Below are 72089 nucleotides of genomic sequence, written 5' to 3'. Positions count from 1 at the left end.
GAACATTGTCTGATCCTAAACCCTACAAAAACTAAAATGCTGTTATTTTCACCAACACGTAGGTCTACCGCTTTCACCTTTACCATAAAATCAAATGGTGGCACAATAATCTCCCCTGACCCATCTACAAAACTATTAGGTGTCATCATAGACAATAATCTAAAATTTGACCTACATGTTAACCAAACTATCAAAACCATCAATAAAAAACTAGGGTCACTTTACAGAATAAAAGCCTTCCTAACCCCTCCAGCTAAAATTGCCATAGCTCACTCTCACCTTCTTTCAACCCTTCAGTATGCATCCCCTCTACTCTCGAATTTAAACAAGACTGCCCTTAACAAACTCTCAATTTGCTACAACCACATTGCCAAGTTTGCCACTGGGCTGCCTTTTAGGACACATCATTGCATCAATCTAAATCAGCTTGGGTGGCTTGAACTACCCAGCCTAATCCAGTATAACCAACTGATTATGGCCTATAAAATCCTCTATAATCCGGACAATACTCCTGCACTTAAAAATATTATCACCCCCTATAACAATCCTAGACCACTTCGATCCTCTAACAAACTACTAATTCAGACTAGCAAAATTAATAACACAGCCGGTGATTCTCTCTTTCCAAACTCTAAGTAGATCCTGGAACTCTCTTCCAGCTGATATTACCTTACTTTCCACCTTAGGTCAATTTAAAACTAGACTCAAACAACATTTGTCACTTAACTGCCTATGTCAATGTATCAAGCCTGGCTAACTCTCTCTAGAATGTGTAAAAATCTGTTAACCAGTTTACTGTGTAATTTAATTTAATCCTGACTTGCGCTCAGGATTAACTGTAACCTGTGGAACTTGTTTAACTTGCTTACTTATGTAATCTCTGTAAATAGTCTGTTTGTAATATGTAATGCTGGTATTATGTAATGCTGTATCTGCTTACCCTTGGAGCTTTTCTCCCCGGGCCTCCGCTGAAAATGGACATGCATCCAGTCGGACTATCCCGGTCAACAAATGTAAAATAAAAAAATAAATAAATAAAAAATAAAATAAAAATAAATAAAATGTACCTGAATGGGGCAGTCCCTGGCAGTATTAAACATTCTGACTTTGGCCGTTGGTGAAATGAAACCATGGGAAAATGACTCCATTAGCCCCTTGCTGTCCCCCTTGTATACCCCTTCTTTCCCCCATCTTGGTCTTGTGACACCATTCAGATTAAATTTTGCTTGGCTTCCCAAACTTTGTTGTACTCTTCAGATTTTTCCTGTATTGTTTCAATATACCTTCCTACATAATTTTAAAAATAAACTTCACTATGTATCTTGAACTCCTTGAAAACTTGTCTGTACTGAAATGAAAGAACACTAAACTTCTTTATAATAATGTTACCCTTCTGCAGTATCAATCCATTTACTTCTGCACAATTTTTTCTGCAGTATCAATCCATTTACTTCTGCATGATTTTGCAGCTGGAACAACTGTATAGACTTATAATTGTTGATATGAATACTTTACTGCATATAACTGTCTTGTAATGATGTTTGTTGTTTCATCAGAAATGTAACTGTTGTTTTTTTCTCAGAACTGACTGAAATTCACTTGTTAATATCAATGGAATGTGATGGAGCTTTTCTCCCTGGGCCTCTGCTGAAAATAGGCTCTGCCCAGTCGGACTTTCCAGGTCAACAAAGACAAACAAACAGTCTCAGTGACCCCCCCCACACACACCAAGTCACTGGGTTCTAAATGCTCCGAGGTGCATTTTAAAGCTTCTTCCCTAATCTTTTGAGCCAAAGGTGTTCTGAACACATATATATATATATATATATATATATATATATATATATATATATATAGAGAGAGAGAGAGAGAGAGATATAGTACTATATATAGGCATTTCGTTGATTGCTATCCCAATTGAAGTTACAATATTTTTTTGTATTTTTTTATATTTCTATTAATTAGTAATGTATTTGTTTTATTATGATTAAATCTTAAGTTTGAGATTTTTTTCAAACTGACTCATAGAACTTTGTGTCTTTCGGCTTTTCCCAGTTAGGGGTCACCACAGCGGAACTCCAGTCCGCTAATGATTGGCAATTGATTTTTACATACCGGCTTGCAAGGCCTGACACACAACCTTCAATGAAGGTACGCCCATTCAAGCATGTCTCCACGCAGAAGACGCTCTAGCTGAGAATCGAACTGGACAGCATCTTACTGTGAAGCGACAACGCTACCGCAGCACCACCATAGAACTAATTACGTGTTATCATGAATTTTCTATATTTTCCATTGTTAGCAAAATATCATCAGCAAAGAGCTGCATTTTTAATTCAAAATCTTCTTTTATTTTGATACCATTCTTCTTATTATTTGGTCTAATACTATTAGCAAAGGGTTCTATAGTTAATGCAAAAAGTAAAGGTGATAATAGACAGCTTTGTTTTGTGCCTTTTTGTAATTTAAAATTAAATAGAAAGAAAATAATCTATTTTAACATAAGCACAAGAGTTATTGTATAACTTAGAAATTAATGCAATTAGCTCAGATGAGAAATTATACGCTTTTAAGTGTTTTAAACAGGTATGGCCAATTAACTGAGTCAAAAGCCTTATTTAAATCAAGAGTAAAGATAGAAAGTTATTTTTATTTTTATTTGCATAGTCTATTAATGTATGTATTCTTATTCTATTAACCTGTACTTGTCTATTTAAAATAAACCCAGTTTGATCATTGTTAATTAGTTTAGGTATAAGTAAATTAATTAAATGGACATGAACATCTTATAGTCCACATTAAAAGTGAAATGGGTTTGTATGATGAACATTTTCTAGGATCCTTATCTTGTTTTAAAATAGGTGATATAAGCAGGGGCGGCTCGTGCTATAGAACTGCAGGACTGCAGCCCTCCCACCTAGAAACAAAAAGAAAACAAAACGTGAAACAAAAAATTAAGAAAAACAAAATATTTTATTTTCATGAGTCCCGGAACTCTGCGCATGCGCAGACGCACTGGGAACTCAGAAGGCTGCCCCGCAGATGCCCAGGAATCTGTGCAAACTCAGACTGCCTGAGCCAGCAGTCTGGATACAGGGAAGGCATTTCTGCCCCGCAATGCAGGAATCTGTGCGGTGATGACAGCACAGAACAGAGGAGCTCCGGACTGTTTCATCTGCAGACAGTACCAATCGAGAGAGAGGTGAGGTAAGTTTTGAGCTCTCGTGGGCTTGGGACTTGAATTCTATTGCTGCATGGATGTCGAGCGGGCTTGGATTCTATTGCTGCATGGATGGCGAGTGGGCTGGGCACATTTAAACAAGCTTGTGGTGTGAGTGTGGCATTATATGTTTACCTTTGTAAAAGAGGAAGCACTCCACCGTAGAGGCAACTACTACATATGAATGGGGTAAAACAGAGCAAAATGCTGAGTTCCACATTCGAATGATTTATCAGTGATAAAAATGGCATGACCAAACATCACACGCCCGATGACAGTAGTAGACATTCTGCTCCAGATTGGGCTTTTTTTCACATTTAATTGTGTCCCGGTTTCCTTTTCAGGTCTTCTGCATTAGGGACCTCTGTCAGTCTTTGTTCTTTATTTGCATTCCTAACAAATTATCAGTGTCCTTTCAATCCTGTGGAGTAACCAGCAACAGTGTGAGCAAGTGTCTGTTGTGGGGTAATCATCATCCTGTTCAAACAATATAAAAGTCATTATCGTATGATTAAATTTATAATATATAGGTGGAAAATATCCCTCTAACTCATTCCCACATAAACTGCACAAGTCTTTTTTTATTGTAATGACAGTATTTCTTGTCAGTCAAATATTCGCTATTTCATTGCAGAACTTAAACCACTAACGCTTTCAGTCAGGTACTGGGATTTTATATTCAAACATGTATACCAAAATAACACCGACGTGTTAAAGAAATAAAGTTATTTTTGGATGGTAAATCTGTTTTGGTGATTTAATAGACTAGTGACATGTTCCAGAGGGCACTGTTCTATAAAACGCAGAAACCATTGACAGTCTTATTTTGAAATATGAATTTCGACAGACAGGATGGAATTAAATGCTGGATCTTTGTGTCATGAACCAAAGTCTGTTAGTCAAGACTGAAAAATACCATTAAATAAAACATGTTTATATTTAATATAAATATATAGCTTATTGGCTTTTTTGTTGAGTTCAAGTGTAGATTATGACTGCTGGGTTCTGATCTGTGTAGCACAGTCTCTCCTTTTTCATCGTCTTTATGAATCTGTTGAAATGGACTGAGCAAATTTTTGGTACCACTGCTATCTTCACCTCCTGGAAATTTCAGTCCCTGTTTATTGCAGAACTCTTTTAGATGGGATGAACAGAGCAGAAACCAGTTTCAGATGGTATTTTTTTTACTAGTTAGTTACTTTAAACAGAAACATATAGGACTATGTAAAAAAAACTGCCATTGAGACGTATATCAAACGTTTTTGAGCAAAGTCCTGGAAAGAAAAAAAACTCCTGCACGAACTATAATGAGATGAAGGGATAAGGACAGTGGCGCATAGCTATCAACCTTCCACCTATAAAATGTGGAATACTATCTCTCATAATGTGGGATAAAGGGGCAAAACATGGAGTCCATCATAACAACTTAGTAACATCCTCAAACATGAAGCTCATGGCCTGGTTAAAATATGCACCTTTATTTTTACAAAAAAAGTTCTTTAGATGAATGTATGTTATTCAGTATTATTTGCAATGGCTATTGGTTAAAAATTCTTAATGAATGCGTGACGGACGTTTCAGTGCAGAACAGTGTGGAATGTGGACTTTTTCAACACTCAAAATTAAGAACATTCTTCATAATGAAGAACAATGGAGAGTCAATTTATTCTTCAAGGGCAACTGGCACTTTATTTGCAGATGAAACAATGACATATAAAGTTGTTTGCTAGCAGCAACCTCTTTAGTTCCATATTTCTTTAATGTGGATTTTACTACTTCAGAGATTGTGCATATTTACTGATACTGGTGGACTGTAGAAGGTTGAGTAGACTTTTATGGTGGAAATGTTCTGAACTGGGCAGTTTTGTCATTGGTGCATGCATTTTGTTTCATTGTTTACTGGAAAAATGTTCAAAACAATAAATTTAAAATGCCCTCTAACAACTGTACTGTATTGTACAAGGAATATAATTTAATACAGTCAGGAAGGTGTATCAAAGAGCATGTGTATGTTTCGTGTTCAAGGGGCCTATGATTTGAAAACAGTCCAAAATTAATCTTTATCTGCCACCGGCAAAATGTATTTTCTTTGAATGTGGGTTTCAATGCTGTTTCAATGCATGTGAGTTTCAAGGGCAGAGAAGTTTTAATGCTAAGTCTATTTTCATTGTGAGACTGCATTGCTTTGTTTAACAGATATCTATTAGGGTTTGTGCTGTAAAATGCAAAATAAAACTTTCAAATGAAATCCAAATCATCGCAGAAGTAAAGCAGTATGCACATTACAGTGTTTATGGTAAATGGGGCAAAATAACCAAGGAATGGGACATTGGAATGGCTGCAGGGGGAGGCTCCATTCAACCATGATTTTGTGAGGGGGAAGGGCAGCAAACTCAGACAGCCCCGGTTGAACTATACCTCTCAGTTGTCCATATTTTTGCAGAATGAATAGATATTTGCGTCTTATTTTTGGTTTGTTCCTCATAAAATTTGTGGTTTTCTAGCAAATCATTTAGGCATGAAGTCACTAAATGACAGACATTGAGTTTCAGACGTCATAACCTTCAGAAAAATGCATGCTAAAGCAAGACCTGTTATTCTATCAGCTGTCTTAAGTTTATACAAGAGCAATTTTTAGTAGTGTTTGCATGTTCCCCCAATATATTTGGCCTTGTCCAGATTTCCTGCATTAAGAGGTTGAGAGGTACATCTAAATCGCTTTGTAGAATTAGGAATATCCAAACCTCTCAACTGTCCCCAATTTTGGCTTAAAATGTTTCTCTCCCCTAATAATCCCTCCTCAAAATGGCAATTTTGGAAGAAAACTTGGAGAGTTTACAATTATATATAACTGTAATGATCAGAGTTATAGATTACTTTTATTTCAGTAATGCGTGTAGATGCTCTTATTTTGTTAGCTGCTCAAGTTAACAGTGTTAATATTAAAAAGGCGTCCCTTCTTTAACAGGTTCCCAGCTGTATTGTGCGGCAATTTTATATTTTTGCATCACATTTTTGGTCTGTTTTTCATAAAATTGTAGTTTTCTGGCAAATTAGTGGCAAATCATTAAAGACTGAAGTTAGAAAATAATGGCAGACATTTCAGTTTCAGATTTCATACCTTCAAAAATTCATACTAATGCAAGACTTACTGCTGTTCTATTATCTAAGTTTATAAGAGAAATATTTAAAAATCGTCCTTATTTATGGGCCTGTGTCCCACTTCTAGTTCTATGTATGGCTTTGTCTAGATTTCTTGCTCTGAAGTTGAGAGGTATGAGTGTCAGAGCCATCACCGTCAGCCAGAGACATTTCAAATTGTGACATACTTGTTGCACCCCACTCCCCATTGTAGTGGCTCTGGATGTGTCCAAGGAAGGCAAGGAGCAGTTATGCAGTGTAAGTGTGCAGAGTATTCCCCCATCCAAGGTAGACCACAAGTACGACCGTGGCTTTTCATCTGTCCTTGATTTTGCAGAATGTTCTGGTTTTCTGTCATATTTTTATACTGTTGATTTATGCTTCTTATTATTCAGGAAATGCATGCTGTCGCAGTGCCTGTTGCTCTGTATTAAAGTAGCAATGCTTTAATGACCATCAGGTAATCTTGTCAGAGATTGTAAAATGCAAGTAAGCTTTAATAAGCATACTGTTAAAAAAATTACCAGCACTGAAAGCTTTTTCGTTGTTGCCATGCAGAGAATATTTACATAACTAGATAATGTATAAGCCTTGGGTATTGAAATGCATATGACAGTATTTGTAATAAAGGACAGGATTACAGTATTTTCAGAAGCTCATTACATTTGTTGGAGACTTGCAGTCTTCTTTGCAGGCATAACCCGTAAACTAAACAGAATGCCAATCTATCATGTGTGGTCCATAACTTGTGCAGGGATCCTTTAAGCAATTTATCTTGAGCTTGTTTCTTGTCTGCTGTTCATTTTTTACTTTGATCATGTCTTCCCCATGAAACAAGTAGATAGTTGCATCAGGCAGCAGGTCTTTTTTGGATAAGAAACATTTTTACAAGTGGGGGTATCACAGAGATTGCTACTTTCAGCATGTTACTTGGTAATTTTATAAAGCTGAATATAAATTATAATTAGAACTGCAGTGCAAGGAGAAGTGGTTTGGGTTGAGTGCTTCTTGTTTTTTTTTTTATACTTGATTTTGACTGGCATTCCAGTAATGTATTTAAAAAGTAATTTATTTTTTCATGCCTCACAACCTATGTTTCCACCTAGATATTAAGTAAGTTGTCATGTAGCCAATGCATTGAAATATTTTTTTCTTCTATACTTCATTTTGTCTTGATTGGACTCTCGTAATGACTGTTTGGCACCCAGGGCAGCATATTTAAAGTTCCAGTTGTTGTGGTTTTGAGCATAGCTCCACCCCTTTCTAGATTGCCACACCCATTTCCCATTGGCCCCACCCATTCAGCTGTCTCCTGCAGCCCTCCTTTAATTTGAAGTCACCAGCCGCCATTGGATATAAGGGAATATTTCCATGATGGGGGACTTCAGCAGTTGTTTTTATGTCTCTGTAGATCTTATCTAATATTTTAAGTGCATCATACGATAGTATTTTATATAGTTCTGGTATAAGACCATCTAAGCCTGGCACCTTATTATTTTTTAACTTTTTATTTGATCTTTTATTTCTGATAAAGTGAATGGTCTATCATATTTTTTATTTGTTCGCTTCTTAATTTATTATTTATATTTTCCCTTATAAAAGTTTCAACTATATCATTATTATTTAGGTTATTTGTTTTATTATTTATATTTTCATAACATATTTTAAAGTCCTCAAGAATACCTTTAATATCTGTTCTGCTTTATTTTTTATTATTTATGTGTGTTATAATTTCTTTGATATGATTTCATTTATTCATTTTCTTTGATCTAATAACAAGTTTATGCAAGCTTAAAGGGTTTATTGAATATGCCTGAAATTTAAGTTTTTCCAGGTTTATTGAAATTCTATGAATCAAAATTTTGACATTTTTTTTGTATTTAAGTTTTTAAGTTTAGACTGACTGATAATGTCATTTAAATTTAACTTTAGTGTGTTTATTTTGGCCTGAAGTGCATTCAATTCTTTGTCCTATTGTTTTACTAATATACCAGCTTGTAACTCTTCCATTTAAGTAACCCTTTAGTGAACCCCATAGGACAATGTCAGTTACTTCACCAGTCATGTTTATTTATAGGAAATGTTTGCTCTCTTTAACATACCAATCCTTGAATCCTTTTATTTTAATAATGTATGCTGGTAATCTCCTGTGATGAATTAGATTGTCAATTTTTAAAATAATATTAAATATTACAGCATTATGGGACAATAATGGACAGTAAATTATTGAAACTTCTCTGATATGTGTACAGAATTCTTAAGCAAAAGTTGAGAGGTATGCAGAGGATTACAGTCAGTCACTAATATCAGATATCAAAGTTTCATATTTATATTATTCAGGAAATAGATGTTAATGCTAAACAAAAAACCTGTTCTATTAAAATTTTAAAAGAATAAGTAATATTTAAATATTGCTCCTGGGTTTGAGCTTTCATTCCTCCATTATTTTTGGCTTTGTCCAAAACTCTTGATGAAAAAATTGATCGGTATGTCTCTGAAACACTTTCATAGGCTTTTCAATGATTACTATGAGTTCGGGCATCTCTATAGTTCTGGTGCCCATGAAGGTAAAAAGAAGGCTGAAGGAATCAAACCATATACTAGAAGAAACAACTCTAATGACTCATAGCTTTACTCGGCTGCATTATGTGCTAGACAAACAGTGTATTCCACACCTATCTGCCTGCAAAAAAACAAGTTAAATTAAAAATGTATTTGTAGTTAAAATATTAACATTAAACTCATAGACTGCATGCCATCTAATTTATTTGTAGCTAAATAATAAACAGACTTTCAACATTAAAGAAACCAAGGATCACATCCAAGTATGATATGATAATGCTTTTGTTTACTACAATCAATTTCCTTCCTTTACACCATAACTACTCAGGTTTATAGGTAGTTACTAGGCTTACATGGCAGGGAACTACTGAGAAGCCAAACTGAAATTTTAAGTTGCCCCAAAGTACTACTGATTAAGTGACTTGCTCATGAACATGGCAGAAATATGAGGCAAAATCAGAGATGTTCTGCAAAACTGGCAACATATTAAGATTATATTACTTTAAACCACTTAAATAGTTAACAAAACAGGTTTTTCATCAATGTGTATTTTGTGAACCACAAAAACTGTGAAACTCTAATGGCTGACACTGACTGACTGTAATCCTGTGATTTACCAAAGGGAAAATAAATAAATAAATAAATAACTTGTTTGCCAATTGGTGTGGAGGATTAAGGTTCTTGCCTCCTGCACTTAAGGTACAGGGTTTGACTCTCAGGAAATCATTTAACTAACCAGCACACACCTAACTGTGGTATTTCACACACACACACACACACACACACACACACACACACACACACACACACACACACACACACACACACACACACACACACACACACACACACACACACACACACACACACACACACACACACCCCTCCATCTATTTAACACACTGGAGTATAAATGCTGCAGACCGATCTGCTTGCAATTCTATTCAAAACATGATCAAGTTAAATCTCATGTGTCACACACACTTAGTGCACTGTAAAAGTTTCCTATGCTCAAGTTAAATCTTATGTGTCACACACATTTAATGCACTGTAAAAGAGTTTCCTATGCTCAAGTTAAATCTCATGTATCACACATTTAGTGCACTGTAAAAGAGTTTCATATGCTCAAGTTAAATCTCATGTGTCACACACATTTAGTGCACTGTAAAAGAGTTTCCTATGTTCAAGTTAAATCTCATGTGTCACACACATTTAGTGCACTGTAAAAGAGTTTCATATGCTCAAGTTAAATCTCATGTGTCACACACATTTAGTGCACTGTAAGTTTCCTATGCTCAAGTTAAATCTCATGTGTCACACATTTAGTGCACTGTAAAAGAGTTTCATATGCTCAAGTTAAATCTCATGTGTCACACACATTTAGTGCACTGTAAAAGAGTTTTATATGCTCAAGTTAAATCTCATGCGTCACACACATTTAGTGCACTGTAAAAGAGTTTACTATTCTCAAGTTAAATCTTATGTGTCACACACATTTAGTGCACTGTAAAAGAGTTTCATATGCTCAAGTTAAATCTCATGTGTCACACACATTTAGTGCACTGTAAGTTTCCTATGCTCAAGTTAAATCTCATGTGTCACACATTTAGTGCACGGTAAAAGAGTTTCCTATGCTCAAGTTAAATCTCATGTGTCACACACATTTAGTGTACTGTAAAAGAGTTTCATATGCTCAAGTTAAATCTCATGTTTCACACACATTTAGTGCACTGTAAAAGAGTTTCCTATGCTCAAGTTAAATCTCATGTGTCACACACATTTAGTGCACTATAAAAGAGTTTCATATGCTCAAGTTAAATCTCATGTGTCACACACATTTAGTGCACTGTAAAAGAGTTTCATATGCTCAAGTAAAATCTCATGTGTCACACACATCTAGTACACTGTAAAAGAGTTTCATATCCTCAAGTTAAATCTCATGTGTCACACACATTTAGTGCACTGTAAAAGAGTTTCCTATGCTCAAGTTAAATCTCATGTGTCACACACATTTAGTGCACTGTAAAAGAGTTTCATATGCTCAAGTTAAATCTCATGTGTCACACACATTTAGTGCACTGTAAAAGTGTTTCATATGCTCAAGTTAAATCTTGTGTCACACACATTTAGTGCACTGTAAAAGAGTTTCATATGCTCAAGTTAAATCTCATGTGTCACACACATTTAGTGCACTGTAAAAGAGTTTCATATGCTCAAGTTAAATCTCATGTGTCACACACATTTAGTGCACTGTAAAAGAGTTTCATATGCTCAAGTTAAATCTCATGTGTCACACACATTTAGTGCACTGTAAAAGAGTTTCATATGCTCAAGTTAAATCTCATGTGTCACACACATTTAGTGCACTGTAAAAGAGTTTCATATGCTCAAGTTAAATCTCATGTGTCACACACATTTAGTGCACTGTAAAAGAGTTTCATATGCTCAAGTTAAATCTCATGTGTCACGCACATTTAGTGCACTGCAAGTTTCCTATACTCAAGTTAAATCTCATGTGTCACACACATTTAGTGCACTGTAAAAGAGTTTCATATGCTCAAGTTAAATCTCATGTGTCACACACATTTAGTGCACTGTAAAAGAGTTTCATATGCTCAAGTTAAATCTCATGTGTCACACACATTTAGTGCACTGTAAAAGAGTTTCATATGCTCAAGTTAAATCTCATGTGTCACACACATTTAGTGCACTGTAAAAGAGTTTCATATGCTCAAGTTAAATCTCATGTGTCACACACGTTTAGTGCACTGTAAAAGAGTTTCCTATGCTCAAGTTAAATCTCATGTGTCACACACGTTTAGTGCACTGTAAAAGAGTTTCCTATGCTCAAGTTAAATCTCATGTGTCACATACATTTAGTGCACTGTAAAAGAGTTTCATATGCTCAAGTTAAATCTCATGTGTCACACACATTTAGTGCACTGTAAAAGAGTTTCATATGCTCAAGTTAAATATCATGTGTCACACACATTTTGTGCACTGTAAAAGAATTTCATATGCTCAAGTTAAATCTTGAGCATCACACAGACTTACTGCTCTGTAAAAGAGTTTCCGAAGATTAAGTTAAATCTGGGCCATCGCACTGACTTAGTGCGCTGTAAAAGGGTTTGGTTCCTGCTTGCACTCTACAAAAGAAAGATGTACACTTACCTAGTGTGCACTGTTAAGCTTCCATTTCTGTTGGTGCTGCAAATAATGAATAAAATTTATGGATCTGCTCTAATATCCAACATGAGAGAGTTAAATCTCACATACCAATGCCTGGAAGTTTTTTTATGAGCAGGAAACCACATTTGATTGGATGCTGATTAGAAACTTTGTAGTTAACTTTTTTATTTTTTATAATGAAATGGACGCCAATTGGAAACTTTGTAGATGCTTTTTTTCATTTTATTTCAATGAATGCCATTTGGAAACTTTGTAGAAACCTCTTTTTTATTTATTTATTTTTTTATTAAATGTAGCCAGCACCAGACCCTAGGCAATTAATTATTACACTTGTCAAGAGTTATAAGAAAAGACAGTCATGAAAGGCAACTGTACAATATATAAAAGAAAGACATATATGCTGTATAATACAATTTTAAAACAGCAATGCAATATGATGCAATTTTGTGATAATATCTCATAGTACTGAAATGATGGAGCTGGAATTATACTAAATTTCAAAGAAAAATATATGAAGAGAATGAACTATAAAATATAAGGTAAAAATGTAAAAGAAGTATTCATTGCTGTAACCATACTATTGACAAACAGCTGAGATACAGGTTGGTTGGTGGACAGAAGGAAAATATGGGGTGACGTGATAAAGGTAAGAAAACAGGACATATAAGTAAAAAAATATTGTGAGGGAAAAGGAAGAAAAAAATTTAGGTTAGTGACAGTGAGTGTTATAGGAGAGAAGAAGAAGAGAATGATGGGTAGTAGACCGTATAAGGATGTCACGTGAAAAAAAGTATGTGGTGCAAGGACAAGAGTGGGAAGAGGATGTAGAAAACTGAAATCACGTGAAGTATGATCTTTGAAATGGAACATAGCAGTTTGTGAGATCTAATATGTTAAACTAGGAGGTGAGCAGGAGCATGACCATGTACATAGCAGATGCTGATTTAGGTGAGTTTTAAATGAGTTTAGGTTGCTAACTTGTTTCAGAGATAGATGACTGGAGCTCCATGCTTTTGAAATGCAATCTGAAAAAAACAATGAGTTACCTGCTGAGTTATAGGATATGGAAATAGGAAGCAAATACTTGTTCTGAGCTCTGTATTTGGGAAGTAAGGTTAGATAATAGATTGTAGAGCAGGTCATTTATCTGACTGATGCATGAGTTTGTGGGTTACTAGCAGTTGTATCAAGGCTAGATGTTATGGAATTCCTAACCGGGTAAGGTGTTTTAGTGATAGACAGCAGTGAGTTTTTGAGTGATGGTTAGCTACAAATCTAGCGATTGAATTTCTGTTGCGATTTACTCTATCTATGAGCCTTCGAAGAGCAGAGGTTGTACTGTGATTAGGTCAGAAACCATGTTGTGAAGTAGAGAGGGGGTTATGAGAGGTAATATATGTAGTAAGTTGAGAGCGAATACATCTTTCCAAGATTTAGGATAAGGGTGAGAGAATTGTGCTTGGTACATGAGATGGCTTTATGGAGGGGTATTACACAGGATTTTTTTCCTTAACATGGGGGCATATTTGTCTTGGATAGAGCAGTTTATTAGAATTGAGACAGGATATGCAAGGCTATCTGCAGTGAGTCTGAGGTATTCAAACAGAAGTTGGTCAGGAACAGCGGTTCTTATCTTAAGGGTGGGTAGATATTTTTAAATTGGCAGTGAACTGAGTGCAAAGGTATGTTGTGCCTTCAGTGGTTGGAGTTGGAGGGATAGATTTGTATAATTTTGTTTTGTAGGAGGGAGGTTACTGTATTTATAAAATGTGACTTACACTGTGAAGCAATGCTTTGGTAGTTATTGGTTGTAGATGGGCTGGGTTGGATTGGATTGATTTTCCATGACTGAGCAATGTATTTATTGATTTCCAGAAGTTTTCTGGATTGTATGATAATGAATTTTGGTGTTAGCATAATAATTTTTTTGTCTTGTTTTATGCATTGCTTGCTATGGTTCTTTAACTGCCTATATTGGTGGTGGGATATTCAGACTTGGTTTGTAAACCTGACCTCCAGACTTTAGCAACAAGTTGCATGTGTTTCTTTGTTTTTTTATTTAACCAAGGGACTGGTTTGTTTTTAACTCTTTTGATTCTCAATAGTGCTTGTTCTGCCAGGATATTTAGAAACATTGTATTAAATATATTTATTGCTTCACTGAGGGGAAGAGTTTTAAGTTAGAGCCCATCTGTTCTGGAGGAGGCTGGGAGTAAAAGCTTCTTTACTGACATTACTGAGATTTCTGACTGTGTTACAGTGATGAACTTTATTGGGATGTTTGGGGTGTCTGATGGGGTCTATCTGAATACACTGACATGCCAAAACACTGACAACGAGATAACCAACACCACAAAACCGACAGTTCAAAAGCACGAAACTTCACATGCCCAACAAATCACAATCCCGACAATCAACAAAACAAAACAAGTACCTTTTCCGAAAAACACACACACAACACAAGCACACCAAAAACCTTACAAACCTACACTAAACCTTACATACACAACTATCTATGCACTAACCTTAACCAAACCCTAACCCTAAGGTCTGTCACTATCGCAAACTCACCTAACTCACGCCCTAACCCTAGCTCACTTAACCCCCCCGTAATCCTAAAGTCTGTCACTATCGCACACTTACCTTACCCGCACCCTAACCCTAACTCACTTAACCCACCCCTAACCCAAAAGTCTGTCACTATTGCACACTTATCTTAACATGTTGGTGTTCTCAGCGTCGGGCTTTTCAACTGTCAGTCATCTCCATTGTCAATCTTCCGGTGTCGGTGTTCTCGTTGTCAGCATTTTCAGCTTTCGGCATTATCAGGTAGACCCGTCTGATGACGTATCATAGCTGGTAGTCACTGGGATTATTGGGTAGGTTGCCACTTGTGGTGAAATTATTTGGGATGGAGGTAAGAATCTAGTCTAGGATGAATTCTTTGGAGTTCAATTCTAGTTGGAGTCTTGATCAATTGAGAGAAGCCATATAGGTGAAGTGAATTTGAGGATTTTCTATGGCTATCTTTTGCCAGTCTATTTTAATGTCTCCTAGCAAAATGGTTGCCAGTTTTATGATGGCTGAGGTCCAGAAGAAGATCTCTTCCAGGGTGGGAATGTTGTTATCAGGTGGCAAGTACAGACTTATAATGGCTAGATATTTGTGAGTATTCAGTCTAAAGTGTGAGATGAGAAGTTCTGTATTGTTGAAAGTGGGCAAAGTATCGCAGTAAGTGGAGAGATCTAAAACATTTCTGTAGAAAACATCAACTCAACATGCTTTCTTGTTGGTACTATTAAGTCTAGTCTGAGTATATTATAACCTGGTGAGGGTATTTCTGTATCTTTGGTACTTGGCTATAACCAGGTTTCTGTGGCTATGAAGAGATTGGGGGAGTACTGGGCTATTTAGGAATGAACTTCTGTGATTTTGTTATTGAGACTTCTTAGGTTACTGTGTAATATTTTAAGTCATAGATGGTTGGAGAGGTAGCCTGTTGCTGTTTTGGGATGTGCGGGGCCTGGTTTGGAGGGTCTCAGATTTGATGAGTGGGCCCAGGATTGGGATGTATATTCCACCCCACTATTATTGTCCAGTTAGCAATGTGGATATTGAAGAGCAGCCTGTATTTGGGCTGGAGTTTATACATGATTTTGGATAATGGTAGAGCAAAGGATGTTTGCTTGCATTTCAGGATGGCTACAACTTCTCACTATTGGTAATTACAGAACAGAGTTTCATTACTGGAGTAGTACTAATACAGCCTCCAGATGCTAAGTGTACTGGCTCATTACCGAATTAATACAGCCTTCACATACTAGCTGCTCGGTTTAATAGAACTGCACAGCACGGATAACATCTGCTTATTGTATTAATTCAAACACACACACACACCTACTTGCCTAAGGATGTTATTGCAAATGTGCTGCCATCCTTATATTCCACTCCAATGTAGCATTACTAAGCTAACATTTGGCACTGTCAGCTACTTATTTTTTTACTGTAGACAGTTTCTGTATTATTAGCAACAGACCCATTTAATCTATCAATGCCTTAAGAATTTGCACCTTTAAAATGAATGCAAACTTAGGATATAAGCCTCTAAACCAATCATTTATAATTAACTCAAGCCAGATTTGTTTGAGTGATGACTGTGCTGCTAATGGTTTACTTAGCTCAGAATGTAGTGGTAGGACCTAAGGCCCAAGGAGGGAGGGAACTGCAAAGGATGTGAACTAGGTATATATGGAGAACAATGGTGTGTGTGTGTGTGTGTGTGTGTGTGTGTGTGTGTGTGTGTGTGTGTGTGTGTGTGTGTGTGTGTGTGTGTGTGTGTGTGTGTGTGTGTGTGTGTGTCTGTGTGTCTGTGTGTGTGTGTGTGTGTGTGTGTGTGTGTGTGTGTGTGTGTGTGTGTGTGTAAGTATACATTAATTGAGAAACTCATTCTTCAATCTCTTATATGATAACCACACAATGATGACAATGCTGGCATCAACACCCTACCATGCATGTACTGAGAAACAACCTCAGCAAATGCAACATTTAAGTAAAAAGCAACAAAGACTTGCTCAAGGTCACACACCTTGCAAATGGATGCTGAGGAAATCAAACCCTGTACCACATGAAGGGTGGCTGTTTGAAATGTCAGGACCTGTTTTACTGAGTCCTGTAATATGGAGACTGAATGGTTGAAATAATGGACTTACACATACAAAGTATGAGATTGCCATTTCCCAGAATATTCCCTTTTTTCCAAATTATGATGATTTAAGAGATGGTATACGCAAGCTCTGGGGTATGGAAGGCTTGCTCCCTGCAAAAAAGAAGTTTAAAAGAGAAAAGCAATATCTGAGATTCAATCTTCTCCTGGATTTTCTGTCTTTTTTTTTCAGTATGCCAGCACTCAGTGTTACAAGTCCTAACATTTCAGTAGGGAGCCCAGACGAAATAGCTCATTAACAACTGATAGCCTTAACCCTCTATGGTGTCAGACAAACTTTTTGGTAATTGGGCAAAACTTCTAGATAGAAGTTACCCTTTCACTATGAATACTCTGTCACAGAGTAGGCAAGCAGAAACATAAGGAATAAAACCCAGGACTACAAAGTATAAAGCAAAACGCGCACACACATGCGCATGCACGCGACTATATATATATATATATATATATATATATATATATATATATATATATATATATATATATATATATATATATATATATATATATATATATGGGGAGAGGGAGAGGGAGAGTGTTAAATATTTTAAGCAGATATGCTACTGTAGTGTTAAGCATGCTATTTTCAAAACATGCACACGGAGTTCATGCTGTGACCTTTTTTACTACCTGAATTTTTTTAGTTGTTAGAAGAACAGCAATAACCTGTTACCATTCAGCTGTAAACCTGAAACTCACTCAGGTATGAAGAGCCTCACCCACAACACTTGTTTTTTCTTGAACTTTAAATATGGGTGAGGCACATAGCACTAAATACATCATTTGATGCAACAGTATTTATACACGAAAGAAGAGCTGTAAAAAACATTATCTCTAGAGAAAGGAGATTGAGAAAACAAAGTTGGCACTGAATAAGCAATTTTGTGGTAAGTATCTTTTCTATATTCTTACTGCTTACTCATGGTTTCATATGGCATTTCAACATTTCTTTATTTTTAACTAATGCTCATGTTTTACAGAATTACTATTTTGTTTTTGTTTTTGGTTTGACAAACTTTTATGGCACTATTGCAAAGCACTTAAGTGGGAAACTACAAATAATTTTGCAGAGACTGTGTAAGATTAACAGCTAGGAGTGTAAGAAAATTATGAAATATAGATATATTTTACATCAGCGTATTTTTTCACCTCAGGCAAGATTCCACTCAGAAGTATGCTAGATTCTCTCCTTTTTCACATGCCACTGTGCTGTTTTATTCATTGCCATAACAATACTCATATCTGTTTACTGTAGCTGGACTGGGGTGCAGTCACAAAACTAAGTACCATGAGGTTTAATTTTTGTACCCTGGCCGTTGACCTTGTTGTATGTGCAGTGTATGCAAGCATGCTGTAAGCATGTGCTCCCATACATGCCGACCTAAGACGTGGCCAGATGCTGGACAAGGGCGTATGTCTACGTGTAAGATGTGACAAAGCAGGGTAAGCTTTATAGGTCTGACACTATCACCCTGATGGACATAGCAGGACGTGAGCTGTTATATCTCTTATTTACCATCTTACATTAGGGACTCTAAACAAACTCTGATCACAGGCACACACAGGCAGTATAGCTGGGGAGCAATACCATGCGACAACTAATATTCAGATATAGTCGTAACAAAGTGGAAATGATTTAATTTGTACAGCAAATAAGTTACTATAATATATAGAATTACTTGATAAAAAGAACATACAAACCACTTATAAAATGTCATTTAGACAAACTATAGCAGTAATATAAAGAAGCATGCATGAAGGTAATTTTTCACTCATATGTAATAATATCTATTATCCCATTTACTTTGCCTCCTAGCAAATTTTACAAAAAAGAAGTGTAGTTTCACATTGCTATATAAAATATATCAGGCTCCAAAGTATTTTGAAATGTATAATCTCCTTTCTTTACTGCAGAAATAATTTATCATAAGCATAAAAACAGCTTAATGATACCTATATACTGCACAAATAATTTATCATAAACATAAAAACAGCTCTATGATACTTATCTTTGTGTATAAAATGCACATCAATACATTTTAAATGGGCAGTTGCCCTTTATATTATGTATCAGTACAGATGGTCTGAATATCCTAGCACTGTGCACTGTGACAGAACAGCTTTTTTTTTTCTGAAACACCTAATGAACCTATGTAACCTTTTAACCATCCATGTCAATATATGACTCACATGCTATGTAACCACTGTACCTCATACTGCCTTTGTATTACAATTTACCTGTATCCATAAACGTTAATATTATCTGTTGTATCTTAATGTATCTGTATCTTTGAATCTTAATTTTATCTGCTGTATTTTAATGTTTACTATGCAATGTGGAGCTTTTCTCCCTGGTCCTCCACTAAAAACGGGCTCCTGAGCCCAGTGGACCTCCCCGGTCAGCAAACTGAAATAAATAAATAATGAATGCTTTGAATGTCATTGTAATGACTGGGCAGTATATAATATATGAATGCTGCCTCCTGTGTGGGAAAAGGACTACTTCATTTGTCTGATACAAGCACTGTAAATCATGTGACTTGGTAATATGGTGATGGGATACTCCTTGGCCTTTGTGAGCCAAAGAATGTATCACTGAACAGTCTTCCCTGCACTGTGAAATGCAGAACAGCAAAATAGTGTATGCAACCCTCCCAACATTCACTATATGGGAAAAACCATTAAATGAAAACTCTGAAGACCTTGAACACATTTTTATATCACTTTACATTATATATTTATAAAAGACCTTGATATATATATATATATATATATATATATATATATATATATATATATATATATATATATTCTAAATTTTCAGTATATCTGAAATAAATACATTTTTCTGAACTGCAATGTACTTTCTGCTAATTAATCAGCATATTATTTTCTGCTTCTTTGTACAGAGGGCAGTAGACCTGCTGACAGTATTTAAGCATCTGTGCTCTGAAATGTGTTGGATAACAGCAGACAAATTCTTTTTAGCCTTGTAACTAGCACATTTCATAGTAAAATGACTAATGAGACATTTTGCTTCCTGCAGTCCTGACTGTTTTCAGATTCATTTTTTTATTTCTTATTTTTGTTTTCCCCACTGGCATGCTGCAGAACCATTTTGATGTACCAAGCCTTTTGATTTAAGATAGGGGTGGTGCACAACCAAAACAGCACATCTGCGGTGTGTCTTTACAAAGAATGTTGCAGGGTGTGGCTGTGTTTTATGCTGTGTAAGGATATTGCAGTGCATGGATGTGATTTAGGTTGTGTAAGGATGTTGCAGTGCGTGGGTGTTTTAGGCTGTGTAAGGATGTTTCAGTGCATGTGTGTTTTAGGCTGTATAAGGATGTTTCAGTGCATGTGTCTTTTAGGCTGTGTAAGGATGTTTCAGTGCATGGGTGTTTTAGGCTGTCTAAGGATGTTTCAGTGCATGGGTGTTTTAGGCTGTGTAAGGATGTTGCAGGGCATGGGTGTCTTTTAGGCTGTGTGAGGATGTTGAAGGGCATGGGTGTGTTTTAGGCTGGGTAAGGATGTTGCAGGGCATGGGTGTTTTTTAGGCTGTAGAGGATGTTGTAGAGCATGGCTGTGTTTTAAGCTGAATAAGGATGTTGCAGCACAAGGGGTGTGTTTAAGGCTATGTAAGGATGTTGCAATGCATGAGAGAGTGAGTTTTAGGCTGGGTAAGGATTTTGCAGCACATGGGTGTGTTTTAGGCTGTGTAAGGATGTTGCAGTGCATGAGAGAGTGAGTTTTAGACTGTGTAAGGATGTTGCAGGTCATGGGTGTTTTTGGTTGTGTAAGGATGTTGCAGCACATGAATGAGTGTATTTTAGGCTGTGTAAGTCTGTTGCAGTGCATGGGTGCATTTTAGGTTGTGTAAGGATGTTGCATTGCATGGAAGTGTTTTAGGCTGTTTAAGGATGTTTCAGTGCATGAGTGAGTGAGTTTTAGGCAGTGTAAGGATGTTGCAGTGCATGGGTGTTTTAGGCTGTGTAAGGATGTTGTAGCACATGGGTGTGTTTTAGGCTGTGTAAGGATTTTGCAAGGCATGGGTGTGTTCTAGGCTGTGTAAGGATGTGTCAGCACATGGGTGTGTTTTAGGCTGCGTAAGGATGCTGCAGCACAAGGTGTGTGTTTAAGGCTATGTACGGATGTTGCATTGCAAGGGTGTGTTTTAGGCTGTGTAAGGATGTTGCAGTGCATGAGAGAGTGAGTTTTAGACTGTGTAAGGATGTTGCAGGTCATGGGTGTTTTTGGTTGTGTAAGGATGTTGCAGCACATGAATGAGTGTATTTTAGGCTGTGTAAGTCTGTTGCAGTGCATGGGTGTGTTTTAGGTTGTGTAAGGATGTTGCATTGCATGGAAGTGTTTTAGGCTGTTTAAGGATGTCTCAGTGCATGAGTGAGTGAATTTTAGACTGTGTAAGGATGTTGCTGTGCATGAGTGAGTGAGTTTTAGGCAGTATAAGGATGTTGCAGGCCATGGGTGTGTTTTAGGTTGTGTAAGGATGTTGCATTGCATGGATGTGTTTTAGGCTGTTTAAGGATGTTTCAGTGCATGAGTGGGTGAGTTTTAGGCTGTGTAAGGATGTTGTCGTGCATGGGTGTTTTAGGCTGTGTAAGGATGTTGTGGCACATGGGTGTGTTTTAGGCTGTGTAAGGATGTTGCAAGGCATGGGTGTGTTTTAGGCTGTGTAAGGATGTTGCAGTGCGTGGGTGTGTTTTAGGTTGTGTAAGGATATTGCATTGCATGGAAGTGTTTTAGGCTGTTTAAGGATGTTTCAGTGCATGAGTGAGTGAATTTTAGAGTGTGTAAGGATGTTGCTGTGCATGAGTGAGTGAGTTTTACGCAGTGTAAGGATGTTGCAGGCCATGGGTGTGTTTTAGGTTGTGTAAGGATGTTGCATCGCATGGATGTGTTTTAGGCTGTTTAAGGATGTTTCAGTGCATGAGTGGGTGAGTTTCAGGCTGTGTAAGGATGTTGCAGTGCATGGGTGTTTTAGGCTGTGTAATGATGTTGTGGCACATGGGTGTGTTTTAGGCTGTGTAAGGATGTTGCAAGGCATGGGTGTGTTTTAGGCTGTATAAGGATGTTGCAGTGCATGGGTGCATTTTAGGTTATGTAAGGATGTTGCAGCAAAAGGGGTGTGTTTTAAGCTGTGTAAGGATGTTGCATTGCATGAGAGAGTGAGTTTTAGACTGTGTAAGGATGTTGCAGGTCATGGGTGTTTTTGGTTGTGTAAGGATGTTGCAGCACATGAATGAGTGTATTTTCGTCTGTGTAAGGATGTTGTCATGCATGGGTGTTTTAGGCTGTGTAAGGATGTTGTGGTACATGGGTGTGTTTTAGGCTGTGTAAGGATGTTGCAGTGCATGGGTGTGTTTTAGGTTGTGTAAGGATGTTGCATTGCATGGAAGTGTTTTAGGCTGTTTAAGGATGTCTCAGTGCATGAGTGAGTGAATTTTAGACTGTGTAAGGATGTTGCTGTGCATGACTGAGTGAGTTTTAGGCAGTGTAAGGATGTTGCAGGCCATGGGTGTGTTTTAGGTTGTGTAAGGATGTTGCATTGCATGGATGTGTTTTAGGCTGTTTAAGGATGTTTCAGTGCATGAGTGGGTGAGTTTTAGGCTGTGTAAGGATGTTGCCGTGCATGGGTGTTTTAGGCTGTGTAAGGATGTTGTGGCACATGGGTGTGTTTTAGGCTCTGTAAGGATGTTGCAAGGCATGGGTGTGTTTTAAGCTGTGTAAGGATGTTGCAAGGAATGGGTGGGGTTTAGGCTGTGTAAGGATGTTGCAGGGCATGAGTGGGGTTTTGACTGTGTAAGGATGTTGCAGTGCATCACTGAATGAGTTTTAGGCTGTGTAAGGAAGGTGCAGTGCATGGGTGTGTTTTAGTTTGTGTAAGGATGTTACATCACATGGGTGTGTTTTAGGCTGTGTAAGGATGTTGCATGGCATGGGCGTGTTTTAGGCTGTTTAAGGATGCTGCAGTGCATGGATGTGTTTTAGGCTGTGTAGGGATGTTGCAGTGCATGGGTATGTTTTTGGCTGTGTAAGGATGTTGCGGAGCATGGGTGTGTTTTAGGCTAGGTACTGTTCTTGTGCTTATGGTGCAGGGTTTGGGATTTTTTTTAAATGTTTTGTCTGTGTTTGTTTGGCATTTATTGAATTCACTCAGCCAAAGGCCATCAAACTTTCTTTGAAGAGACATGTTCCTTCCATATCACTGGCACTTTTTAGCTGTTTAAAGGCAAACTAAAAGTATTACTTAACAAAAACATTGTATTCAGTAGTGGTTTAAACATGGAACTAATGGGTTCTAGTGTTTTAAAATGGGAGCATACTGCTACACAGAGAAATATTAAGCACGCTTTATTTATTTAAGTTTTGATTAACAGGACTGGCTACTAAATAAGTGCCCATTTTCAATGGAGACACAGGGAGATCAACTCTAGTGAGCAATGGCAAAAGTACAAAATCCAACTAGCATTAGTAAAACATTACAAGCGCATTACAGAGGGATATTAAAAACAGTCAAGAGGTATATTAAAAAAATCAAATTAAGGCAATCAAAGAGTGAAGAAAAAGAAGTGATACAGTAGAACAGGGCTTTTGTAAACTTAGACTGATATTATGTGTGTGACCAGTAAAGAGATATTCAGTCAATTCTGAATGCATGGTTCGAGCACTGCAGCAGTGTTATGCTCAGTATCCTTCGCGCAAGCTGCCTGAAACTACTTGAAAATGTAAGAGTGATTCCTAGAGTAGGCATTTAAATAGAAAATTTGAAATTGTCAGAAAGAATTTAAGAATTCTTATTCTGTTTCTTATAGACTACCAATAGTCGATCCAAACAGGAGTCACCACACGGAAGAATCAAATAAAACTTTCTTTATTTTTCCATAAAAACTGCACAAGCGCTTTCGCGTAGGTTAGCTACGCTTCATCAGGTGTAAATATTGAAAGCAAATGAACCATCTTTATACAAGACTTTTAGGCGGGAAAAACCAGGTGATCAATTAACAATTAAAACACAATTGAAGCAGTTAGTGTTTTGCTTAAAGCGGCAAAACCCTAACATTAAAACATAGTATAAACAACATTTCAAAATCATTCAGTAGTAAAAACATCCAGTGCTCTATTAATGCAATATATTTAGTGTATAACGCACAGATGATAATATCATAAAAGACAAATACATCACAAATAATGATCCTTATACACTATCTCCTTGAAGTTATACTCAGTAACAATGTTTTTGTTCCAGGATCAACTTTATTTGCAGAAATGGGGGGTTGCTATGGGAACCCCCTGTGCTAACAGTTATGCCAATTTGGTTGTGTATAACTGGGAACGAGAACATCTGTTTAAACATCCTGATTTTAAAAAAGTGAGAGTTTATAAAAGATTTGTGGATGACGTCCTTTTTGTATGGGACGGAACTGTGTCAGAATGTATTATATTTGTTAATGAATTGGAGAAATCGTCACCTTTCTTAAGGTTTACAGTAGAGACCTCTCATGTTAAGATACATTTCTTGGATTTACAACTAGAGTTTGAGGGAAATAAGATTATTACATCTTTATATAGGAAGCCAACCTGGAGAAATACGCTGCTACATTTTAGCAGCATGCATCCCAGGTATACCTTTGAAGGTATAATATCCAGTCAAATGCATAGAATTTTTAGGATCTGCCAGCGCAATGACTATTTAGAGAGAGAAATAAATACCTTAGAGGCATTGTTTAGAGAAAGGGGCTATCCCCCCAAAATGTTTATGGATTGTAAACAGCGATTTATAGACAAATATTATAATATTGGTGGAACAGCCGTTGACAGGAACACAGGGGGCAATAATAAATGCTCCCCAGTGAAAGGTAATTTACTGACAAACTAAGCTATGTCACTAATTTTACTAGTGACAGTTTTAGTTTGAATAAGATTATCACTAGGAATTGGAATGTATTGGTTACAGATACCTTCACAAAAACTATAGTAGGTGAACATCCTAGATTTACATACAGAACTTCTCAGAATATGAAAGAAATTCTATGTTCAGAGCATACATCTCCATTTGAAAATATTGTTCATGATAAACTGGGCACTTTCCCATGTGGTGGATGTTCGATGTGCCCTTTTATATCCAATAAGGTTAGTTTTATACATCCTGCAGGCATTTCTTCCTTTATTCCTAGATTTTACAGTGATTGTAACAGTAGCAATTTGATATACTTAGCTACGTGTGTTTCTTGTGACGATTTTACGCTGGCCTAACCAAGAGACGGCTACGAGACAGGGTTTACAACCACTGTTATGACATAAGGAAAGAAAAAGTTTCTAATGCCTTAGCTAAACATGTTATGGAACATCCCAGTCATACCTTTGGTTTCAAAGTTTTGGAAATGTTGCCATTGAGCCTTAGAGCATGTGATAGCAATAACCAGTTGGCCATTAGGGAACTAAAATGGATTTTTATTTTAAGGGCACATACACCCCCAGGTATTAATTATTCAGTTTCCATTAAACCTGTATTGGATAATCGAAAGAAGTATTGACCATTTAACACATATGTAATCTGCAGTTCAGTTTAAAAAAAAAAATATATCATTTCAGTATTGTTATTAATTCAACATAAATTTTGATAATATTATCATTTCTATTTTTATTTTTACTTGATAGTTATGAGGATTTAATTTTTTACATACTAAGGATATTTCCTAGAGGTGATTTGTTTACTGATGTTTTGATCCAGGTGGACTTGTTATTTATCTTGCAATTTTAGATGGTTTGTTCATAATTTAATAGTAGAATATTGTGTTTTTAGTGAATAGTTATCTGTACTGTTCTGAACCAGGTTTATGTCTGTTTTAAGTAGACTTCGTATACCAATTTGTTTTAGGTATTGTGCGTAGCTTATTATTTTATTATTTTATTATTTAGTAGTTTAAATATTCTCAATGGGCTCAGACAGGGTTAGAATTTATTTATTTTTAGACTTTGTTGCCACAGAGTCTGTTGTAGCAACATGTGGTAGAGACAGAGGCTCTGAGAGCATCAGAGATATGAGCAATCGATTTTGACTGTCAGTACTTCTGACACGAGTACGAACATCTTTGACTTAGATTGCTCATGTCTTGCCTTGTTTTGCGTGGTTTGTTTTGCATGTGGGGAATGTTTAGAAGTTAAGGCTGAAGCATCATATGGTGAGTAGTTTTTATTACTATGGATTCTGGTCATATTTTAAGTTTATTAGATATATTTCACTTGTTAATAGTCTTACAAATGTTGGTTGGTTATCTGTGATGTTACTGGCAAAGAGACGCTGCTAGACGTTTAAACGCTATTTTATTCTGTCATAGAGGGCGTTTTTAATCATCTCAGCTATCTGGCTTAATAACATCTTTTTTAATAAGTTACGATAAGGCAGTTGTTTACTCGCCAGGTTTGGTCATCTCGAATTTTGTTATGTAGCTAGGTATGGGAGTGACAGACACTAGGAAGGTTTGAGGTGAGTGGATTCCAAGTTTGGATGTGGGTGTTCCCGTGATATGAATGTTTTTGAACATGGGAGTTCTCGCTTCTTTCCTTATGTAAAGCTGGGAAGTAAGAATGATGTTCATAAGGAGAACAGTCTAGCTATTACATTTATTATGTTTATTATGTTTCAGTTTTTGCTTCTAGATCTTTTATTACTACTTGATAAGGTTGTCGGATGCTAGGGACCTTATGCGGTAGTAAGATTGTTGGATGATGTCTGGTTTTTAAAAAATTTAAGATCTGAAGGTGGTTTGGTGACAGTTTCGAGTTGATCTGAGGGATCTTTTGTTATATATATATTTTATCAGTAATGTTCTAATGAGGCTTTTTATATATATTTTTATATATCTTTATGCCATGTAGACTTTATGTGGTCAAGCGATTTAGTTTTAAAAAGATGGTCTCGCCGGCTTTAAAAGTTAAACAACTTTAATCTGTTGATATATGTTCCCTGTCAGATGAATACAAAATTATTAGGTCATGAGTTTGTAATAACATCAGAGTGCATTCTATAGAAGAGTGTGGCAACAAACTGTAAGCTAGTATTAACTGGCTTTAATTCATTATTTGTGATGTATTTGTCTTTTATGATATTATCATCTGTGCGTTATACACTAAATATATTGCATTAATAGAGCACTGGATGTTTTTACTACTGAATGATTTTGAAATGTTGTTTATACTATGTTTTAATGTTAGGGTTTTGCCGCTTTAAGCAAAACACTAACTGCTTCAATTGTGTTTTAATTGTTAATTGATCACCTGGTTTTTCCCGCCTAAAAGTCTTGTATAAAGATGGTTCATTTGCTTTCAATATTTACACCTGATGAAGCGTAGCTAACCTACGCGAAAGCGCTTGTGCAGTTTTTATGGAAAAATAAAGAAAGTTTTATTTGATTCTTCCGTGTGGTGACTCCTGTTTGGATCGACTATTGGCAGTTTGGTTTTCTTTTTTCCAAACGGAGTCTTTGTTTTGTGGCTGCAGTTCTTTATATATCTTCTTATAGACTACTTAGAGGTAACCAGTGCTTGATCTTTAAGCTAGTGCTTGTTCGGAATCATACCGCTCAACCTCTTAGAGCAAGAATTCTGGACATAATGGGGAGACAAAGGCCCACAAATAGGGACACATTTTAAATATTGCTCTCACCAACCTATAAAGTTGCTAGAATAAAAGGATTTGTTTTAACATGCATGTCTGAAACTCAAATGCATGTCATTATTTAGTGACCTTAAACCTTAGATCATCCCAGTGGTATTTTAAAAAAAACATAATTTTTATGAGGAACGGACAAAAATATGAGGCAAAAATGTGGACATTCTATGAAAATCTGCGCAGCCGTGAGGTATGAAATCTAGTTAGCTATTTCTCTTTCTCTCTCACCCTCTCTCTTCATAAATATAAATAGTCAAGTTTCTCAAATGACTTCTAACTGACACACAAAATATTGACCAAAAGTCACAGGAACTCAACTCACTTACTGAAATGAGCTTTAACATGGGTCCTGAATGACAAGTTTATGTCTTCTTTCTTTATTGTATTTAGTAAGTTGAGCTTTGGTAGGCTGCTATTGAGATTTCTTTTATCAGCCACAATCCATTCAAAAATAAAGTCTGCTATATACACACACACACACAAATATATATGCATGTATAGGGTCTATGTCAGATGATCAAATATTTAGAAACTCAAAATTCAAATGGTTGAGACACACACGTGTAGCCTAAACAAAAAATTTTGTGCATCAGCTCAATTCCTGAGATTACAAAGGAAAGTGAAACAACACATACAAGTAGAGGAATAAACATAAGTAACAAATACAATAATACTCCCAATACACGCAAGAAAGAGCAGAGACATTTACCAACACACATATACAAAAAAATTGCCCTTCCCTGAGTTAAATTAACTACCCTGTTTAAAGTAATACAAAACACACTACAGATTGAAATGCTTAAGTTATTTGTCTAATATTTCACTTGAGTGAGTTAAATAATGCTGACTATGGATCTAATAAATAAATATTGCACTTACTTGGAATATATGTAAGTATGTATTGCACAAATAAATAATTGTATTTATTTATTTATTTATTTTACATTTGTTGACCGGGCTAGTCTAGCTGGATATATGTCCATTTTCAGTAGAGGCCCGGGGAGAAAAGCTCCAAACAGGAAATTGACAAAGTTAACAAAGTTCAGGACCAGAATTACTCACAATACAGAGCTAGTAGAGGTCAGCTGAACGGTTATAATAGTAAATTTCTATATGAAAAAAAAAAAGAAAATTTATAGTAAAAATTAAACTAAGCAATTCTACAGAATTAAAACTAGGCAATACTAAATAATTTGAACTAAGCACTTCTATACAGAAAAAATAAAATAATTTTTTTACAAATCACACTAGAAAGGTATGAGCAATTATTAGATAAAGGGAATAATAAATGTATCTTATTCTCATTATAGGAGAGTAGGAGTAGAATTAAAGGCAGTGGATACAGGAGAAGGGATAGAGTTAAGAATATAGAATGGAAGAAAAAAGATATTAGTGGGGGTTAGTACATGGACAAAGCCAATGTGTTTTCAGATGTTCTTTAAGATGTTTTTTGAAAAGAAAAGTAGAAGTAATGGTAGATAATTCAGCAGGAAGTTGATTCCAGAATTTACCTACGGTGTTAGTGAAAAGAGAATCGCCGGCTTTGTTATTAGCTTTGTTGGATAAAACTAGGAGCTTGTTAGCAGAGCGTAATGTAGGTAGATTAGTGTAAGGAGTAATAAGATTAGACAGGATAGGAGTGTTGTTAGGGAGGTGTAGAATCTTTTGTGTTATAAGCAGTTGTTGAAAGAGTATATGGTTTTGCAGTTCTAGCCACCCTAGTTGTTTGATGTTAAGGCAGTGGTGAGTTTTAAAGGGGGAACTTGTGATAAATCTAGCTATGCTATTATAACGTGGAGAGTTTAGAGAGGTTGCTTTTGGATAGGTTGGTATATATGACAGAGGCATAAAAAAGGGTGGAAATGAGGTGGGTCTGAGCAATTGTTTTCCTTGCAGAGGGGGTAAGGAAGGTTTTTATTCTATAGAGGGTGCCAAGTTTTCTGTTAACAGACTTAATGGTGGAGTTTATGTGTTCATCATAATTGAGATGATTATCAATAGTTACCCCTAGTAGACGGGTTGTAGTGTCTGGGAAGATGTTGGTACCATTGTTAGAGGTTATAGAGAAGAAAGGAGTGGATGATTTATGAGTAGGAGTAAAAAGCAATAGCTTTGTTTTTTTGGGTTTAAGAGGAGGCAGTGTTGCATAAACCAGTTTTCAACATTCTGAAAAACAGTTTGGGTGAGGGAATGGAGAGAGGATATATCACTGGCTGTACATATTAATGTGGAGTCATCTGCATATTGAATGCAGGTGGCTTGAGGTATGTTGATGTGTAAGTTGTTGATAAATAAGGAGAAGAGTAGGGGACCTAGGATGGAGCCCTGGGGGACTCCAATATTTACAGGAAGTAGTGAAGATAGACTGTTATGCCAAAGTACTGCTTGCTGTCTATTTTCCAGATAGGATCTAAAGCATTGTATGGCTTGGGGATTGAGAGAGTGAGCCTTTAGCTTGTCAAGCAGCAGGTTGTGGTTTACCATGTCAAAGGCTTTTGACAGGTCGATAAATAGAGCAGAAAAGAAAGAGTTGTTGTTGCGATTTTTGTATATAGAGTCAGTAAAGGATAAAAGGGCAGTAGATGTGCTGTGAAATGGCCTAAAGCCATGTGGGCAGTTAGCCAATAGGTTATTTTGTAGTAAGTGGTTAACTAGTTGCTTGTGAATGCATTTTTCCATTATCTTAGCTAATGGGGAGAGTAAAGAAATAGGGCGAAAGTTAGAAAGCTCTGTAGATGGTCCTCCTTTATGTAAAGGGATGATATGAGATATCTTCCATAGAGTAGGGATTCTGGCTTCACAGATAGTTCTGTTAATAAGGATAGAAATTGGATAGTCTATGGCTTTTGCAGCTATTTGTAGGTATTCAGATGGGAGTTGGTCAGCAGAAGGGGTGCAAGGTTTTAATTTTTGAAGTAGCTTACAGATGAGAGCTGTAGATACCGGTTGTATCTGAAAGGTAGGTGATGTAGGATTGCAGGTATTTGTTTGGGATACAGCAATGGGTGGTGGATTTTGTTGATTGTTTTTTTGAAGATGTAGGTAGTAGTCTTTTTTGTCTCTAAGAATATCTTTCTTTGTAGCATTTCTTAGCTGTTTAAATTGGAGGTGGGTTGTAGGACATTTGGTAGATCTCCATTTAGCCCATATTTTATTTCTGAGTAGTATCTTTTGTCTGGTTTGTGGTGTGAGCCAGGGGGCAGATTTTGTTTTTATTCTAGTGGAGCGATAGGGTGCGTGGGAGTCTGGGATTTGAAGAAAGTATTAAAGTAGGTAACAGCTTCGTCTAATTTTAGATAGGTTAGTGGTGACCAGTCACATGCTTTTAATTCAGTTATGAAGCTGTCTGGATTAAATAATTTTTTTAAGCGGGAGGTTTTGAGTTGATGAGTAGTTGCAGTATGGACTTTTTCTCTAATAATGTAGGTAAGTATGTGGTCACTGATGTCATCTGGGAGTGTTCCTGGAGTATAAGAATTAGGGTGGCTATTAATGAGGATCCAGTCCAAAGTACTTTCCTTTTTACTGGATTTATGGATTCTTGTAGTAGATAAAAATTGACTTATTATGTGTCCAGACCCCTGGGACTAGTGCCCATCTTCAGAAGTCTAATCACTGTAGGGTAGAAACTGTTACTGAATCTTGTAGTCCTGCAGCGGGTGCTGCAATATCTCCTGCCCAATGCCAGATGCTTACAGTCCATGCACAGAATGTGTGTTGTCCTGCATTATTTCGGTTGCCTTTTTGTTGCTTCTTGCAGAATAAAGATATTGTATTGATGGAAGACTGGAATCTATTACATTCTCAGCAACCCTCACTACTCTTTGCAGAGTCTTCCTTTCTGTAACTGTGCAGCTTCCAAACCACACTGTGAAGTTGCAGGTGAGGATGCTCTCTATTGCACCTCTATAGAAAGTGAACAGAATATCAGGTGGAAGCTTGGCTTTTTTCAACCTTTTTAAAAAGTGGAGGTGTTGCTCTTTCTTGACCCAGGAATGTTGTACTCTTAACCCTCTCCACACTCTCACCATTGATCCTGAGCACTGGGTGGTTTGTTCTCCTTTTCCTGAATTCGATGATAATCTCTTTGGTCTTGCTTATATTCATGTCAAGGTTGCTCCGCACACACCAACTGAGCAGAGATGCCACCTCCTCGCTGTACGTCCTTTCATCCTACTTTGTGATAAGCCCAATGACTGTGGTTTCATCACCAAACTTGATGATATGGTTGGACTTGTGCTTAGCATAGCAGTCATGGTTCAGGATGGTGAATGACAGTGGGCTTAGAACACATCCATGTGGAACTCTGGTGTTAATCTTGATGCACTTTGATGTGTTCTTACCTGAACACACCCTCTGTGGTCTCTCAATCAGGAAGTCCAGGATCCAGTTACAGAGATGTTTACTGATTCCTAAATGTGCCAGTTTTTTATCAGCTGCATTGGTACCACCATATTAAATGCAGAGCTGAAGTCTATGAACAACATGATCGAGTTTCCAAAAACTCAAACATCAAAAAAAGCCACAAAAAACACAAAACTCTAACATTTCACATTTTAGTAGTGGGACAAGCACCTTGCACCTTCACATCCCCTGCAAATTATATACACCAACTCTAAGATCGTATTACAGTGAGGAAAAGGGTAAATTTCCCAGTCCTCACTGTACCATGATCTCCATTCAAAAACTTTGAGTTTTCAAATTTGATTATATGGTCTCGACCAAATGAATTTCCAGTTTCTGAAAACACAATCATAGGTTCATAGGTTCATAGGTTTATACTAGGCTATCTGCCCTAAGGCATTTATAAGCCTAGCCCAATCAACTGACAAGGACCCATATATGTGTGTGTGTGTGTGTGTGTGTGTGTGTGTGTGTGTGTGTGTGTGTGTGTGTGTGTGTGTGTGTGTGTGTGTGTGTGTGTGTATATATATATATATATATATATATATATATATATATGTATATGTATGTATATGGTTTCACTTTATAATCTCAAAATATTAAAATATAGAATTTTAGTATTTCGAGACCATAAAGTTGAAAGTGCATAATATCGAATGCGGAAATGTCAAATCTGCTGTTGTGTTGTCACATTCGTGACGTGTGATGCGGTTTGTGGATTTTGCTGGGGATTCAAATAAGTGATGTTCTTGTAAGGGTATTGGGTAGGGATTTTAGTGTGTGTGAGTGTGTGTAGTGGTGAGTTTTATGTGTTTGTCTGTTTAGTGCGACCTCGGAGTTAGTATATACAAGTAGCGGGGGTGTTGTGGGTGCAGGGGGGCTTGCCACCCCTGCTTATAGGTAGGGTAAGTGTGTTTGTTTGTTATGTTGTGTTTGTGTGTGTTTTTTTGTTTGCTGTGGTGTGACTAGGTAGGTGTATGTGTGCTTGTTTGTGTAGCGGTGTGTGTATGTAAATGCTCGCAACTTTGAATTTCGCGGTTGTAGGTGCCTTTTTTTGGGGCTTTCAGCTTTATACTCTCAAGATACTAATATTCAGTATTTTAGTATTTTGAGATTATAAAGTGAATATATATATATATATATATATATATATATATATATATATATATATATATATATATATAGTTTCAGGGTTTTTGGATGAAGTTATTTCTCAAAATAGTAATTTTTTAATCCATTGTTTCATTGCCTGTGAAGTGGGAGAATGAATCAGATGTTTAGTGTGTCTCCTATGTCTGTGAATACGTGTTTGGTATATGTATGCGCTTTTTGGGTGCTGGGTGTGTGTGTGTATATGTTTTAAAGATGGAACTGAAGTTTGAGGGTATGTTCATATTTTACTGCTTCAGTGGGTAAGTACATGTAAGTGCTTTTGGGGAGAGATTGCCAGACAGCTAAGCTGATGATTTTTGCCTTTTCCTCTCGGTTGAATGATGTTAGACTATATTTATATAAATTCACATGTATGGGGGGGGGGGGGTGCAGGAGGCTTGGCACATACAAAAAAACACTTTTTTCCACTTGTTTTCAAAGTCTGGTGAAGTCTATAAAATATTACCAGTTTTTTATGATTCAGTGAAATTGTATGTGTGTGAATGTTAAGATGTCAAGTACTGCTGTCTTTGACATCAGATTACTTGAGACGTTACACTGAAACCACCTTCCATGGTAAATTTTAATCATTGCAGCAAACTTTGTTGACAAACTGAAATGCTGACCATGCTGTTACAGTAGTAAAAGTACTGCAAACGCCCATTACATCCAGCAAACTTAACCTGATCTCAGGTCCCAAAGGACGTCTCTCATTGTTACATCCATTCATTCACCCACATTCATACATACTAAGACCAATACAGTGTACATAGCACTTCTAACATACCTACATACATAGTAATATCAGCACACTTAAAATCATGTTTCCTACATACATGCATACATACATACATACATCAATTCACTTCATTTCTTACATACCCACAAACATAGTAGCATCTGCAAAATTCAAATAACTTTTTTTACATGGGAGGCTTTGTCTCCCACACACCCTTGACATGAGGGCTCCTATATTTACCTTGTTACTTATATATATTAATGTTATGGTTGAACAAATGTGATCAACAAGAAAGATGTAAACGAATATGTTATAATCGACAATATGGCAATCAACTCTAGCAGTCTGCAATAAAACAGGCATTCAACAACACGGGCATAAATTGAAGATCCAATTATTAAGGCATGAGTAACTGTAAATAAGACTTTTAAGTTGCTTGAGTATATTATTCAGATATTTAGATTATATGGAGTATAAATGTTATATTGTAAATAATGAATAATTACTACCCACATTATGTTATCTAGGATTTCAATACTTTCTTCTGAAATCTTTATTTTCTTGCCATGGCACACATTTATTTTGCACTTTTTGCACTCTTTGTCCCATTATTCATCGAACATCAGCCACTTCCTTGACAATTCATCCCCCCTTATGAGTTGGGGGGGGGGTCAAAAGAGAAGTGCCATCATTCAGACAAACTTCAACATCGATTCAAGGTTTTTCTGCCCCTGACACATGAGCCAAGGAAGGTGTAGGGGGAGGCATGCTATGGACTGACGGCCTAGTGCATCCCTTCACTCTGCAAGAGATGTTCTGTTTCCTAGAAACCTTGTACCACTCCCCCAAAGCATGGGCACTCAGATCATTTGGCTCAAGCAGGGAATTATCACCACTCGGTGTGACCTTGAGTATGTGCAAAACCACCTCCAACACAAGAAAGGCTTGCAGACCAAGTCCTTTCTCTCCGCTGCTTTCCTACCTGGCTTCTCCATTGCTGGGGTCACTAATCAAACCCCAGTCACCTTGTTCGTAGTTAGGAATCTGTCTCCTGTGCCACAGAGTCAGGCATTACATATTTAAATCTATGTATTTCTATTTAGCTTTATATGTGTATCTATCCATTGTATTATTACTTTAAACACAAATGGTAATGCATATGTTTCTATATTTGGTAATGCAATGCATGTGCTATTCCAAGGTCTTATATGATTTGTATTGGCAATTCTTGGTTTGTTTGGATACCATAAAAATGATTTTAGTTATTTTTCTTATATTATGTTTGACATTGAATATAGTATTTTAGGAAGCAAAATACATTTTATTCCTACTACTGAATAATTTATTAAAATTTTGTAAATATATTATTGATTTTAACCAGCTGTATGCTATCCATTAGATTTTCTAAATGAGGATGCAGAGACAAGAATCATGCTGCTACCACTTTTCTTCAGTAACTCAGTAATCCATCCCTCCATCTATCTATCCCCCATTTCCTCATTTTCAGACATGGGGTTGGGATGTTACTGCAACAGTGACGATAATCTTCAGCAAATGTTCACACAGGCAGGTGGTTAGCTATAATGTGTCTTTTAATTAAACAGTACTTAAAAACAGGCCAAGGGATACAAAGTACTTCTCTACCAAATGGTTGTAGATGAAGTAACCCTGGCAACAAGAGTTCCTATAAAATGGTTTCCTTATGTTGTTTGATTGTTTTTTTCTTTCATTTTGGTTATAATTGCTCTGTGTTATAGATCTACAAAGTACACTGTGAAGTTTTAAAAACAAAATGTTAATTGTATATAAAATTTCATATGTATGCAATTATTTATTTATTTATTCATTCATTCATTCTAGGTTACAACCGAATACCATAATGTGTGATCGCCCTACAGGTAAGAGCTTAAGTGACTTTGAGTCTGTGGCCGTACTCTAAGTTTTTCTGTCTTTAATGTAGACAGCACCACCTCAATAAACTCAAAGTGTTTTACTGCTTACCTTTAATATGTACAAAAGCACACTTCAATTTAAGTTACTAGTAGTCTGAAGAAGGTTAATACAGGTGGTCTCTCCCACTTCACTCTTCTACCGCCCCCAATTTCCCAACCTAAAGACATAAAACAATTACTCACACTACATCTCACCCTCACCCAAACCTCATATATTTCCTATTACAGACACTGCTTACTAAACAAGTAAGACAACATACTCAATCCATAAAACAAGCCAACTGTGAACAATTATAAATCAGCTCACTTTCTTACAACAACCTCTACTACCCCACAACACTTGAATCTCTTCCACATAACTCAAAACATGTTTTCTCTCTGTATACTAACCATATAGCTAATTGTACTCCCTCAAACTCATTATGATATTTATTACTACAACAGTACACAAAAGAGAGACTTTGTCTGTTGTCATCCAATATCAAGTATAGCTCCCTACCATACAAAATCCATTCACACAGTCCATCCTCCAACTAATAATCCTAGTGCCTAAGATACATTTTCCCTTTTAATATACCATCACAAACAGATCATATATCACCACTCTCAAAAGGTTACAAAAAATGCTCAAATTAATCTCCAAATTCATCACAGTCCTGCTTATACGTCTTCTCATGGTTAATCTGGAGACAAACCCAGGCCCATCTTTAACTTCTTCCCAAGCAAACAAAGCACCATAAAACAACTTTCCTGTTTCCTTATCAATGCACAGCATATTGGGAATAAATTTAAATCAAATTGGTTCCATCACAACACAACACAGCTCCAACATCCTTGCCTTTACAGATCCTGGTTAAAATCAGTAAGCCCTTCCATACAGTACTTTTTCCCAGGGTATAACTACTACCTTGACTCTAGATCAGGAGTAGAATCCAAAGAAATAAAGGGGCGGGGTTCATTTCTGCAAAAGCACAACCTTAACATAGACTTAGTCTCACATGTCAATCCCATCTGCAAACTAGATTCTGCTTAAAATCAGTATCACTAAAAAAAAAAAAAAAAAAAATCATAGCTGTATCATATAATGTCTACCTCCAGCCTCAACAGAATTATTCTAATCAATTATCACTCACTCTCCTTTTTTTAACACCTTTATTGGATTATCACTTAAGACATAGCCAAACATACATTTATATAAAAAAAACATACTGTGTTAACTTGTTTACATTTACAAACATTATACATCACATATATTCTTTATTCAATTATCATCAATACAACATTACATAAAGTGATCAATTACTGCCTTCCCCTAAACATCATTTCTCTTCCAAAACATTATAAAACATAAACACCAATAATCCACAGTCAAGCACTTTCGTCCATCCGGACTTCATCAGAACTTCATCTGATCATTGGTGACTTCAACTTTAACTTAGTAGGACTTACTCAAAATTACATCTCAGAGATGCCAGCAGAGTGTGCAAAACCACCCTTAACCTTTCGCAGCTAGTCACCCAACCTACCTGTCTAACATGAAATCTTCAGCACACTTCCATACTTAATAATTGCAAACATTCTCATCACAAAATCCATTTTCTCCATACACCCAGTTTACATTTAACGTCCATTACCCTATAGGTTTTAATATACAAAACTTAACTCTAAGATTCCCCACCACCAACTGGATCTCTTTTGATCCAAATCTCAAGCAAACATCACCAAACTCTAAACACCCCTAGCATCCATTAAATGGTCCACTATTACAAATAGAATGGACCCAAATCTTGCAGCTCAGACTCTTAACACTGTGTTTAATAACATTCAAAACTAGATGTTACAAACTAACATATAACAATGGATGCCACATGAAGTAAAAGCTCCTCTACAAGTTAGAGATAATAGCTGGCATGCTTGGAAACAAAATTCAATAACCCTCACATGTAAGTACTACTCTCTGTAATACAACCTAGAAAAACAAGCCACCAGGCATCACGAATTCAGCCTCCTCAGGTCTAAATAAAAACACCCTATTTAACAGACCAAACCTCTTCTAGAAAGAGACTAATTGCCTTACTGATCAGAACAAACACAAAGCATCTAATTCCTCCCTCACCCCATTTATTCCCCTATTATTCCTAAACTAATTCACAAATCTTGATAATTTAGTGGATACCACTCTCAGCTATCTAGACACTGATCCATTTTTACCTCCTTTCATTCCTTCCTTGTACTTCAAACTAATTAACTTTAAAAATACCCAACTTCTTCCTGAACAAATCCACTCAATGTCCCAACAGGCACAGGCAGCTTAGACCCTTGGTTCCTATACCACTGCAGATTATACCCTTGGTTCATATACCGCTGCAACGTTCTACCCTTGGTTCATATACTGCTGCAGCTTATACCCTTGGTTCATATACCACTGCAGCTTATACCCTTGGTTCATATACCGCTGCAGCTTATACCCTTGGTTCATATACCACTGCAACATTCTACCCTTGGTTCATATACCACTGCAGCTTATACCCTTGGTTCATATACCGCTGCAACATTCTACCCTTGGTTCATATACTGTTGTAGCTTATACCCTTGGCTCATATATCGCTGCAACATTCTAACCTTGGTTCATATACTGCTGCAGATTATACCCTTGGTTCATATACCGCCACAGCATAATACCCTTGGTTCATATACCACTGCAGCTTATATCCTTGGTTCATATACTGCTGTAGCATTATACCCTTGGTTCATATATTGCCACATCATTATACCCTTGGTTTATATGCTGCACAGCTTTATACCCTTGGTTCATATACCAGTGCAACGTTCTAACCTTGGTTCATATACCGCTGCAGCATATACCCTTGGTTCATATACCGCCACAGCATAATACCCTTGGTTCATATACCACTGCAGCTTATATCCTTGGTTCATATACTGCTGTAGCATTATACCTTTGGATCATATATCGCCACATCATTATACCCTTGGTTTATATGCTGCACAGCTTTATACCCTTGGTTCATATACCACTGCAACGTTCTAACCTTGGTTCATATACCACTGCAGCATATACCCTTGGTTCGTATACTGCTGCAGCTTATACCCTTTGTTCATATACCGCTACACTGACTGCTTATCAGTCCTCTTCTTGTACATATACAACCTTTGTCTTACAGAAAACATCATCCAAAGACCTGGAAATCAGCCTTAGACAAACACTTACCTAAGCAAAATAAACTAACTACAACATCATATATTCATCATATCTTCATTTTACATACCTTTAGCAAGATATTTGAAAAAAATAATTTGCACACAGCTAGCTGCATGCACCAACTATCTCACATACAGTGCAGCTTTTGGACTGAACTTAGCCTTTTTACTGCAATCTGGACACTAGCAGATGAAATATTCCTTAATATGGACACAGGCCTATTTACAAGCAGAATCTTTATTGACAGGATTAAAGCTTTTTTTCTGGTAAACCACTGCTTTCTCTTAACCCATGTGCTAGAACTCTGCATAAGTCAGGAAGCAACCTTCTAGTTCCAGATATACCTTTCCAATCAATCATTTTCTGTAAAAGTGGGTACTTCCACTTCTTCTAAGCCCTTTTAATCAAAGGCATTCTTCAGGGATCCTGGCACCATTGCTTTTCTTTGTCTTTATCAACATATACCTCAACTTCCAGTCACACTGTTTGCTGATGGCATGGTACTGTTCTAGTCCAGTGACTCCTGGTACTGTTCCAGTCCAGTGACTCCTGGTACTGTTTCAGTCCAATGACTCACTGCCCATCTTTAAATACCACCTACAATCCCACTTCAACAAACTCTAAGCCTGTATTTCCTAACAAAAAAATACTTCTGAACTCCTCCAAAACAAAATCCACGATCTTTGCCACGTGGCCTAGACTCAGCAAATTCACCCAATTCTTTGCATAGCAGGGCTACAGAAAATACTCATAATGAAAATGTCTCTTCCTTTAATTACCTAGAAATCTGGCTAGCCTCATGTCTCACCCTTCAAACTTACTCAGAAAAACTATTATAAAAATCAATTGCCAACTATTCTGGGTAAGAAAAGGCAAATATCTCACTTTCTATCCTTCACTACAACACCAGCGAAAGGGAAAGGCATCCTTCAGTCATAAGTTCAATATGGCCTACTTCATATTGTCACTGCCTCAGAAATAAATGAAAAAATCAAACCTTTTCAAACAGATGTGTAAAATTATTACTATTTGCCCAGATGAGAGTGCAACTGCTGAACCATAAAGTCAAATGGCTTCCAGTCAGTCAGAGATCAGAGCTCTTATTGGCTTCTCACGTATTTAAATGCCTGCACACAAGTTCCTTTAGCACTATACTGCCAAGCTCCATCTCCAAACACCTTCCTACAATCAAAGAAGCCAAGAACACCATCTTCTAAACTTCAGTACTAGGCATTGCTTCTTTATTCTAGGACCAAAACTTTGGGAATTCTTTCCACTTCATCTGAAAGAAATTACCTCTTATCCAGTATTCAGGATTGCTTTCCAATCCTTCCTGTTCACACAAGCAAAACATAAATGCTTTAAAACAGGACACATAACATAATACCTCTTTCACCTCTGTCAAGTCCTCTCTCCTTCATTGCTTCTTTAATCATTTGTTTATTCTTCTCCCTTTCTGCTCTTTCTCTTATATAGTACATATTTAAATATCTAAATAATGATAGTCTGAACACACTGCAATCTGTAGCAAAACAAATGTTTCTTTGTTACTGAGATGTTCTAATACTACTTAATCTCATATGTCCTACTTCTACTTTACTTTGTATACTGCCCAAGGTAATTTTTTATTATTGGTATGGCCTTCTCCAAACTGAGATTAAAATTGGCCCTCTGATATCAGGATTCTACCCTTGTGAACAAATTAGAAAATAAATATGTGTGTATTTATATATATGACTCTCAACTCCTGAACAGTAATATTCCCATATAAAAAGTTATATAACTCTCAACTCTTGAACAGTAAAAATAATAAGAGTGGACTTAAGATCATAGTAAGTTGCCAAAAGAGGAGCACTTTTCTTGTTTCACATAGTGGTAGGCCTTGAAATACTAAACAACGTATTTATGTCACAAAGACTCTTTGTATGTTCCTTGTTCAATTAATTAGTAATTAAGGTTCCCATATAAATAGTTATACATTTATTCAGAACATCAGTACAATCTAGGCAGAGCAAGGCCAAATCTGAGGGCAAAAATCACAGTGCTATGCCTAAGTCATAAAATTTGAGAATTAGACCTGTTTGTCTTTTAATTTTTTTCTATACCACTATAGACCACATGATAATACAAAATTTGCAGACCAGCCATCTTCTGCCACAATCAGCTGTGGCTGATACAAACAAAAGTCATTGATGACTAACAGATTGATAAAATAAGCATGTTCTCTCGTGGAAAAACAGAAACAGGATTGCCATAAAGATTCTACTTGTAATATCTGAATATGGCACAACACCACGATCATCCTTGTTTTCTTTACTAGTGACCTTTACGTGATGAGGAAGCTTATTGTCTAGTAATCAGGACTAGCAGAGTTCTACTTTTTTAGCTACAACAACTCAGAATAAGCTTTCTGTCCAGTAAAAGAAACTCAGTATTGCTTATATCTTTCAGTGTTCTTATGGGGAATTGTCACTTTACGGTACTTTAATTTATGCATAACCATCTATCTTTACTAATTCTATTTTTTATTTTTTTGGCACCCCACTGCCAGCCATCAGCTCCCAAAAATATATTGGCCCATTCATTCAAAAGGATGTGAGAGCTGCTCCCGGCCCATTCCTTTTCTTGATGACAGAGTCAGTCATGGAGCTATCATCATTAGGGCATTTTATTGATGAGGCCTAATCACATACCCTGATGTGCTCTACATCATTATGCATGGACTGCCAATTCCCCTGAAAACAGAGACATGCCAACATCCGGACATGCATCCACAAGATCTGCCATGTAGCTTCATTAATTGATAAGTGTGTTGGCACTACTGATTGTCCTATATTACATCACAGGCGATCTGTGATTTGGCACAAGTATTTTTCTGAATATACTCCTGACACTTCAGAAATGGCATTTTTCCAAAAGTCATAAGGAGGGTCAAAGGTAACATACCTCTTTGGATAACCACTGGAATAAGAAAGGACAAAGATACACTCAGAAAAAAGCTATACCATCTTTCAAGGTCTTAAATAATCAAATCAGTTGAATATATTTCTGAGCTCACAGCAGCAGACGTTAGACCTTAGCTAACTAAGCCATTGAGGGAAACCAAATCACTGCACCTCATTTTCAGCAATCCACAAAACAGTTTTTTTTTGTGGGGGGGGGGGATAAACTCCTAGCAACTCTTATATCAGGGTCACCTCTTTCTGCTAATGTAAAGTGCTGTTCTGGGCAATTTTGTCTACATTTTCTTTATTACATTAGTTTACTTAGTTATCTAATGGTTTTATATATGGGACAAGTGAAACAATACCTTGTTAATGGTACACTTGTCACAATGATGTGTATTCATTTGTCACTGACAAGCACTGGAATGAAATTGTTTAGGTTCTTGCAGTTAGGTGCAATTCCTACACCTTCAGCGACTTATGGTAACCTCCAATGGGATTGTATCAACCCCATAGAAGAATGTGCTCAGCTGTTAGTAATCAGTTAGTAAGGCCCTCATCTCTAATCCATTGTAAGATATCAACCGAATGGAAATGAATGCTGGCATATTCTTTCCAGTTTGGGGGGGGGGGGGCAGCTGGTAGTGGAAAAAGAAAGGCTGCATTGACCTAGAGTTAAAGTGAACATTTCATATCACCAGACCCAGTCCAAAGCAGCATGAATCCAGCTCTCAACTCGCCAGCAGTCAGTTAGCTGATTAACCTGGCTTCTTTGAAACAGGAGTTAACCTCCTAACCATCAGCTACATCAAATATTAGAAAATCTAAAGCTGTACAGATGACCGATGTAGGAAACTGATGCTAGTAATCACAAATAATCATTTTAGCAATGGAAATGAACTGTTTCCAGAAAACTATGGGTATTCATTGTGACTATAATTCAGTTCAAAAGAATAATACTTTTTAATCAATCCCATATCTTATGTTATGATACAGTTTATGCCACCCAAGGTACATAAATACACTCTATAGTCCTAAAATTTTTGTCTGAAATATTTTCTCAATGCACTGTGTTGCCATGCAAATTATAACTTATTAAACAAATTATTTCACATGTTTAATCATTTCTACGGAAACTGCATTGAAAGGCAAATTTTAATTATTTTTCAAAAACATTTACGACTATATTAACTTCAAATGAATTAAAAAGTCATATGTAACTCTATTCACTCATTTTGATTAGGGCTCATATCTATGTGCAGTATTCTAAAATGGTATGTTTTATATGGTGTTTTGCACTTCATAAATCTGTACTCTTGGTATTTGTATATTTAATTTGTTAAAGGAGCTGTATTCTGAATTTGCATATTTTATGACAGCATTATACATTTGTAATTGAACTTTTTTCCTCATGTATCCACACAAAATGTGCCAGTAAAACCAACCCAGCCATTATAGTACATTTTCTATGAATATTGTATATAACTCTGCAGAGGTCTCTCTCTACCTTCTGTAAAAAGTGTTCTGATGTCTCTTTATAAAACCATATTTTCTAACTGTATTGAATGTTACTACTTTGTTGTTGATTGATTTTTATGCAAGCAATAATGCCCAACAGATGAGTGAGTGTTATTGTGCAAATATTAGCCACCAAGGAGCGTTGTGAGGCCTGATGCCACAGGCAGAGGCAAGTTATTTACACAGTAACACACATCCAGGAGGGCATTATTATACTTAAAGAATGGGCAGTATGTAAAATTGTTTTTTATTTTTTTTTTATTACTATATACATATTTGTAATATTTTTGATGTAAAATAATGCATCTGCCTAGTGTTTTAAACTTGCTGTAGTATATGCTGCCAAACCATTGGGAGGATTGAAGTCAGTGAATAATAAATTACATTTGAGTTTCATACGTTATCATAGCTCTTAAGTAATCAGGGACAAATCTCAACAGAATCATTAATAAATGCACATGGAATACCATAAATATTTATTATCTCACTATACAAAGGTACTTTAAAAACTACATGGTGACTGTAAAATAGGATAGGATGCTGAAGAAATCTAAGGGCTTAATACATTTAACGTTGTACTGTTTAAGGAATTGAAAAAAATAAATAAATAAATAAATAAATCCAGAGATAATCAAAGACAATTTTAAAATATTAGTACTGTTAACTCGAGACATAGAATAAGAGAATGTGAATTAATATACATTTTCTGAAGTAAAAAAAGTCTATATCACTATTTATATTCAGTGTTTATTACCTGTAATTCACCACCTTTTCTCCAAAAGTCACCAGTTTTAGGAAGGATTAAGGAAGGCAGAGCTAAAATTTGAGTCAAAATCAGGGGTGTCCCTTAGGTGACATGTATGAACTTCATATCCTGCAGAAAATGTATGTTAACATACATCCTGTCATTACAGCAAATTTCTTTGAGACTTTGTCCCTCCCCCCTTACTGTTTTTGTGCACTTGTAAAACATTAAAGCTGAAGTAGGAAACTTCCATGCAGAGAAAATATCTGTTTTAGGCAAATGTTGAGCTGAAAGATTGCAGTAACCAGAAATGCTTGCAATGTTTCCAAAGGACTAGAGAATACTTCAGTTTCAGGGAATCAGAGTAGTCCTGTCACATGAATTTAAAGCTAATTTCAATGTTCAACAAAGGGTGTATAAATAGAAATACCATGATTACAGAATTTAAAGCTGAAAACCTGGTATTATTTTGGTACCCTCAGCAGAGTCACATTTTTGGCTAAACAGTAGGACCCATTTGAAATAACAGGAAAAGTGAATAAGAGAAACTATACTGTTAAACAGAATGGTAGGAGAAGAACTGAACAGATATACCATATCACTTTTTTTTAAACCATGGAAGGAAGCACAAACCTCTGCAAATGGAGAACTAGTAGGGATATTAGTGAATCTGATGAAGGAAGAAAAATTTCTGTGCCTGCAGTTCAGTTAAATGACACCCTACCTAACCACATAAGCAAGAACTAAATCCCAAAGCCATAGGGAACAAATGAGAGCTGTAATTATTGTAGAAAGAAGAACAGCATTATAAAAGGTGACAACAGCTCTGTGTATGAACTGTGGACAGTAGAAGAATGATTGGAGAAGGAAAAGTCTAAAAATACTATAATGGCCTGCCTTGATCCATCACAGCGCAGAGCAGATAGCTTGTTTCAAGCAGATAGACCGTGCAATAGGCATGAAACAGATGGTTTCAAGCTGGGAGTTTAATTCTAACATACTGTGCCTCTCATTAAGTAACAGTAAAGTGCCCCACTAATGTGTGAAATGTTATGTAAATGTCACGCACAGTTCATTGTAAATAAATATTTTCTTTAGCAGTGTTAAACAGAATTAATTGCAAACAGAGTGATGTTCCTTTAAATGAGCTGTATATCAATTACGTTGTACATATTTGTGTAAGAACAGGAAGATACTTAGCTGTATTAGTGAGAGCAGTTTATTTAAAGTGATATTGAATGTAATAGAAAAAAAGAACTGAAAGAAGCCCAGCAGGACAGCATTTGTTATTTTGTGGAGGGGGGCTTAGTGTCCAGAGCAGCAGGTCTAGGGGAGAGAGAGAGAGAGAGAGAAGAGGTCAGCTACAGTGAAGAAAGGTGTGAAAGGAGAGACTGGAAATTCTTAATAGAGGAATCCATAGAGATCTGCCGACAAAGACTGTTTCCCAGCAACATAAGACTTGAGTTGAAGATTGAATTAAAGATAATTGCTGTGATTTTGGTTGAACCACAAGACATTTTTTTTACTTGGGACAGTGTATTTAATTTTTTGTTTATATAGTAAACTGCAGTTTATAGGACCAGTGGTCTAGGCTGCTTTGGTCTTCCTCAAAAGTACTTTTAATAATAAAGGAGACTATAGCTGGTTTTACCTTCTGACTTGCAAAACTGAGATCTTTTCTATTGATTTTAGTGAAACAATTCTGCTCTAATTGTCTTGCATACCTAGTGAAAGGAACCAGTAGACCCAAAAGCGGCAACGTTTCCACAATAAAATGCAGTAATCCACACGATAATTTTGTAAGTACCACAAATACTGGAATGCTGCAATAAGTAGAAAACTCCTTAATGCTTGAAGTCACGGAATAATTCTGTTTAATATTAAAAAAAGACTTGAAGTGTTAAAATACAGTACACTTTTCGTCGCACAATAAAACGCAACTTCCTCAGAAGACAGTACGAAATGCATTTAGCCCTTTTTATAAGAGCCCCATATTAATTAGTTGATAATTAAATTAATTTAAACGTTCGTATACACTTTCTTCTTTTATGCTTGCCTAACACAAGCATAACTACATGTTAGTATGTTTTATACAAGTGTTTTTCTTAGTTGATTAAACATTACTAACACATTTAGTTTAGTAAAAACCATAAAAACAGTTGTAATGAATAAAAGTATTAATAACCATTTTAAGAAACACATTTTTTAAAAAACTCTCCTTGACTAATATCAGCTTATTTTGTGTATAGACACCTCTAATTTGCAAATTTAATCCCCAACCATTTTTTGGAACTTTTAGTGTTTACTGTAACCATCATTAATTTTGAACATTAGTCCCCTAAAAATCACTACTAATAAGTTAAATCAACAATTAAGTTGACAACCTTTTTAATTCAGACACATTTCAGTTCTATAAATTTGATTCTATAATTTTAACACTTCAAGTCTTTTTTAATATTAAACAGAATTATTCCGTGACTTCAAGCATTAAGGAGTTTTCTACTTATTGCAGCATTCCAGTATTTGTGGTACTTACAAAATTATCGTGTGGATTACTGCATTTTATTGTGGAAACGTTGCCGCTTTTGGGTCTACTGGTTCCTTTCACTTGGTTTGTCTTGTTGTGGCTCTAATACCGGATGTCTTGCATACCTCTCAGCTATCCAGATTTTCTTAAAAAAAAGTCCAGATTTTTATCCTATATTTGCTGTCTGTTTCTCATAAAATGTGTGGTTTTCTGGCAAATCACTGGGGGTTAAAGTCACTAAATAACAACATCCATTTAAGTTTCATACTTCTTCTCCTCCAGAAAAATGCATGCAAATACAAGCCATGTTATTTTAGCAACTTTCTAAGTTTATATAGGCAATATTTAAACCCTGTCCCTATTTTTGGGCCTATGTCCCCCATTACTTTATGCTTTGTCCAGATTCCTTGTGCTAAGAGGTATGTTGCCTTGGCTATGATTGGTTTATTTTTACACTAACACAATTATTGCCAAATTTTGTGATAAGACTACAATCTGTAAACTTTTAAATAGCTCTAGTATCATTCACTAATGGATGCTATTGGATTTTTCCCTTTTTTTGTAGGTCAGCCACAGGTCTGCCCTCCTGCCCCGACTTCTGGTGGCTGTTATGTTATGCCTCCAGGTGAACCCCCAAAAGGACAGGGGCATGAACACGGGCAAGGGCACTGTCATGGAGAAGGGCATGGGCATGAACAAGGACATGGTCATGGACGTGGTCGCGGACGTGGTCACGGGCGTGGTCACGGGCATGAACATGGTCACGGGCATGAACATGGTCATGGGCCTGAGCAAGGGAAACATCAGGAAAAGCAGTAAGAGAATCAGGAGCTATTCCAGAAGGACCTGCATTATACAGATAAGGTAAGAGAGAGAAATGAAATAGCATGCTTAATATGAGATTATAAAACCATATAATCAAAAGAACACAGTTTGGTTTTAGAATGCCCTTAATTAATTTTAAGTCAGATAAAGTCCCTATGCTTTCATGCTTTTATATACAGTATCTCGGCAGTAGTCACTTTTATATAAATCACTTAATGTAGTGTGCATAGTAGTTATATTGATGTTTCACTCTGCTTAACCCCCCCAGTTTGATTTGTGGCTGGGGTGTTTTTGTTTTGTCAAGTTTGTATGTTCTACCCATGTTAATGTGACTTACTTCAGTGGTTTCTAGTTTACTTCCTCATTCCAAAGGCATGTTATCAGGTTGGCTACGTTACTTTGTTCCTAGATGCACATGTGACTATGGGTGCAGGAATGCGTCTGCCCTTAAATGAACTGCTATCTAGTCTAGGTATGACTTCTGCCTTTGTCTTGCTGGTTGCCAGGCCAGCCTCCAAATCCAGTCAGTCTGCATTTGGTAAAAGCAAGTATAAGAAATGATGGGTGGATTACTTTGCTCTTTATTCAACAATGTTTCTATATCTAAAGTCGATCATGCCTTTTTGTCATGTGCCTGATATGTCTGTCTTTGTGAATGAGTGTTTACAGATTTAGATGAGTTATTGCTGTTTTAAGAAGTAAACACATCTACATTATTTTTTGTGCTGCACATAACAGACATACAAATAAACTGTCCAAACAATAAGGCACTGAAGCCTATTTAGCTGACTTGATAGGGGGATTCATGGTGAATATCACACAATGTATGAGTGAAATAGGAACAGACACTTTTGTCAAAATGACTCCAGTATTTAGACAAAGATTATCTGGTGATATCAGCAAGATCAATGCTCGCTGTGATTAATGAACGTTCTACCTAGCCCCGAGATTGCACAATCTTCAAGAGGATCTGTATCCTATTGCCCACTCAGATACCTTCCCTGATTTCCCACTGAATAATTCTTATTCATCTCAGGTTATATTAATTGCTATCACCTCTGCCCTTTCTCTTGATTTGTATGAACCCCTTCTATATTCTTTATATCACTTCTCCTACTCTCTCTCTTTCTGTGGAGACTGCGTCACTATATTTATTATTTTAAATAGTCTAATGCATTCTTCTGATGATTTTTGTTGCTTTCTTCATTACTACATCCATAAGCTTTACATTCCTTGAAAATGTGTACCCCAGATCTCCACTCTGCATTCTAAACAAAGCAAATGTATAGCTCCATATGGGAGTAGACTCGGCTTAGACTGACACAGCTATACTCCTTAACAGTTTGCAGCTGCCAGATAACGTCTGGTCATCCTGAATATAGCTGAGTGCACTAGTATGAATGATTTATTTTTGCGTGACTGACTCCCCTGATTTCTTTTCATCCAGTAAGCTAGATTGTTCCTCTCCCTTCACCCCAGACATATGCAGCCTGCTAGGATTCTTGCCTTCCACATTGCAACAAAATTGATGACATGACTAGCCTGGATACAAAATATTTCAGGACCTTTCTTTAGCTTCTCGTCAGTCATGCAGCACCACACCAACCATCATGTCACCAGCACTCCGCATGCATATGAATATTATTATAATGATCTCTACAGAAGTTTATCATCAGGTCACCAGTCACAACTAGATTATTATGTTTTCAAGAAATGGATTCTTGAAATTCACCCCTCACTCTTGAGGTAAATTTGTTGAAATTTCCTTCAAGAACATATATCAAACTGAAGTTAGGATTGGTGTGCTAATCAGGGTCAAACAGTTCAAGTGCAGGACAGCATTGTACCCTGCTCATTCGATTCCTTTATCCATCTCCCTTTGAAAAGTTGTTATACTTGTGCTACCACTATGTACAATGGGGTTTCCCAGCCACCCTCAAGCTATCTGCAATCTAAATGTGCACTACTATTATTACAGAGTATTACGATCAGGTCACCAAGCATAATCAGTCAATTTTATGTTCAAGAAACTGATCTCAAGTGCATAACAAATGTTATGATTGGTGACCCAGTCATAATTATTTTTAGTATGTGAACCTTCCAAGTGCAACATGAAGAATGCTGTGCTTTTCAAGATGTTTTTCCTTCTCTTCCTTATTTAAGTTCTCTTATTTGTGGTACCACTTCAAACCACAGGGCCTCCTAAATTTTCATATCAGCTGTCATTCCCTATATCCTCATAAATAGATAGTTTTTTCCATTTTGTAAAGTAAAGTTTGGTCTTCCTCCTTGGCCAACATGATACTACTGCTATCTACGTTTACAAGTCCATCTATTCTAGAATCCGGGTATAAGATAAACATCAACAACCTTTCAAGTGATCTTTATACTGAGTTCTGTGCAACTCTTACCTATTTATTCCAAAAATTCAGTGTTATCTCACTGAAAATAAGGTTACCACAGTTTTTTTAATGTGTGACCAAATTTTTCAGTTTTACCCCTTTGTATTGCTGCTGTGTAGGGGATTCCTTCATATTATTTTTATCTTCTGTTTGATTTAGTATAGTCATGATTAATGGGAGCATTATACATCATTTCAGTTAGCCTTAAGGTAATAATAGTAATCAACTTTAATTACCTCAATGGTGGGGGTGGGGGGGTGGGTCAGTGGTATCAACCTACTCATACTTTATTAAACACTATAGCCCGGGTAATTACTGTCAGTTATTGTTTGATATTAACCTGCTCAATACCTGCAGAGTGTGAGGTGTGCTTGATTTGAGAGTAACATGGGATGTGCAATAAAACAGGTGCTGCAATCTCATACTTACATGGGTGGAGCATAGCAGCTGCAATCTCAAATTATCTTCCATTTCAGTTTCACAGGCACTTTTGTGGTTTGTGAGCACCATTGAGGCTTACTAAATGTGAAGGTCTTGTTTCTCAATTGCTATAATAAGGTGATATAGAATTAATTTTATAAGAACACTGTTATTATTAGAATAATATGTTGTCATATTTTGACTATACTAAGGGCACTCCTTGAGAGCTGTGCCATATTATTAACTCTAGAAATCATAATATTGAAATATTTCAGTTCTGCTGTCAAATTAAGGCAAAAAATGGATACAAAGCAAAGTATATGGACTACAAATAATTAAAACAGTAACAGTAAAGAGACACAAACAAATCTAACTAAAAGTTAGGTTACTGTGAGTTTCTTGTTAGAAAAGAGATCATTGTGCTCCAAGCCAAGGATCTACTCCTTTTGTGGATCTAATATATGTAACCATGCCAAATGTGTTCTGCAGTCAATGCTGAGCCTTCTTTCTTTCTTTCTCCAACTCTAGTGGCTTAGGATTATATAAATAAACACCTCTCCTCCAACCTCCCAAAATTCCTCCGGGTACAATGTTTGTGCATTCTTATTTTTTCTAAAACAAAGGAAACTATATAGTTACCTTTTTATTCAAATAGTACTGCAGAAATATACAGGTAGTAAAACAGAACACGAGAAATACTACATTTTAATGGACTTTTTTCTATTTATATAAATGTGGGAGGTAAAAATGCTGAGATATTTAAACAGACTAGACTGTGTGTGTATGCATGTGTGTGTGTGTGTGTGTGTGTGTGTGTGTGTGTGTGTGTGTGTGTGTGTGTTGTGTGTGTATTTGTATGCTTGTGAGTTTGTGAATGTGGCTTATCCTTCTGTGTTTTCATTTGTATCCCTATGTGAACAGGTGCATGGGTGTCTCTACATGTGTCTATGCATGTGTGTGTGAGTGTGTGTGTGTGTGTGTGTGTGTGTGTGTGTGTGTGTGTGTGTGTGTGTGTGTGTGTGTGTGTGTGTATGTATGTGTGTGTGTGTGTTTCTCTCTGTGTGCCTACATCTGTCTATGAGTGAGGGGGGAAATTTACTAACATTTAATCACATCTTGCTTAGTCAAGACAAAATCATATCTAACATATCTAATGCAAACTTGAATCAGACTTTCAAGTGATCACTACAAAAAATTTGCCATGAACTCTAAAACAAATGTTTTGGAATGCAGACAAGCTTTCTGGCACCCCAGATTTGGGCACAGTATGTGCAAATCTGCATGCACATGGAGAAAAGGGTACCTGAGGCTCCACATCCATGGACAGCACTGACCTCTGATCCAGTTTTTGCAACATATACTGCCATGCTGTACCACAGTGTGCAAATGGGAGCCTGCACAGATGAGGGAATCATAATATTAAGCTCCTTGTACTGCTCAACCTTAATGCCCTATAAATCTATGACTTGGGAGAGACTCAAGTAAAGCAAAGGCTGCATGCAAGAGCCCATTTACACATATTTAGCCAGAAGTCACATTTATCATAAGGATATGTGTTACACAGTTTGTGTCCATTTTGTAAAGGCTGATATGTCAGGGACACCATGATGCTGTCCAGACATATGTCCATATCCACTGTGACATCTGATAATCCTCACCATTAGTATTCAGTCTATGGACATCAAGGCAAGCGGAGTCCCTGGAATATGTTTTACGTGACATCAGGAGATGCAGACATCATCAGACACAGCCACATGACACTGACAGATATACCGTGACATCCTTTTCTGGCCCCTTCTCATCCTGATCGTGAAGCTCCCATCAGTGATCTATTGACCCAGTTGTTCCACTTTACTCTCTGCCATTGCATCTCATGACTATGGGAGAGTCCCTTCTCTCTAGTGAGGATTTGGTTCACAAAGCCCTCTTTTTAAGTGCTGGCAGTGGAGTTTGTTAATGAGAATGTGGTTAGGACCAATTAAATATTTGTCTGTCTGATTAATTACTATCTATCTGCCTATCATCAATAGATATCAAGCAAAAGTTATAGAAAGCTCTCAAGGACAGGCATACATCAAGGAGCTACTTCTTTGTGGAAAAGAGGGAAAAAATTTGAATTAACACTAGAATCTAGATTCACACACACAAGAATGTGGCACTTTATTTGCCTGTGTAATCAGTTCTACCTGAAGAAGCCTTCAGCACATCTTGTCTAGCTCCTGTTTAGTGCAAGGCATATTATTCATGTTGCATAATTCACATATTTTATTAGTATACTGAATATTAATTTCCTGCTGATTATTCTGTCTCTATATGAGGAAGTGCAATTATGCTGATTTACAGTGACAACCAGAGAATTATAAGAATTTATGTGTAATTATACAGAATTATACTATCAGCTGACGTACACAAAATTATACCAATGTTTACAAAACTATGCCTTAACATATTATAACTGGACAGTGCTATTTGAGTTACATGAGTCTAGAACTTTCCACAGCATTAACCTCCTTGCTTAAATACTAGGCCAGTGTACACTTTGCATTCAATGTACATGTCATGCTATAAAACCAGAATGTTATAAAAGAGGCGAAGTGTTACCAAATAAGAAATTCTGGATGTTCATCTAATGTTCTTTCAATTTTTTTCAGCATTATGTCTCACAAAGTGATTCAAACAGAGGTGGAAGACCAAAGAGGACCCAACCCAAAAGCCAAGCCAGATTTAAAAAACTAATATAAAGCCTATTGCCTCTGTGCCACCTTAATCTACTTTTATGTTTCATCGTCTATCAGTTGTTGAGTTGAATTTTTCGCATGGGGGATGGCATTGATTATGCTTAAAAGATGAGTATTTACTGACACAAGTAAATATCATCTATTGTAAGTCACAAAGTAGGCGGAGTACAGTAGAAGTAAGAACAAGTGCACATTCTTGGAATTAAATTTGGAGTTTTATTCTTACTTCTGCTGTACTCCGCCTTCTTTGTGACTTACATTATATCTACTCTACGGAACTACAGCGTTTGCTTGCTGAGCAGTGGATTTTATTTTATTTTATTAAATATCTTCTATGTCAAATCCATGTACCTACAAAGCTTCTAAATTGGGCAAGCCCTGTAGTATAATAGATTATGTTTACCAGTTTAAAGCTAATGTTATTCTAGAGCTGTGAAGAATCAGTTTATTTTTGTATTCTCTAGTACGTGTTGTATACTGTACCATCTACAGCGAAATCCTGTTTACCAGATAGATACAGCTCTTAGATATCTTTAATGCTATCATTAACTCTGTATACTTTGCTAAAATTAAACACCTCATCAAAAAGCAGGCATTCTTATTTGCTATGGTGTAATACTGATTTAAAATATATCTATGAAATATACTTAATAAAATGATCCACATAAACAAAAGATATGTGAGGTATACTGTTCTTTAATTTCCTGTCATCCATGAATTTCTAAAGTGTAATTTTTAATAGAAGATTGCTAGGGCAATGTCAAAGGCAAATTTCTGTGCAGTTTAGAATGCGGTTTGAACACTGTCCGTTGTCTGCAGGTAGCAAGGTGGAGTTCTGCTACAAGATAACTGCATTTGTCAAAACACTGCATGTAAATGTTTTCATTATCTCTGATTCTGCTTCAAATACTCATGCTGTGAAAAAAGGTCATAAAGTTTACAAAGCAGTGTCAATCTAATGACTATAATCACCATGCCGATACCCACCCTCATAGGGCATCTCCTGCCTCCAGTAGGGCAAATCATGTCAGACCTGATACTTATTTATGGGTGCTCACCCATTCTTCAAGGTTTAACTTAAAGAAGAAGCAAGGATATTACTCTGTTTTTTTTATGTAACAGAATATTATTTCATACAAGGATAAAGTGTTAAGTAATAAAGATGACTCTCTTTGTGTTATTTATTTGTTGACAGAGATTCAAGTTTTTAATTCAAGTGTTTGTGGAGCCATTTGTTTTGTGAAGGTGGTGGGAAATCAGAAGAAGCCAAAAATCGAGTTAGTAGAGAAAACAGTGGAACAGTTTAACAGCTTTAAGTATGTGGGAGGGTTAATTGAAAACAATAGAAGTCTGTGGAGTTCAAAGTTAGAATCAGAGGGGCTGCAGCCAACTGGCACAGGCAAACAACACAACCCAGTTTCTCTTGGTCTGTATAAATAACAGATCAAAAATGTAATGGGATCAATGGGTCTCCCCTAATAACAGACCAAGTACTTAATGGGACCAAACTGATGAAAACAAGTAAACTAATAAAATAAATAAGACCCCAATGACTTGTATTTATGTATTAATTTATATTTTGTTTTTGAGTAATGGGACATGAAGTATAACACAATTCAACTCAGTCTGCTGCTGCAAAGGAATATAAAATCTTGTCAAGAGAAGCAGACCATATAGTGCATGATAGCAAGCACAGCTGTAGATGCAGAGGATGCTTGCTTCAGCGTGGCAGTGTCAGCATGGCATACAGGAGACAGAACAACACATACACACACACACTCACTCACACACACTCACACACACTCACACTCACACTCACAAACACACACACACACACGCACGCACACACACACTGAGCAGTTTTCATTATTTCAGTAACTGTACTGAGGAAATAGTCATCCTTGGTGTTATTAATGTGACTATTGATGTTGGGGGGTACACACTGTACTGCTGTAATGGTGGTAGGACGCTGCAGCAAGTAAATATTACTGATATTGTGTTTCCAGTGTGTGGTTCAGCATCCCATCACAGTGTAACTGTAAATGAACCTGAATTGGTGTGTGGGGAGTGAGTGGATAGGAATATTTTTGCTCTAAGTATTGAGATAACTATTCCTGTGGTTTGCAACAGATTTGACACTGGGAAACTGACAACCTATTGTCAGTGGGATACTGGGTATCTCCCATTGGCATCTTGTAAAGAGTTGGTAGTGGCTGGCAATGATCGATAGCACAGGGCAGATGGGGAAGATTATTGTAAATAAACACATTCAAAACCCCTCTTTTGGATCACAGTGGTGGCAGTGATAGCAAGATAAGCAGAGATGCATTCCCTAGCCCGCACAACAGACTTCATCTCATACTTTGGGATCCCAGGCACTGCATTACAAACTGAAGATTGTAGTCCCTCCAACATCCTAGGTCTACCTCATAGCTTCTTCTCAATCAGCTGTGCTTGGAACACCTCCCCTTGCAGATATTCAATCTATGTCTTAAATTATGAAAAAAAAATCAATTTTCAAATGTGACTTTCGTTGTGTGACCTGCAGTCCATCAATACAGACACAGTCATTGTGGGGTGTTATTTTCCTGTTGTGGTCACAGTTTGTTCAATTTCTGATGTCCCCATTGCTATAATGCTGCTTGGAAACCTGGCTGAAAGCTATGATTTGTTTGTTTGTTTGTATGCTGACTAGGTAGATGGATTTGTCCCTGAATCCATTACAGAGCTGCACCAGGACAGAGGCAGAAAGAAATAATGCATAGTATTTTATAATTAGCAAATAATACAGAGCACTAAATAAGTAACAATTTACATGAAATATAGTTATTGGTAGTATCTGTATATCAAATTAACATTAGAAAACAGGCAACAAAGAAAACAATCACAGAAAGGTAAAATAGGATATTAGAATATTTTTAACATCATTATATGATTAATGGGTATTGTTTAATTGCCACATATTATTAGTGCAAATTAACTATGATATGCAATATGGCAAACATAACAGAGACTGACTTGATTACTCAGTATTTCATAAGCAATAACTTTCATAGGCAGAACTCTTAACAATTAAAACCCACCTTCTAAGTTTGTTCAAAGATTATATTCAGATCCTAGTCATTGACTAATTAGTCAGTGAGGAAGACTGTGGTACAGCTGTCAGCACAGCTGACCCTTGAACTAAGTGTGCAATTATTGAAATGCAAATTTAGGGAGGGACTTGAAAGACTGCTTTCAAGAGCCTTCTGACAAACACCCTGTTTCTTCTGCATGTAAGGAAGTCAACACAAAAAAGAGAAGAAAGAACTACATCATCTACTTGGAACTCACTGTCAACTGAATGGGCCCTCTAAAAGTTCAATTACTGACAGCTCAGATAAACTGGGACTCTCCTTGCCAGTTGTGCCTTGAGAACTGGAAGTGTCAGTTTCACCTTCTACTAAAACAAACACTAGAATTTTTGTGTTCCGCTCCTCTCCAAAGAAAGGTAGCCCACTCCAGTGCTTCAGAAATTCTTCCCTACTACTCTCTGTACTAGAAACTTTTCATGTTTCACATGGGATCATCTTACTTGTAGTCCTCTCACTTCTAATCTTCTCAGGCTGTGTCCCCTTTTCAAGTGTCTAGTGTTCTTCCTTCTCATTTTTCTCTTCTTGCAGAGCTTCCTCAGTTTTAGGTATCTGGGAGGTATCTAGCTCTGCCCAGTTTTACTGGGGTTCTCTGTTTATTTCTAGGTAAGTTTATTCTCACTTTCCTCTTCCCACAGCCTCTTACCATAACCGTGGATGTATCTCCTACTTAATTTTTCTTCAGGGGTGGGATGGATATGTATATCTTGTATGGCTATAAGGTGTCTCATTCCTACCTCAGTAGTAGAGCTAGTACCTGATCCATTAGTGTTGTTCCCCCTGCCATTCTCTCCACACGTCTTCAAAGAAAGGAAACACACATCAAACGTATGATAAGATACTACAGCCACTGGGTGGAGGATATTTCCAGAGTGACTTTGAACCTTCACTTGGATGACTGGGTATTCCCCTGTTTCCCCATGTATGCAGACTACACCTTTGACCATGCAGAGTGGGCCCTTTGCTTTCACAGATTCTGGGCTTTCACCAAAGTGATCATATTGCTGAGTGTAAGAGCCCTGCGGTTCCTGCCAATCTACTCTTATAGTGCACTTCATTCATTTTTGTTTTCAAGCATTAGCAAAATGGCATCTCTGTATACGCAGTTGTAACTCACATGATCAGGGGGTGTACCAACTGGAAATGGAATGTAGTGACAGGTAGAACTTAAGAGATTTAAAATAATGTCTGTTATGTTACATAGGTTCTGAACAAATATCCAAAACATTTGGCAATTTAAAATGACATCTGCTATGTTATATAGATTCTTCACAAATATCTGATCCTACTGCACGTAGTTTGACTAAATAGAACAGAATTACTTAATCTGCAAACAGCATACACTTGACTTCAACCTTTAACCAAAAGAGTCAACAGTTAAATGCAAAGAGTCTCTTTCTCCAGGACTCACACTAAAGAATATGAATAACCAAATACCGTACAGTGTTTACAAGTGTATATCACAGTCATTCAATTGCACAGGGATGCGGATCTCTTACACGTGTTCCTGTCTCCACTGGTACAACTAAATACACGTCTCTGGCAGCAGGTCTTATCATGGTAAATGGTAAGAGAAAAAGTATGTAGAAGGAAAATTAACACACAGTCTCTTTCACTGGACATTTGACTAAAAGGTATTAATGGTGCATTTTTAGAGTACAGAAAGAGTGTCAGATACATAGAAATGACACGGCATGACTTTTTAAAGTAAAATAACCCAGAAGTCTCTGGTACAAGGGTCTATTAGTAGCTAATAAGTCTGTGGTAAAAAGGACAATTAAAAAAGTCTCTTGAATGTTGTTAGCTCACCATTTCTTTATAGAACATACAGCTCACTAACTACCTACATTGTTTGTTCATGTGAACTTCACTTCACTTTAACTATTAGGACGTCTGCAGGCAAACAGCATAAAATAAAGGCTCTCTATATTAGAGCTGCCTGGTCTGTCTCTTGTGTGGCCTTCTACTGAAGAAAACCCTCTTCACTCCACAGAAACAGTGGAAACTTGAGTGCTTCCCAATGACACCATCAATAGCTTCTTCACTGACTCTTCTGATTCCTGCCATATTGCCAGTGAATTTGTATTAAATAGGTGCTTGCCTCACTGCTATCAGTTACATATAATCTCAGTTACTCTCTCCTAAATTGGTTCAAACCCAATTCTACTTCTCCAGAACCCCTGCTGCCATCACTTCAGATCCTCAGATATTTCACCTAGCTTTTATTCCTAGTGTGCCTACAGTTCCTACCCATGCCCCTTGGTTCTATTTGTCTGATCAGATTGTATTACATCTAACAGCTGTACCTCTAACAAAAATCTTCTACTCAGATGAACAGTAGTGTTGTAAGATTTCCACGTGACAAGCACACTGATGCACTGTCACCTTAAGCAAAGAATTCTACCCTAAAATGAAAACAGAGAACACCTGGGTAAGATTCTTCATTTTGGTCCCACCCTCTCAAAATAAAAAAGAAATACTACTTATTATTAAAATTATGTCAGCTTTACACAGACCTATTACAAAACTAAGGAAAAGATGTCCTGTGCTTTACTGCAGGGGACATCAACCCTAATGCAGGTTCAAACCATGAATGTACAAGAAATGCCCACTATAATCAAACAATAAAATAAACACCTTCTACCATGCAATCAAATACTGCCACCAAAAATGTACATTTATTAATGTATAGAGCATTAACAATAATCTTTTCAAGGCATTTTTACAATGGAACAAACCAGACACCCATGGTTTCTTAGAAACCCAATTAAAACTCTACAGCTCTCAATCTGTATTTTTAGTCTTTTACTCCAATTTCTTCCACAGTGACATACAAGATGTAAACTTAGATTTGATGGTGAGGTGGATTATTTATCAGTAAAAATCCCAAAATGTCAGGGTCAGTAGTAGAATAACGTGCAAATATAAATGAAGATTCCCCCAATCAATCTACAACTACAAGTTAGCAACTTGGTTAAAGTATGCATTGTAGTTGCTTAAACTCCACTCCCACAACAATAATTATTTTCAACAATGACTATATAACAAAAAATAGAAATGGGGTATTGCCAAGCTTTGGGCCCCTATGACTAGAAAAATAAGCACAGGCCCTACTGTGGTATTAGTGATATTTCCTAAATTCTAAGGAAGATCTTTATAAAGTAGAAGATTAGAAAAACCAAGAAAAGACACAAATGGAAATATTTTTGGAAGACTTAATTATGCCAAGGTCAGAAGACAATGAGGCTCAACAATTAAAAGCTAAGATGGGAGGGGATGAGATAAAAATGGTGATGTATAATCAATCAGCAGTGAAGTCTATAGAAACAGATGGTATTCCTGTGGAAGTATAGAAGTTAGGAGGGAAGAAAGTCTTAAAGATCTGGAAGGTTTTGTTTAACAATATTTTAAAAGGAGGGACGATGCCAGCATCTTAGAAGAAAGCTGTGGTGGCTGAATTACCCGAAAAGGGCAAAGATCCTTTAAACCCAATTTCATACACACCAGTTAGAATTCTGAAACATGATTATACAGTGTTTGTGTCTATACTAGGTAAGAAAATAGCTAAGGTATTGTCAAAACTGGCAAATATGGATCAATGTGGTTTGTGGAGGGGAGGCAAAGCATTGCCACCATTAAATGAACAATGATCCCGAGAGAAGCAGAATGTAAGAAGACTCAGTTATTGTTGATGAGTCTTAATGCAGTGAAGGCATTTGACAGAGTTAGATGGGATTTTACGAGTAGGGCAATGGAAACATTTGTGTTTCCTGAAAGAATAAGTTAATTAGGAAGATAATGACAGACATTTGAATTCATACCCTTCAGAAAATTCACACTAATGGGAAACCTGTTATTCTATCAACTTTCTAAGTTTATAAGAGTCATATTTAAAAATTGTCCCTATTTTTGGGCCCCTGTCCCCCCATTATTTATGGCTTTATCCGAATTGTTTGCTTTAAGAGGTTGAGAGGTATGAATCCAAAGCAATGCTCTTGTAAACAGATTACATACACAGGTAAAACCCTATGTCCACTGACACTGAAAATTAGCTACAAGCTGATTTTAATGGCATCTGTATTTAAAAAAATAACCTAGCACTAAACATCACCAAAACAGGAACTATGCTTATTGAAACTCATAATAAACTAAATGACAATACACTAAACATAACAAATCTCTTCAACAACAAAATTATATATATTTAATCATACCCATATCTAAGCCTCCTGAAGGACTCATCCTTAGCACTTGCACATTATACAGACGTTATTTTATACAAATAAATACACATCTAAGGGCATGTTACTTAATCTCAAGTAATTTTATGAGAACATTTACAACAGGCTTGCTATAAATGTACTCATCCTCCATTTGGAACATGTCATACCTATAACTACTTTTATCTCAGGCATTGCCACAAAAATTCTACAAACTAACAAAAGTCTGCCCTTTCACAAATCTTTGTCTAAAAATGGAACATTACTGAGAAACTTTAAAGAAAAGCTAACTATCTCATAATTTTATTTATTTATCATTTGTTAACCGGGAAAGTCCGACTTGGAATGAAGCCAATTTTCAGTGGAGGCCTGGGGTGAAATGCTGCAGATGTATGCCTTTGTAATGTGGGAGGAAACAGGAGCACCCGGAGGAAACCCACACAAACACAGGGAGAACATACACACTCCACACAGAAGGCACCCCAGCCGAGAATCAAACCAGAGAACCTCTTGCTGTGAGGGGAAAACACTACTGATGCACCACTGCGCCATCAATAATAAGAGCTAGGGTTGGACTATTAGTTTTAGACTAACACATAGTAAATATTGCCACATACTCTCCTGCTAAAAAAGTTAAATGCTCACCCTATATCTTGAGAGATTCTGCTGACTGATATTTCACCTTGCAAAGACTTCAGCTTAGCCAACCTATAGGTGAAAAAAAAGCTTCCAACATAATTGCACCAGCCAAATAGAACAATCTTCCTCAACATGTCAGGAAAGAACAAACTAAACATGATTCAGAAGAAAATCAAGGGACTGTTTGAAAGACTCTCATAAGTGCAACTGTGAGTTGGACAATACATAACAGCCATACACTAAGTTATACAGGGAATTCTAACAGAGCTTTGTAAATAGGGTAAATATGTGAACATGCGAAACAGAAGGTCTTATAATAACCCTGCTGATGTACAATAATATTTCCACTTCTCTGTTATTCTCTGCACTATTATTTGTTCCATCGGGTCATTACTGTGCATATATGAAACTGTAATCTGTTCAGGTTGTTTATTGATTTTTTTAGTCTATGCCACATGTTTCATGTCTGATGTTCATCGATCTCATCTGCACCAGAATCATTGTTTTAGAGGGTCCTAGGACCACCCCACCTGGCCAGTTACCAAACTTAAATAATAAATGCAGTGAGGACTATTATTTAATCTTCTGAGGCAGGGCACAATTCATTTCAAACATGAAGCCAGTAATGAAGCCCAGGATAGTCCATTACTTACAGACATACAGACACACACACACACACACACACACACACACACACACACACACACACACACACATATATATATATATATATATATATATATGGTTTACCTTAAAAATGTTGATGGTTGGAACATCGAACCGCATCTGCAAACTACTCTGAACTGCGTCTTCTCAAAACCTCGAATGCCGATGTTCTGAACTGCAAAATCTCACCCCCTTTTTGACCCATGTTAACACTTATTTGTAGGTGTGGCACAGTCGGAAATGTCGACGTTCTATTTTTTTTTGACTTTTGGAAGATTTGGCGGTTCGGGTTTGGTGGAAACGTTTTGGTGGTGTGCACATTCGTGTATGTGCTTTTGCCAATTTAAAGGTAAACCCCTCTCTCTCTCTGTCTCACTCTCTCTCTCTCTCTATATATATATCTATATATATATATATCTACATAAAAGCCTACAGGAGCATGAACCAACCTACCATGCTCAGAAATGCATATGCTCACACAATAGCACTAAATGCTCTGGCTAGGCTGTGAAGTCTTGTGGTTCCAAGAGTACCCTTCAATGATATACTCTCTAAATATTTTGTGTCAGGTGACAATGGGGTATATTTTTTATGGACAGTTTTAAAAATGAAACTCAGATTTTTGTCACAGTCTTCTGCAGTAGTAGAAAACTAACAAAACAACAAAATTCAAGAACAGAAATTTATGCAAATTATCATTATTATAACCTGGAAGCAAATGATCATCATGCATTTTAAAACCATTAAAAATAGAAATACTGGTGCAACTATTCCACTAAAAAATGAATCTAATGCAGAGAGTATTCACCTTAAGCATTTTCATAGAAGAAAGTATCCTTGAACATCACGATACAGCCAGATTATTTTCTGTTATTCATTGCAGATATAGCTAATGAAGCTCTTATCGCATGTATTGTACACCTGCCTAGTCTTACTGGTAAAGGGTGAATTCACATTGTCTGTTCTGAAACTAGGTCTGTGCAAAATCTTGTTCTCACAGCTCTGTGTAAATGAAAATAAAAGATCCACATCAGAATATTTTTGCACTATGGATAATGCAGAAATTACAGCATGTAGGAACAAATGCAAAATACACTTGGTTGAAGTACTCTGCCTCACCATGAAGTTTAATGTCAGTTGCATTGACCAGGTGGAAGAGACAGTTATGACTCTGAGTTAATGAGAAGTGCCATACTGTCCCCCTGTGTTTAATTCCACTAGTCATCAGGTTCACTCTGTATGATACTGAGCAAGATATAGCATGCATACCACAGATTTATCTTCAGTTGGTGGAATAACACAAATGTCGACATTATGATGGTAAACCATTCTACATCGAAAACAGAAACCTTGATTCCTAGTATGCATGTGCCGAGGAAGATATTCGGCACATGCAACTTTAAAACTTTATTTTTTGCAGGGAATACTCAAGAGATACATGAGCCAAAGTGGAAAGCATAGCTCTCAATCGTCCTGATTTTACCAGGAGCACCCGTTTTTAAGCTTAAATAAGCTTACTTTCCCGAGTGCCCGGTTTGAGTGCAAGTACACCCAAGATCTACAGTAAAGCGCGCTCTGTTCCAGCTGTAGACATCTCAGCCAATCAGAGCATTGCTTTACTGCAACTGTTTTGCATGCAACCAGCCAGCATGCTTTGATCACTTCCTCATTTTCCTGTTTATGTGGAAGCAGAACTTAAGCGGCTGCAGCGGACCTGGCAATGGATGGAGGGCTCAATTAGGTCCGCTCAGTCTGCATATAAGCAGCATCAGGATGGTGGAAGGCTACCATTCTCTGGGGACTGAGTGAGCTATTTGAGAAGAGAAGCCATAGCTCTCAGTTGTGCCGATTTTACCAGGAGCACCCGTTTTTAAGCTTAAATAAGTTTACTTTCCCGAGTGCCCGGTTTAGGTGTAAGTACACCCGAGATCTACAGTAAAGCACGCTCTGTTCTGGCTGTAGACATCTCAGCCAATCAGAGCATTGCTTTACTGCACCTGTTTTGCATGCAACCAGTCAGCATGCTTTGATCACTTCCTCATTTTCCTGTTCATGTGAAAGCAGAATTTAAGCGGCTGCAGCGGACCTGGCAATGGATGGAGGGCTCAATTAGGTCCACTCAGTCTGCATATCAGCAGCATCAGGATGATGAAAGGCTACCATTCTCTGGGGACTGAGTGAGCTACTTGAGAAGAGAAGCCATAGCTCTCAATTGTGCCGATTTTACTGGGAGCACCCGTTTTTAAGCTTAAATAAGTTTACTTTCCCGAGTGCCCGGTTTAGGTGTAAGTACACCCAAGATCTACAGTAAAGCATGCTCTGTTCTGGCTGTAGACATCTCAGCCAATCAGAGCATTGCTTTACTGCACCTGTTTTGCATGCAATCAGCCAGCATGCTTTGATCACTTCCTCATTTTTCTGTTTATGTGGAAGCAAAATTTAAGCGGCTGCAGTGGACTTGGCAATGGATGGAGGGCTCAATTAGGTCCACTCAGTCTGCATATCAGCAGCATCGGGATGGTGGAAGGCTACCATTCTCCGGGGACTGAGTGAGTTACTTGAGAAGAGAAGCAGTCGAATATCATTTGTTCGTTCGTGCCTGCCCGTGGTTGGATGGATTTGTGCTCTTGAGAGAAGAACTAAATATCATTCGTTGAACATCTTTGATCAAGGGACATTAAGAGCGGAGGGGGAATTTCATAGCTCCAGTCCAGCTTGCCGTGTTGGTTCAACTTCATCGTTTCTGTTCGTGCCTGGCTGTGGGTGTGTGGAATTGTTCCCGGGAGGTCTGTGGTTTGTGGTTTCCTTCTCCGGACTATCACTGTGGAACTTTGATCCGATCGAGGATTTTATTTTGTTTTCAGACAGTTCAAGATAAGTAGGCAGAGGGTTCTTTCTTATTGGAATGTTAAATTGATATAAGTTTTAGAAATATTTTGCTAAATGACTTTCAGATAAAAAAAAAAAATCAGTGGCAGCCCACACATTCCCTAGGGCAAAGGTTTATGCAATATCTCAATGCATAGATAATGTGTTTATGCTCCTTTTTATCAAATTTATACACAGCCTTCCACACAGGGCAGAGCACTATTTCCTGTGGTAGATGTTTGTCGTAATTTAAAATAATTTTCAACTGTAAATGGTATTAAGGTTGATACTAAACATTTATATACTTACGATTCTGTGTGTGTAGTTTGTTTTAAAGTATTCAAGTGATTTATTTTACATAGGAAATGCAAAGAGGAAACTTGAGGACAGAATAAGTGGACATCTGAGAGATATTAGGCAGGCTAAGAAATCCCAGTAACTGAACTTTTTTTTTTAAAATAGTCTTTCTAGCAAACCTGACTTGTTGCTTACTTATGTTTTATTACAAGTATCATTGTTTTCCAGGAGGTTATGATATGTAATGACAGTTATTGTAAAAGGAAAGTATTTGCATTTTAAAGTTTAGGACTTAAATAAAACACTAAACTGGACATTTCTGATTGTGTAATAAATTTAGTAGTAATTGTGTCCATTTGTGTTCACAGAATGTGTGCATTTTTTTATTCCCCCTGAAGGATCTGCTGAGCTGCCAGGAATTTTTCAATACAGTTGCTGCTTTTAGTCTTTTTTTTTTATTATTAGTTAACATCCTCTATTGTTGTAGTTACACTACTAATGTGAAAGATCCAGAGTTGCTTGTTTCTCCAGTAATGGCATGAGCACTGGAATCTGGACATGTATGTCTTGAGTGGAAGAACTACAGCTACTTGCTGCAAAGTTGTCATTTTTCTGCATACTCCTACCCTGAGGTTGTTTACTTTTGCCTTTGACATGGAGATGGAATTTTTTTCTTTCTCTCTGATATATTCTATTTCAACAGATAATATGACTTTGGAGAAATGTTATGTTTGTTTTGCATCTACTATGTCTGAGGCTGGTGAAGGCCAGTATAGCAGCATTTCCACATCATGCATCAGTCTTCTTAAGCTGAGGAAGGTGTTCTGGCAGTAGATTACCTGGAGTCACTGCAGAATCCCAGCTTTTCTTTGATAGAACAGACGGTAGTATATGTGAGCAAGCAGAAGAGAGCTCTATCCTTGTCTCCTTTGCAGAGAGGTAGTCCATGTTTGCAAATAGGTCACAAAGTGAGGCATATTCTTGGTGATGGTCAGTATCCTAAAATCTAATGTCTTTGTGGGCACTGTGAATAGTTGCAGCTGGATCTCCATTTGGTTTTATCAGAGCAATATTCCAGGCATTGACCTATCTGATATTGAGCGGACTGCTTTACTAAAGTTCTTTTTCCTTTAGCAGGGTATGAAGACTAGGCTGTGGACCGTTTCAGTTTTTGTGCTGACTCTGGGCAAGGGAAACATTTCTTTATATATTCCCTTGATCACCGTTTAAGTTTGAAACAGAAAGACTAAGCCTAATTTTTGTTGTCATGTGGTGGTCCAGAACTAAGTCTGGGCTGTTCAAATCTTGAACTCTGTAGGCATTATTTCATTCCAGCCACCAGATGCTCTAGCACTTTAACAAGACAGCCACCTATACATGAACCTTTGGCTGCTGCTTTAGTAGTTTTATAGCCACCAGAGATCTGGGAAGCTGCTAAGAAATCTTCTGTTCAGGTTAATTACAATGTCAAGTAGAAAATATTTTTCTCTGAGTTGAGTTTGTCTGGTCTGTCTTGGTCATGTAGTTGATCTTGGTATCAGTTACTCCTCCATAAATATACTTTGCTTTGACTATCTTGGTATAACTTGATGCAGTAGAAGGCATAGCTGTAGGCCAGCACAGAAGGACTGACTTTATCAAGGGGACCCTCATCTCCAGCATTTCATTTAAAAGTTCATCTGTACCTGGACAAAGCCTGACAAAATGGGGGGGGGGGGTGGGCAATGGCTCAAAAGCTCAAAAATAGGGGCAGATTTTAAATATTGCTGTTATAAACTCAGAAAGTGCTAGAGTAACAGGGTTTGTGTTAACATGCGTTTTCTTAAATATGTGAAGTGTGAAACTCAAGTGTGTCATTATTTAATAACTTCTATACTCAGATCATCCCAGTCATTTGTCAGAAAACCATACATTTTATGAAAATACACCAAAAATATGAATCAAAGAAATCTGGACATTCTGCAAAAAATTGGACAGTTTAGAGGTATGGTAAGTCTTTTCTATATAAGAGTGGAAAGGAGGCTGGCATGAAGCTACTGGGACCAGGAAGGGGCAAGTTTCTCTGCTAGCCTGATAATTAAGCTGTAATACACCATTATTTTGCTTTTTCTTCTTTCCTGACTTGTGTTTATGTGAGTGCTTGTTATTTATTCATCTGTTTCCTTCTTAATTGCCCTAGAATGATGTCCATCTTGCAGCATACAGACTTTGTCCACACAGTGATTAAGGGATTTACTTAAGGATCTTTGAAATGTTGCTAGATAAAGCAAAGCAGTTCAAGTGTGCTTCTCTGTTGTATGAGTTAAGCCATTTTAAGTCCATGTAGTACGTGAAATTGGAGTGCTTTTGGTATGCCTATGAAGATGGCTGGAAAGTAAGGTCTGTCTGCTGTCAGTGTGCCTGTAATACATAGAACAAGTGCAGTTAACAATGGAGAGCAAGTTCTGGAGAGTAATAAGATGACTGCCATCTATGTCACAGAGTTTGTTTTTTAGATCTTTGTGCTTTATGGGCTACAGACATTGCAGAACCACAACATAATCTCTATCTGCCTTCTGGAGGTGATATCACAGAGCTGTTTTGCTTCCCTCCTCCTCTGCATGTTAGCGTTTTGAGTTTTATTCTGGATTTAGTCTTTTGTCATCTATGTTTTATTTTTCTTAACTTTTCAAATGTTTTGTTTTATTTTTGTTTATTTTTAACTAAGTATGCTTCGTCATGTTTTCTGTGGTGGTTGTGCTTGTCAGAAAATATGAATAGTTTACTGTAAGGATAACAGTACATTGAATGATAATGCTTTACAGTGATGAATCATGCCCTTTCTGAATGGCATTTTTTCAGGTGACTTGCTTACCTTGTTGCTGAAAAAATACTGCATCTTATCTAGCAGTTTTAGTGAACAATGGATTACTAATTTGCTAGTGTTGTGTTGGACTTGTTGAAAAACTCTTGATCAACCTCTGGTTACTGTCTCTATATTTTAAACACTGCTGACAGTGGGGCTGTGGCCACCAACTAGATAAAGCAAACAAAATAAGCTTTGGGACTGTTTTTCGTCATGTACTATTAACAAAAGTTATACTCCTGTGACTTCTCTAGCAAGGCTATTTATTGCTCCTAAAAGTTATTTCATATTGAAAACATCTGGTAAAATAAAAAAAAAAATGGGGGAAGCGTGACAAGTTTTAAGTATTGCTCTTATGAAATTATAAAGTTGTTAGAATATGAAACTGAAATGGTTGTCATTATTTAGTGAATTCAGTCCCTACTGATTTGCCACAAAAGTCATGAAAACCACATCTTTTAAGTGGAACAAACCAAAAGTATGGGGTAAACATTTGGAAATTCTACGAACTTCTGGACAGTTGAAGTATGCACACAGTTGCTGATGAAACTGGCACAGTAATATAGGTTCTGAGTTGATTCACAGGAGGGCCCTGATTTCTGGAAATAAGAACTAGATTGATGCTCTGTAGACTCATATCCATGATTTGTCAGTTTTATAACATGCTCCTTGTCTGCACTTCCTGTGTGCATTATGAATCATTTGCAATAATGAGCTTTCTCTTGGGCCTCTTATGAATCATTTGCAATAAGCATTTTCATACACATGTTATGAATCATTTGCAAAAATGAGCTTTCTCTTGGAAATGTTATGAAACATTTGCAGTAATGAACTTTCTCTTGGGTCTCTTATGAGTCATTTGTAGTAAGCAGTTTCTTAGACATGTTATGAATCATTTGTAACAATTACCTTGGGTGCATTGTGAATTATGTGCAGTAATGTCTTTTTCCTTGGAGCCATAGTTATTTGCAGTAATGAGATTTTCTTGTATATGTTATGAATTATTTGCAATATTTTTTTCTTGGATGCATTGAGTTATTCTGGATATTTTTTCCTGGATGCATTATTGATTTCCAATAATGCTTACTCGCATTTTGAGTATGTGTGGTGCTGTGTATTACTCAGTCTTACTGAGTTGCACACACATTTAGAGGTTCCTAGATTGGATTCTCATCTTTTATCTGAATCATTAATTTTCTTCAGAAGCAAAGGCATGGCTGAATCACAGATCAGCATGGTACAAGCCACAATAGAAGGTGGTGCAACGCAAAGTTTCTTGTACTGTTATAGTGCAACAACTCAGAAGGGTAAGAATTTTTTTGACTACTGTTTGCCATCATACCAGCTTTGTTTACTGTAAGTAAAAGTGTAGCATCACAGCACACCTGTGAATTACCTTGAAGCCTTCTAATTACATCCTCCCCTTTTTCTTCTCTGAAGATGCTGCCTCTGAAAAGAAGAAGCGAATGACCACATACCAAAGTAGCTGGAAGGTTACCTTTGACTGGGTAATGGCAAGCAGGCGTGGTCCAGGCTATGTGTTTTGCAAGACTTGTGCTACTAATATTAATGTCGGACATGGAGGGAGGAATGATTTGCAGTGGCATATGGACACTGAGAAGCACAAGATGAGCACCAAGCATTTGACTGGGAGGAAGGTGACAGAAATGTTTGCCACTCAGCAAACCAATGCTAAAGCTCTGGAGGCTGAAGTAGCCTTTATGGGCCTACTTGCTGAACACAACTTGCCATTTACGACTGGGGATCATTTCCTGAAGTACATGAAGAGGTACTGCATGGATCCGGAGGTGGTACAAAAAATGACCTGTGGACCAACAAAGGCTGCTTGCATTTTAAGAGATGTAATGGGGCCAAAGTATCAGCAGAATGTTGCACAAGCTTGTCAGAAAGTGCCATACTGTTTGTACCTTGACCAAAGTACAGATATGGGGGATGACAAGTTGTTTGTGATTTTACTTGTTTTTTTTTTACCATGCCACTGGTAAAAATGTTGTAAGATTCCTTGATATGTCTGCTTGTATCAGTGGAACTGGCCAAGCCATTTATGACTGTGTAATGGAGACTCTGAGCAAGTTTGACATTCCTGTGACCAACATGGTGGCTTATTCATCAGACAATGCTGCATCCATGATTGGCAAGTGGAACTTGGTGCTATCCAGATTAAAAGAAGTTGATCCACATATTTTCAATATGGGCTGCTTGTGCCACATTGCAGATTTATGTATCAAATCTGGTGTAAAGGCAATGGCTGTACCTGTAGAGGAATTAATATCTGACATTTATTGCCACTTTTCCAGCAGTGCACAGCGTCAGCAGAAGCTGAAGGAATTTGCACTGTTTGCTGATATTGAACCTCTCAAAATTATCAGGTATGCCCCCACTCGATGGCTGAGTTTGGCAAAAGTCATAAAAAGAATGCTTGCCTTGTGGCCCGCTCTGAGATCATACTTCTTGTCATTTGAACCACGGTCTGTTAAAGTGGATCTAATAGCTGACAGACTGCAGAGCCATGACATCAAGCTGGCATTCTTCTTCCTGCAGTATGCCATTGAACCACTGCATAACTTCAATATGCAAATGCAAAGCAGGGAAAGCAAATTGCTCACATTGCATAATGAGATCCAGAAAGTACTGCAGGCATATGCTAGTAGGGTACTGAAACCACCAATTGCAAGGTAGTTTTTGGGCAATATAAATAGTATCGATGCAATTCTTGAAGTGCAGGACAACATCTTAGAAGACGGCAAAATTCGTATTGGTCCTGATGCGGAAACATATTTGGACGAAAATTCGTATGATATCAGGGGTACTACAGTGGAGCAGAAACTATTCAATAGAGCCAAACAATTTTACTCTGCAGTGCTATTAAAAATGAAAAAGCATTTCCGTGCAAAAGCCAGTTTACTGGATCCAGCTATGAAACTGCAGCTTTCTTCAACTGTTATAGCAGATATTGGCACCCATCTTGGTTTTTGTAGTTCACGAGTGGAGTGATGCAAACTGATAGATGAGTTTTCAGTATATCAGATGACTGACTGGTCATATGGGTGTGACGCATCTAATTATTTAAAGTACTGGTCGATGGTGCTTGAGAGCCCTCCAGTACAAGACCTCCCACCTTTTCAAAAGTTAATGAGAAGTGTTCTCTGTTTGCCACACTCAAACAGTGAAGCAGAACAGGCATTCAGCATGGTTTGCAAAGTAAAAACTGAGCTCAGACAGTCACTTGGCCCAAAAACATTAAACTCTTTATTATCAATAAAGATGAACGAGGACAATGTCTGTTACTGTGTAAAACATCCAAAGGACAATGACTGGTACTGTGAACGAGGACAATGACTGTTACTGTGTAAAACATCCTAAGGACAATGACTGGTACTGTGAACGAGGACAATGACTCTTACTGTGTAGAACATCCTTAGGACAATGACTGGTACTGTGAACGAGGACAATGACTGTTACTGTGTAAAACATCCTAAAGACAATGACTGGTACTGTGAACGAGGACAATGACTGTTACTGTGTAAAACATCCTAAGTACAATGACTGGTACTGTGAACGAGGACAATGACTGTTACTGTGTAAAACATCCTAAGGACAATGACTGGTACTGTGAATGAGGACAATGACTGCTACTGTGTAAAACATCCTAAGGACAATGACTGGTACTGTGAACGAGGACAATGACTGTTACTGTGTAAAGCATCCTAAGGACAATGACTGGTACTGTGAACGAGGACAATGACTGTTACTGTGTAAAGCATCCTAAGGACAATGACTGGTACTGTGAACGAGGACAATGACTGCTACTGTGTAAAACATCCTAAGGACAATGACTGGTACTGTGAACGAGGACAATGACTGTTACTGTGTAAAACATCCAAAGGACAATGACTGGTACTGTGAACGAGGACAATGACTGTTACTGTGTAAAACATCCTAAGGACAATGACTGGCACTGTGAACGAGGACAGTGACTGTCACTGTGCAAAACATCCTAAGGACAATGACTGGTACTGTGAACGAGGACAATGACTGTTACTGTGTAAAACATCCTAAGGACAATGACTGGTACTGTGAACAAGGACAATGACTGGTACTGTGAATGAGGACAATGACTGTTACTGTGTAAAACATCCTAAGGACAATGACTGGTACTGTGAACGAGGACAATGACTGGTACTGTGAATGAGGACAATGACTGTTACTGTGTAAAACATCCTAAGGACAATGACTGGTACTGTGAACGAGGACAATGACTGGTACTGTGTAAAACATCCTAAGGAC

At 37.1% G+C, this 72089-nt stretch overlaps 1 long non-coding RNA gene across 1 annotated transcript; it reads left to right on the top strand.

The window, feature by feature from the left end:
- Positions 1 to 17576: 17576 nt before the first annotated feature.
- Positions 17577 to 53789, top strand: LOC122792945. Its single transcript, XR_006363429.1, has 4 exons — positions 17577 to 17722; positions 35684 to 35721; positions 47296 to 47594; positions 53029 to 53789. It is a non-coding gene; the product is annotated as an uncharacterized LOC122792945 (long non-coding RNA).
- Positions 53790 to 72089: the final 18300 nt, after the last annotated feature.

The sequence above is a fragment of the Protopterus annectens genome, chromosome 2.part0, assembly GCF_019279795.1.
Source record: "Protopterus annectens isolate FY-2018-M chromosome 2.part0, PAN1.0, whole genome shotgun sequence".
In the NCBI taxonomy this organism is placed as follows: domain Eukaryota; kingdom Metazoa; phylum Chordata; order Ceratodontiformes; family Protopteridae; genus Protopterus; species Protopterus annectens.
The sequence above is the reverse complement of the archived record's forward strand: the minus strand, read 5'-3'. Positions and strand labels throughout refer to the sequence as shown.